The sequence below is a fragment of the Pleuronectes platessa genome, chromosome 2 (genome assembly GCF_947347685.1).
Source record: "Pleuronectes platessa chromosome 2, fPlePla1.1, whole genome shotgun sequence".
Lineage (NCBI taxonomy): Eukaryota > Metazoa > Chordata > Actinopteri > Pleuronectiformes > Pleuronectidae > Pleuronectes > Pleuronectes platessa.
Window position 1 is genome coordinate 13,431,386 of NC_070627.1, and position 68,953 is coordinate 13,500,338.

The 68,953-nt window shown below is 40.1% G+C and overlaps 4 protein-coding genes and 1 long non-coding RNA gene across 7 annotated transcripts in view; 3 read left to right on the plus strand and 2 right to left on the minus strand.

Annotated features, from left to right (window-relative positions):
• Nucleotides 1–838: 838 nt before the first annotated feature.
• LOC128454253 (myosin heavy chain, fast skeletal muscle) lies at nt 839–12,507 on the minus strand. The gene is made up of 40 exons (XM_053437597.1): nt 12,477–12,507; nt 11,982–12,194; nt 11,575–11,718; nt 10,675–10,831; nt 10,554–10,581; nt 10,350–10,458; nt 10,172–10,264; nt 10,008–10,071; nt 9,813–9,911; nt 9,614–9,717; nt 9,035–9,173; nt 8,784–8,902; nt 8,392–8,541; nt 8,063–8,233; nt 7,661–7,967; nt 7,473–7,543; nt 7,281–7,368; nt 7,078–7,195; nt 6,871–6,994; nt 6,646–6,782; nt 6,280–6,535; nt 5,955–6,197; nt 5,687–5,863; nt 5,442–5,587; nt 5,054–5,144; nt 4,539–4,928; nt 4,325–4,451; nt 4,102–4,220; nt 3,781–3,977; nt 3,515–3,698; nt 3,257–3,422; nt 2,839–2,963; nt 2,446–2,754; nt 2,158–2,361; nt 1,948–2,073; nt 1,684–1,854; nt 1,491–1,595; nt 1,282–1,377; nt 1,066–1,197; nt 839–959 (listed from the first exon to the last, which is right to left on the minus strand). Exons 2-40 carry the CDS (start codon nt 12,180–12,182, stop codon nt 939–941), a joined length of 5,808 nt encoding a protein of 1,935 aa, XP_053293572.1. The 5' UTR covers nt 12,183–12,194; nt 12,477–12,507; the 3' UTR covers nt 839–938.
• A 7,384-nt stretch (nt 12,508–19,891) lies between these two features.
• LOC128454259 (myosin heavy chain, fast skeletal muscle) lies at nt 19,892–32,724 on the plus strand. 2 transcript variants are annotated; one of them, XM_053437610.1, is made up of 39 exons: nt 19,892–20,095; nt 20,206–20,349; nt 20,623–20,779; nt 20,939–20,966; nt 21,097–21,208; nt 21,292–21,384; nt 21,581–21,644; nt 21,725–21,823; nt 21,933–22,036; nt 22,117–22,255; nt 22,571–22,689; nt 22,805–22,954; nt 23,042–23,212; nt 23,293–23,596; nt 23,712–23,785; nt 24,258–24,345; nt 24,556–24,673; nt 24,760–24,883; nt 24,984–25,120; nt 25,824–26,079; nt 26,175–26,417; nt 26,509–26,685; nt 26,765–26,910; nt 27,208–27,298; nt 27,424–27,813; nt 27,940–28,066; nt 28,193–28,311; nt 28,400–28,596; nt 28,679–28,862; nt 28,940–29,105; nt 29,580–29,704; nt 29,828–30,136; nt 30,221–30,424; nt 30,518–30,643; nt 31,076–31,246; nt 31,563–31,667; nt 32,182–32,277; nt 32,391–32,522; nt 32,614–32,724. In XM_053437610.1, the coding sequence occupies exons 1-39, from the start codon at nt 19,892–19,894 to the stop codon at nt 32,632–32,634; spliced, it is 5,814 nt and encodes a 1,937-aa protein (XP_053293585.1). In that variant the 3' UTR covers nt 32,635–32,724. The 2 variants fall into 2 exon arrangements, with proteins under 2 accessions (XP_053293585.1, XP_053293594.1); XM_053437619.1 differs by having other exon boundaries at nt 32,391–32,516; nt 32,614–32,634.
• Nucleotides 32,725–38,254: 5,530 nt separating this feature from the next.
• On the plus strand, nt 38,255–49,862 carry LOC128454248 (myosin heavy chain, fast skeletal muscle). The gene is made up of 41 exons (XM_053437583.1): nt 38,255–38,317; nt 38,529–38,571; nt 39,065–39,277; nt 39,620–39,766; nt 39,854–40,010; nt 40,282–40,309; nt 40,420–40,531; nt 40,659–40,751; nt 40,834–40,897; nt 40,991–41,089; nt 41,185–41,288; nt 41,601–41,739; nt 41,872–41,990; nt 42,232–42,381; nt 42,541–42,711; nt 42,807–43,113; nt 43,284–43,354; nt 43,450–43,537; nt 43,656–43,773; nt 43,860–43,983; nt 44,084–44,220; nt 44,324–44,579; nt 44,659–44,901; nt 44,993–45,169; nt 45,249–45,394; nt 45,493–45,583; nt 45,667–46,056; nt 46,138–46,264; nt 46,670–46,788; nt 46,871–47,067; nt 47,150–47,333; nt 47,411–47,576; nt 47,696–47,820; nt 47,923–48,231; nt 48,315–48,518; nt 48,610–48,735; nt 48,829–48,999; nt 49,082–49,186; nt 49,270–49,365; nt 49,457–49,588; nt 49,733–49,862. The coding sequence occupies exons 3-41, from the start codon at nt 39,077–39,079 to the stop codon at nt 49,751–49,753; spliced, it is 5,814 nt and encodes a 1,937-aa protein (XP_053293558.1). The 5' UTR covers nt 38,255–38,317; nt 38,529–38,571; nt 39,065–39,076; the 3' UTR covers nt 49,754–49,862.
• A 6,591-nt stretch (nt 49,863–56,453) lies between these two features.
• cacna2d2b (calcium channel, voltage-dependent, alpha 2/delta subunit 2b) overlaps nt 56,454–68,953 on the minus strand; it is a 22,896-nt gene continuing 10,396 nt past the window's right edge. The window contains exons 9-37 of the mRNA XM_053437649.1: nt 68,890–68,953; nt 68,590–68,751; nt 68,393–68,503; nt 68,210–68,288; nt 67,332–67,381; nt 67,062–67,151; nt 66,870–66,935; nt 65,762–65,839; nt 65,580–65,654; nt 65,310–65,381; nt 65,024–65,095; nt 64,630–64,691; nt 64,439–64,515; nt 63,471–63,531; nt 63,284–63,381; nt 63,099–63,189; nt 62,961–63,023; nt 62,773–62,876; nt 61,848–61,946; nt 61,597–61,688; nt 61,449–61,496; nt 61,107–61,178; nt 60,658–60,810; nt 60,517–60,569; nt 60,213–60,268; nt 59,690–59,813; nt 59,487–59,596; nt 59,291–59,373; nt 56,454–58,415 (exon numbers count right to left, since the gene is read on the minus strand). The exon at nt 68,890–68,953 is cut by the window's right edge and continues 36 nt beyond it. Of these exons, the coding sequence (XP_053293624.1) occupies nt 58,320–58,415; nt 59,291–59,373; nt 59,487–59,596; nt 59,690–59,813; nt 60,213–60,268; nt 60,517–60,569; nt 60,658–60,810; nt 61,107–61,178; nt 61,449–61,496; nt 61,597–61,688; nt 61,848–61,946; nt 62,773–62,876; nt 62,961–63,023; nt 63,099–63,189; nt 63,284–63,381; nt 63,471–63,531; nt 64,439–64,515; nt 64,630–64,691; nt 65,024–65,095; nt 65,310–65,381; nt 65,580–65,654; nt 65,762–65,839; nt 66,870–66,935; nt 67,062–67,151; nt 67,332–67,381; nt 68,210–68,288; nt 68,393–68,503; nt 68,590–68,751; nt 68,890–68,953 (2,461 nt within the window). The 3' untranslated portion in view covers nt 56,454–58,319. The remainder of the gene's footprint in view (nt 58,416–59,290; nt 59,374–59,486; nt 59,597–59,689; nt 59,814–60,212; nt 60,269–60,516; nt 60,570–60,657; nt 60,811–61,106; nt 61,179–61,448; nt 61,497–61,596; nt 61,689–61,847; nt 61,947–62,772; nt 62,877–62,960; nt 63,024–63,098; nt 63,190–63,283; nt 63,382–63,470; nt 63,532–64,438; nt 64,516–64,629; nt 64,692–65,023; nt 65,096–65,309; nt 65,382–65,579; nt 65,655–65,761; nt 65,840–66,869; nt 66,936–67,061; nt 67,152–67,331; nt 67,382–68,209; nt 68,289–68,392; nt 68,504–68,589; nt 68,752–68,889) is intronic.
• On the plus strand, nt 59,329–64,241 carry LOC128454493 (uncharacterized). Of its 2 annotated transcripts, none has more exons than XR_008341631.1 (2): nt 59,329–59,562; nt 63,075–64,241. It is a non-coding gene; the product is annotated as an uncharacterized LOC128454493 (long non-coding RNA). The 2 variants fall into 2 exon arrangements; XR_008341630.1 differs by having other exon boundaries at nt 63,078–64,241.

Below are 68,953 nucleotides of genomic sequence, written 5' to 3' on the forward strand. Positions count from 1 at the left end.
CATGATGAGCTGCCCGGTGCCAGATTTAAACGCAGGCCGTGTACCAGAGGTGAGTTCAGCACATGGTCCAGCAGCACAAGTTACTTCCTCATCAGAGAGCTTCCCTCCTAAATATTTTTAAAAACTGAATGAGGATTGTGCATCATATATTGTTTGAGAGGGGTGCACATTACATAAAGCATTATTTCATATAGATAGATACAGATACGTTCAGCCTCCCTGCCCACATTGTGTGTTCTAGAATCAAAGGCTGTATGAAGTTAAAGGTACAGTGTGTTAGATTTAGGTGAAAGAGATCTAATGGCAGAAATTGAATGTAAAATAATACTAGTGATGTTTTCACTAGTGTGTTTCATCTCAAATGTCAAAATTCTTGTTGATTTTTTACTCTAGAATGGGCTTTTATTTTCAAGAACTTTGTATTTACATCGGGAGCAGATCCTCTCTTTGGAGGCTGCCATGTTTTTATACAGTAGCCCAGACCGGACAGACATAAGACCTTTTGAGTTTTTATGATAATTGAGGGTTCTAATATTGAAATAAAACTATTGCGGCACCACATATACTTTCAATACTTGGTGTCAATGTAGACATTTATTAAAAATGTTATTTCACAATCCTCCTACGTTTATTTAAAATGAATAATCTAAATATCTATTGTTTGTAGCAGATATTGTCTGTTTAACATCGCGCCATGTCCTTGTAACTTATTTGTGTGTCCTTGGTTACACACTGATTCATAGTGTAATTACCTGAAAACTTAATATTTAAACAGTAAATCAGTCATTTACAAATGATTAGAAGGACAAAAAAGATGCACTCTATCTATCTTTTATTGCTTTTTTTTATATCACAGCCAACATGCTTAACATGCTAAAGTGAACGAGTAACAAGACTCTCATATTTTATGACTTCTTGTTACTGTGTGACGTTCCTCCTCACTCCTCCGCATCCTTGGACTGTAATGAGAGGGGGGGGGGGGGGGGAATATAAAACATTTGGCCGGATAATCAAAATTTGCTGAAATGAGCACTTGTGCAAAAGTTATTAAAGTCAGATTTTTACCTTGACGATTTCCCGACTCTTGGTCCTCAGCTTGTTGACCTGAGACTCGGCGATGTCGGCTCGCTCCTGAGCCTCCTCCATCTCGTGCTGAACCTTCCTGTACCTGGACAGATGGGTGTTGGCCTGCTCCTCCTGTTGTATGGGGCACAGTGAAGTCAAAATGTGCAGTCTGACGTTTGCATGACACGTGTCATTATGAGTATTAAGTGTACTCACAGACTCCTCAGCTTGTCGCTTGTAGGATTTCACTTTGAGCTGCAGCTTGTCCACCAGATCCTGAAGTCTGGAAACGTTCTTCTTGTCCTCCTCAGTCTGTTGCAAATCAGAAATGACAACCATGAGTAAACTGTCTTAATAACCGCAGACTATTATGATTTATGGTATTTGTAGTAATTTAATTATTAGTGTATAAAATTGTAGTTGACCTGATAACTGAGTTCCTTTACTCTTCTCTCAAATTTCCGCACTCCCTTGATAGCATCAGCACCGCGCCTCTGTTCAGTATCTACTTCAGCCTCCAGTTCACGAACCTTGAATGAAGAACAATTCAATGATTTAAAAGTTAAAATGTCATCCTCTTGTAGTAAATATGAATTGGTATGTCTCTGTGCCACTTACTCTAGCCTCCAGTTTCTGGAGCTGCTTCTTGCCGCCCTTCATGGCCAGATTCTCAGCTTCATCCAGGCGGTGCTGCAGGTCCTTCACTGTCACCTCCATGTTCTTCTTCATCCTCTCCAAATGAGAGCTGGTGTCTTGCTCCTTCTTCAGTTCCTCTGCCATCATGGCTGCCTGAAATTTTGAAGAATTTCAGATTGTTTAACCTCTCAAAGAACTTCAATGTGAGAAATGGCCACTATATAAACCCATGTTAGGATGACTCACATCAGTGATGGCCTTCTTGGCCTTGTCTTCAGCATTTCTTGCTTCCTGAACAGAATCCTCCACTTCACCCTGGATCTGAATGAGGTCAGCCTCCAACTTCTTCTTGGTGTTGATGAGGCTGGTGTTCTGATGGAATAACATTATTCATTATATGGTATATCGTAATTTTTAGGTTGCTAGGTGTCTCATGCTGCTTGAACCTTTATTTACCTGAGAGTGCAGCAGTCCCACGCGCTCGCTGGCATCAATCAGCTCCTGTTCAGCCACTTTGCGGCCTCTCTCCGTCTGCTCCAGTGCAGCTCTGAGCTCCTCGATCTCAGCCAGCATCAGGTTGTTCCTGCGCTCCACCATGGCCACCTGCTCCTTCATTTCCTCCTGACCTCTGATCGCTTCATCAAGGTGCAGTAGTGCATCCTAAATAAATCGTAAAAACACATTTACACTGCAGTTGTACTAAAGTGAGCTTCACTTACAGTTTTCTTTGACCCTCCACCATACCTTGAGCTGCCCCTGCACGTTTCTCAGCTGTTTCTGGGATTCAGCTGCCTGGCGGTTGGCATGGCTCAGCTGAACCTCCATCTCATTCAGGTCTCCCTCCATCTTCTTCTTGATTCTCAGGGCATCGTTCCTGCTCCTGATCTCAGCGTCCAGCGTGCTCTGCATGGTCTCCATCACTCTCTGGCTGTTCCTCTTGATCTGCTCGATCTCCTCGTCCTTCTCAGCAAGTTTCCTGTCAATTTCACTCTTGACTTGGGTGAGCTCCAGCTGAATGCGGAGAAGCTTGGACTCCTCATGCTCTAGGGTAGCCTTGGACACAAAACAAATTTATGTTGAACAGGTCCTCTAATATTAAAGTGGATTTTTTAGAAGAGGTTTTTTGTTCGACAGTACCTCTGCCTCTTCAAGTGAAGTTTGGAGTTCAGACTTCTCTATTTCTGCAGTCTTTTTGGCTTTATCCAATTCATGAATGGTTTTTCCAGTCTCACCAAGTTGCTCAGTTAAATCCGAGATCTCCTCTGTAAGAAACATAGTGTATATGTTGTTTAAGAAAGTGTTATATTAATGATATAATACATATATCTATTTAAATAAACAGTACTCTGCACTTGTTCACTTACAAAAACTGTAACATACGGCTGTACAGATGATGTTAATATAACGTCACAGTCCATACACAGTAAGCCTGTTGACCCACTGTGGGGCACACTCTTCGTAACCTTTCCTTTTATACAAAGCATTTGAAATGGCTTTCCTAAAGTTCGATACCCTTAGTGTAAAAAGGAAAGTGCTTTCTAAAAACGTTTCATACGTTGCAGGTTCTTGTTCTCCCTCTTCAGAGTCTCCAGGTGATCCAGAGTTTCTTCATATGAATTTTTCATCTTGAACATCTCTGTGCTCAAAGAACGAGCCTCCTTCAGAGATCCCTCCAGCTCCGCCTGGCTCTCCTCATACTTCTGCTTCCAGTCTGCAAGAACCTGAAAACATGAAGAAGACCAATGTTTTTTCGGCAATACATAATTCAGTGGCCTTCATTATAAAGCACTAAGAAGAAATAAAACAGTCTAACCTTGTCAAAGTTCCTCTGCTTCTTGTCGAGGTTAGCAGCCAGAGCGTTGGCTCTCTCCACATCGATCATCAGGTCCTCCACTTCAGCGTGCAGTCTCTGTTTTGTCTTTTCCAGAGAGGCACATTTAGCATTCACAGCCTCGATGCATTCCTCCGCATCCTGAAGACGCTGAGCAAGCTTTTTCCTGTTAGAAACGATAGTAAATGGGTTTATGAAAACTTGTGGATACATGTGGAAACAAGTGTGACTTCAGGACTGTCCATTACTTGGCCTCCTCCAGCTCCTCAGTGCGCTGAATGGCATCAGTCTCGTATTTGCTTCTCCACTGAGCCACCTCGCTGTTGGCCTTGGACATCCCTCGCTGCAGCTCACACTTGGCCTCCTGCTCCTCTTCATACTGCTCTCTGAGCAGGTCGCAGTCATGACGGGATGACTGCACAGCATGAGCCAGGGCGTTCTTGGCCTGACAACGAAACATTTTTTTTTTCATTAATGAGATTCTTTATCTATCTCACTTCAAACGTAAAACTTTTTTAGTCATGCCACACTGCATATCTCCGGAGACTGTGTTTTTCATGTGCACATACTTTAACTTCCTCTTCAATGTGTCTCTTGAGCTCGTCAATCTGCTGAGTGTAAGCTTGCTTGCTACGTGTTAGCTGAGAAACCAGGGCTTCTTTCTCCTCCAGTTGGCGACTGAATTCACCTAAGACGCAACAGCAAATTAAAAAGTAATCCTAATGCAATTTTGCCATTGAAAGACAAATAAGACTTATTGGCATTAGAAAACAATACAATTTTGTTCCCTACCATTCTCTGTTTGCATTCTTGCCCTTTGAAGACCAATATCATTCAATTGACGAACATTTTCGTCATTTCGGCTCTTCAGCTCACTCAATTGATCCTCAAGAGTACGACACATCTTCTCCAGATTGCCCTTAAATAAACAAAAAAACGTGTTGATGAAGTAAAGCAACATCATCTAATTCTGAGAGAGCTGAGGTTTTTAAGGTTTTAACTTTACCTTTGCTTTGGCAACAGCCTCCATGTTAGTGCTTAGGTCGTCGATCTCCATCTTGAATTCACTTTTCTCTTTCTCCAGCTTCTGTTTGACTCTCTGGAGGTTATCGATCTGCTCTCCCAGCTCCGCCGCGCTGTCAGCCTGCTTCTTGCGCAGAGCTGCAGCCGTGGCCTCGTGCTGTAGGGTGGACTCTTCAAGATCACGACGCAGCTTCAGGAACTCGGCCTCGCGCTTCTTGTTCATCTCGATTTGAACAGATGTCGCTCCTCCGGCCTCTTCCAGCCTCTCGCTGATCTCTTCAAGTTCCCTGGAGAGATCAGACCTCTGCTTCTCCACCTTGGCCCGAGCAGCTCTCTCAGCCTCGATCTCCTCCTCCAGCTCCTCAATACGAGCCTAATATTTTCAAAAACACAGATGAACACAACCACATTCTAATATCCTTTCCACAAGTCAAACACATCTGGGCCATCTGACGTCAGTGCAGTCAGTGTTAGAAGCTATTGAAAAACTGTGTCAACCTGAAGTTCTTTAATCTTCTTCTGAAGCTGAACAGAAAGTGATTGTTCATCCTCAATCTTGCTCAGAAGCTGGCTTGTTTCAAAGTCCTTCCTGTGAAGATAAACATTTCATAAACATTGGGAAAAAAAATATTAAACAAATTGTACAACATGGAAATTAGATTTCTACCGACTCTGATCATGATTTGCTGTTAATCGTAAAAACATTGATATAATCAGTTTTCATAATGAAGTAGTATCCTTTAAATTTGTAGAAGAGCATCTAAAAAGTACTCTGAGTTTGTGCTTTTTGATGAAAGGAGAATTTTACTATTGCTTCAGTACCTCCAGACAAACCTAGTTGGGTCAAACACGACTTCACTGTTTACATGACTGCTATTTCACTCACTTCTTTATTTTCTCGTCAGCCTGCTGCTTGTCGTTCTCCAGATCCATGACGGTTTCCTGGGCCAGCTTGAGATCTCCCTCAAGCTTCCTTTTGGCTCGTTCAAGGTCCATACGAAGCTTCTTTTCTTGCTCCAGAGAACCTTCAAGCTGTTTTAGTTAATAATAATTAATAGTTAATTTAGTTTTTAGTTAATTCTTATTTCTTTTTCACGAAGACTGAAATCCCAGTTTGTTATTATAACTCACATCGTCCACTTGCTGCTCCAGCTTCACTTTAGCCTTCGTCAGAGTGTTGACTTTGTCTTCCTCTGCCTGCAGATCATCCAGGGTCTGCTGATGAGCCTCTTGGAGGGCTTTCTTCTCTTTTGACAACTTTACAATGGTCTCATCTTGAGAAGTCATTTCCTCCACCAGGTTTTTAACCTAAAGGGTTTTAATAAATGTTTAATATTTGATCAAAGTACACAGCATCTAAAATGTTCATTGTTTAATAAACTGAAGTTATGACCATCACCTTGTTCTCAGTGGCATGTTTCTCCTTTTCCACCTTGGCCAGCGTGAGCTCCAAGTCGTCAATGTCTTTCTTCAGCTCGGAGCATTCGTCCTCCAGCTTCCTCTTCTTTGCAGTCAACTCACCATTCATTTCCTCCTCATCCTCCAGTCTCTCAGACGTCTCTTTGACTTTGGCCTCAAGCTGGATCTTTGATTTAATGAGCACCTCACACCTTTCCTCAGCATCTGCGAGGGTTTCACCTTCCTAAAAGTAAAATCAAGCAAGTAGGGGATTGTTGAGGATATTAATTAGAAACAGACACAAAGAGCAGGGTGATCATACTTACTGACTGCACTTGAAGCAAGAGATCATTCTTCTCCTGCAGCAGAGAAACCATCTTCTCTTCCAGTTCCTTCTTCTTGGCCAGAGCCTTCGCTAGCTCCTCTTTGGTCTTTTCAAAGTTCACTTTCATGTTGGCCATCTCTTTCTCAGTCTCTGCACTCTTAAGCAGAGGCTTGATCTTGAAGTACACTTTCATCCATGGCCAGGTTTTGACATTCATGAATGAGCGGATGTTGTACTGAATAGCATAAATTGCCTCCCTGGGAATGATCAAAGGAGTTTAAAAAAAAATTAAAAGATATATTTAATATTCAGCAAACAAATATGTGACTTAAAAATGACGTGTTAAAAGTAAAAATGTCAACAGCACCTGCGCTCACACATCTTGACAAACTCTGTCCTCATGAGGAAACCTCTGATGAGCGCTTGAGTCATTGTGACCAGAATAGCAAGTTTTTCATCTCTCATTTCCTCCAGAGTTCCCAGAAGACCAGCTTTGAAGAACACCTGTAATATAGTATTACTTTACATGATGTTCTTCTACAGAATCAGGTTTGCTGTAAATAAAAACACCCTTAACGGAAGAATGGATTACCTTTGTGTGTCCAAACTTGTACTGAGTTTGGTCGACATCAATAGAGCCCAAGAGTTTCTCTGAAGCCTTCTTGTTGTCAATGAACTGTCCCTCAGGGATGACTTTGGCATTCAATACTTTGTATCTGATTTGAGGGAAATTGATGATTAATTAATAATTTCTTATGAGACAATCAATTAAAAACAAGTTTTCATCATTAGTAGTCACCTCTGCTTGAAGTCACCATATTGGATTCTGCTGGGGAAACCTTTCCTGCAGATCCTGATTCCTTCCAGCACACCATTACACCTGAGCTGGTGGATGACCAGGAAGTTCTCCATAAGACCTTAAAGACATGTGAAATCCAGTTCGGTGTCACATGTGACAGGAGTCCTTCTAAATGCATAAATTAATCCTGATAGTGGTATTACCTGGAGTCTTTGATTCATTTGGAATCAAACAACGTACAAAATGAGGATGAGTGCTCCTCAGGTTAGTCATCAGCTTCCCCAAATTCTCCTGAAATACAGATGAAGAAGAACCTTTTTAGTAGCATTCAGGTTTATAATGGTTCACATATTGCTGTTCACTTGTGTCTTTAGGGTGTTAATTGTGGTTCTTACCCTGAACAAAGCAGATACTGTCTGAAAAGACCCACCCTTCTTCTTCCCGGCCTTTTTACCACTACTTTCAGCTGTTACATGAAAATAGAATTTCAGTAATATACATCAACAAGTATTTTGTCTTGGACTGTCTTAAGCTGTAGACAAATGGACACCTCCAGATTTGTTCTTATAGACATGATCCTTACCATCTAATGCGGCGTGTGATGCGTAGAGTAGAGCCAGCAGTTTGACTCCAGACTTCTGGTAGAGCTGAACCACTGAGTCGTTCAGGGGGTCTTTGTTCTTCTCCAACCAGCCAGTAACATTGTAATCAACATTGCCAGCATAGTGTCCCAGTGAGAAGTGGGCCTCAGCTTTGCCTTTGGCAGGTTTTGGTTTCTCAAAGGATTTGCTTTTACCAAGATGCTGGTCGTACAGTTTGTTCTTGAAGGTCATGTCTGACGCCTTGGGGAACATGCACTCCTCTTCAAGGATGGAGAAGATGCCCATTGGCTGTAATGAAGAAATTATTATTATTATTTAAAACAAAAAACCTTTGAGTCATCAGACAGTTTTCTATATTTGTGAACATAAAGCAAGTTCCTCACCTTCTCAATAAGCTCAATGCAGGCGGCCAGATCCATACCAAAGTCAATGAACTCCCATTCAATTCCCTCTTTCTTGTACTCTTCTTGCTCCAGGACAAACATGTGGTGGTTGAAAAACTGTTGCAGTTTTTCATTGGTGAAGTTGATGCAAAGCTGCTCCAAGCTGTTGTACTAAACAGGTGAATATGTCAAAAAAATTAAAACAAAATGAATATCAAAATATGAATTATCTTAGATTTGGTCCATTTTGACTTCAATATGAAAATGTTAATCAAAATGATTTAAATGAAGCCTCGTAAGATTTTGTCCCATCAGCCAAACAGACTTACATCAAAGATTTCAAAGCCAGCAATATCCAGGACACCGATAAAAGAGCTTCTTGACTGCTTGGTGTCCAGCATCTCATTGATTCTGACGACCATCCACAAGAACATTTTCTCATAGATAGACTTGCAGAGAGCACTGACGGAATTGTTGACCTGATTTTACAAAAATATTGTAAAACATTAAGAATTATACTGTTAAAATGAACAAAACATGCTTCTATATTAATTGGATAAAGCAAGGGATATCGCTTAAAGAACCTTAATAAGAGGCTTTTCTCAAAATTAATTAAGAAGACTATCATCAGCATAAAAGAGGACCCGAGATATTTGAAAAACACATTTGTGGTGTCTAAATTAATTTCATCTCCTCTTTCCTCCTTTTTATCTCCACCTACCTGATTGACAGTTTGACCTTTGGTCACAAACTCGTTCCCAACCTTCACTCTGGGATAGCAAAGAGCTTTGAGCACATCAGCAGAGTTCAGGCCCATGAGGTAGGCGATTTTATCTGCCACTAAAAAACAGATCACCAAGTAATGGTTAAAATCCATAATACTGAGGTTACGTCGTCAATGTACCTATTCATTAATTCACTAATCAAAACCTGTGCTACACTATAGAAGCTCATGGTGTGTGGGTTTCTTACCCTCACTGCCGTCTGGCTCAGCCTGCTCTTCACGCTGCTTCTGCTTAAATTTCATGTTTCCGTGATGCATCACAGCTCCAGTCAGCTTGAATATGCCGTTTTTCTCTTCTAAAGTGAAACCCAGGATATCGATGGCAGTCTGTGATAAAAAGAGAAGGTTTGGAAGAAAAGCTTCTGTTGTTCTGTAGAATAAACTCTCATTGCTGCCCCCTGCCTCCACAAATATTTAGCAATGCTTTGTCAAAACTAACATCACAGGGTACATGTAATCCCTTATAACACAAATCACATCTGGACTTCCTAGGTGAACACACTTACAGTTTTTCTAAATAAAGACATGTGTGGATTTATCATGTCTTTCTCTCTCTAGCATCGGTAACAGACAAAAAAAATAACCTTTTAATGGGATCAAACCCTCAATGACAAAAGAACAACCTACAAAGCTTATTAAAACTAGGATTCATTGCTGTAATGAATTGGTAACTTTGTGTAAGGAATAAAAACAGGAATCATTTAAGTGATCATAAATCTGATTTGTTATAGAAGTAAATTTGAAAATCATAGTAAAGTCATCCTTACATCAGTGGCAATGAATTCTTCAATGTCATCGATACTCTTGACAGCGATTTCACCCTGACTGATCATATGATAGTCATATGGATTTGTGGTGATCAGCAGAGCCTCTGCAGAAAAATAAATAAAAATGGTTGATACAAAATAAATCAGAACACATACAATATCACTCTAGGAAGACAAAGAATAAAAGTTGATTTCACACCTATGATCTCAGGTTTGTGACCCGTCATGAGCTGGTAGAAGATGTGGTAGCTCCTCTCAGCAGACAGCTGGAACGTCACTCGAGACTTCTCCAGCAGATCTATGTGGGTTTAAGTTATTAACAATTGAGGAACATCACCCCTGAAGAAGTTGACCACACAATGAAAATATGTTGCGCTATGTATTTTCACCTTACATGTTTCAATATCAGCTGAAGCCAGCTTTCCAGTTGAGCCAAAATGAATTCTGATGAACTTTCCCTGTGCAGAAACAGGTTAACATTAAAATCTAAATTCTGTCTCGTTGAATGATCATTGTCACTAAACAGCAAACAATAAGTTGAATTAGAAAAACACTTACGAAACGAGAGGAATTGTCATTCCTCACAGTCTTGGCATTGCCATAAGCTTCCAACAGAGGGTTTGCGGCAATGATTTGATCTTCCAGTGACCCCTAAACATAAAAATAATTAGGTAGGCTTTTTACTCAGTTTTTCATGATTTTAGATTTCATATAAATATTGTTTGACTTCTCCAACCTTCATTTTTCCAGCACTATGTTCTTTTTTTCCTCCAGCCACTGCGATTGTCGCAAAGTACTGGATGACACGTTTAGTGTTGACGGTCTTTCCTGCACCGGATTCTCCGCTGGGTTTAAAGATGTGTAAAAAGTATTATAAATATCAATTTATTATCATTAGAAAACACTTCTTATAATTTATTTTACTACTGTTCACACTTACGTAATCAGAATTGACTGGTTTTCTCTGTCTGTAAAATAGCCAAACAATATACAAGTTTACTCCTCCACTGTAAGTACAGCAGCTTTTATGGAGACATAGTAATTAAAAAATGTATAAATACCTTGAAGCATGAACTGATAGGCGTTATCAGAGATGGAGAAGATGTGAGGTGGAGCCTCAATCCTCTTCTTTCCTCTGTATCCTTCTACAACCACTGAGTCATACACTGGGAGCCACTTGTAGGGATTCACAGTGACGCAGAACAGCCCGGAGTAGGTCTGTGGAGACAGGCGGTATTCTCATTGAATATATTTCTTTAAAAGTGCATGCGTCAGGGGAAAAACCACCCTAAAGCTTACCTATGACCTCATCACAAAAAGATATTTAAAGCATCTCTATGTAACCCTTATTGAGAAACAGCGCCCTCTGCAGCCACATTTGTGATTATACCTGTGGGGCTCTGTGTTCCGAGCGATTACAAGGTTTTCATGTGGAGAGAAAGCTCTGACTGCATTGGATTGAAAAAAAAACTCAACAGTGGCTCTTCCTCATTATCTCAGATTTCCTGAACGTTTCTTTGCTGAACATTGTTTTTAAATGAGCTGTACATATTTTTAACTGATCTGCAGTTCATCATCACTCTTGAACCTACTGGGTCCGACAACTGAAGCTGCTACAGTCAGTTACTCATGCCTACCCACTCACCAAAGTTGCATTCAGGGTGAGGAGTGGGAATGAAAGCAGCATCATTCTGCCTGTTCTAAGTCAGTGAACCATCCAACTAAATTCAAAGCTGATATTTGTAGGTGAAAAAGTTGCATAGTGTTGCTTTAAAATAGGCAGGCCATCATCTGGATACATCAGAGACATTTTGAGAGACGTCCAGTGGACAGATGAGCTCTTCTGTCAAAATCACAAAAGCTGTGACAGTATCCCAATTTCTAAGTTAACAAAAGGCTGGTGAAACTTCTGCATGCATGGATACGATATGAAAGTAATCTCTCCTCTCCATAGAACTCACGTAGATCATCCACGCTGCGTAACGCTCTTTGAGGTTATACAGCACAGACGGCTCACTTAGGTGGGTCATCATGGCCATGTCCTCGATCTTATCATACTTGGGAGGGTTCATGGGGTGGATTTCAGTGTCTTTTACAGTGAGAGTCTGCCAAAGAGACAGAAGAGGAACAGCAATAAATGAGTTACCAACAAGGGTTCTTGCTGTCGTGTCAAATTAATCATCAGATTTTAAACTCTTCGCTTCTAATCACAAATTCTAGATTAAATTTTTTTTGAAAATTCATTTGGACATTTTATCTTTAATTCATTTTTATCTTTTACTTTTCAAAACATCTTTTCACCCTCTCAATATAGTGCAGGGCCTACAACATGTAAAGCAAAGCAAAACTAAAGTGTTTTCATTCTCACCTTCCCGCAATGAGTCTCCACTGTGACCTTGCCGCCCTCCTTCTTGATGAGTTTACCCTTGAGGTACATCTCAGCCGGCTCGGCCACAAAGTACGCTGATTTAGCATCAAACGGCATGTTCTGAGCTTCAATCCGCTCTCTCTCTGGCTTCCGCAGGTAAATGACCGCGGGGCCAAAACACTGCATTTCCGAGTCGCCCATGCTGACGGTTTACTGCAGGTGATGGAACAAGACAACAGTCATCTATTTTGAATTCTAGGAAAGTAGATAGAAAGATCCGCTACTGATGCCGCCTGCAGTGTCTAATAATACTGTTGTTACCAATGGTTTAAAACTGGTATAAAGAGGTACTGTAGCTACAAGGCTTGGCAAAGTACAAAAAAAAACATTGATGTTGATAGGGTACTATGAGTTTAGTACATGTACACTGTTACTAAAGTAAACTATTAAGTTATTAGTGTCCTGGACAGTAGCTCAGGTACACTGTGTGTTTACCTTGAAGCACTCCAGGTAAGCAGGGGGTTTCTGGCAGAGAAAAAAAGAATGATGATCACAAAGGTTATCACTTACAAGGGTTACATGTTTATGTAATAGTTCTACGATTTAAACCAAATATTTGATAAGAAGCCTGTATTGTATTGTATGTGCTGACACACTATGTGAGACTTACCCTTGGGTGCCTGTCCCCTGTGGTGGTTTGTGGCTCTGTTTATATAGAGTGATAGGAGCCTATCACATGTGATGACCAATCACATGCTGTATTCGGTCATGTTTCTTGGCATTGTGCTTGTGCAGTAGTTTCTGACCTCTAGGTGCAACATAGCACAGTTTATCGGATGTTTCCAAGCCAGGTCGTTGAGGAACGTCCGAATTTTTGGGAATTAGGGGTTTTGGAAATATTGTATAATATTCCACTATTCCTGGACAATCAGGATGCTGTGATGTCTATAGCATCGGTTGTCTGATGTGAGGATGAGAACATATTTTTGTCATAATACATATTTTTATTGTTATGAATTAAAGACAAATTGATGAGAGGGTGGTTCTGCTTGTGGATACCATATTTTTAAACAAGGGACATTTGTGCGTCGGTTCAGTTCTTGCAGAAGTTTAAGTCAGTAATTGCCTACAGCCCAAAGGTGTGACTAATGCAGCTTTTTAACGGTGCTCTTGCACAGCAGTGACCCTGTGCTCTGCCTTGGAAAGCTTCACAAAGTCACTGATATAGTGTTTCACACTCCTTACAAGTCAGATATTATAAAAAAAATAAAAGAAATGAGTGCCAGTGACCTTTAAAAAAAGAAAGGAGGGATTGCCAAGGGATTATTTCTCACAACAGTGCCAACAGCTGTTCTTATTATTGCTCTGAAGGCATACACAAGGGAGAGGGGGACCGTCCCTAAATGTAGAGCGACTGAGTGATGGATCCCGGCTCCGCTTCCTCAAGGTTTCAGAAATCTCCTCACCCTTAACGCGAAGATTTGTTTTAATGCACATAAAATATGAGGATGTTTAACGTCACATTCATTATGAAGCTTTATTGTTCATTAGATAGGGTGAGGAGATGTCACAGATGACAAGTTTACCATTCTTGCCAAGAACGTCACCTCACCCAGAACAGTGGGGTTAGAGCGCCATTAGCTTCTGTTTCTATTGGCTCTTCTTACGGCATTGAATAGGAAGAAGAAATTCTAAAGTGGTTACCAACATGATAAAATGAGCCTCTGTCTTCAGCAACCGTGTGGGTTACATGATTCCTGCTTGGAAATCTTCTGTCTTATTAGGGCAAAACTCAAAAATAGCACAAGGCTTGTGCCGGTCCTCGGGCCAAATGCCACATGCTCAGGAGGCTTATTGTGTTTTTATGGCCTTTGATCTCCGTCTGTCACTTTCTTCATTTGTCAAGCAGCAACAACTGTGCTTTGGATAACAAACCAAGGTGAGTGACATTCCAGTCCACTGGCTCGCCACAAACACCATGGATATACATTCACATTAACAGTAGCATCCATGTTTAACCTTGTAAGTACACAAACACTTTTATTGTATTTATGAAATGTAATTATGCCTTTCTTCATTCTGTCTTATATTTGTTGTGTTTTTTCAGAGGTAAAGTTTCGAGCTTGAAGGTTTGTGTGTTGCCCACTGGTTCTAAACCCACACTAGTAGTTAGGTGTTAATACTGATCGTCTATGGAGTGACTCTTTATACCTTTTCCTCGAGACTGATCATATGTCGTGTCATTCACACTATCTAGACATGTTGTTATGGTTATTATATAACTGCGAATTGAAATATTTATAACATTTCAGCGCCAATGTGTTTGGAATGATGCAAATGTCACACTGACTAGGTCCTTGACCTCCAGGATAAGCTCCTCCTTTACGTCTTTATTGAAAATGCTCTGTTCATGCATCAGGTCGTAAATTGTCACGCTGCCCTTCAACATTTTAATGTGTGCTCCTGTTAAACTGTATCACTTGTCACTTCGGAGAGAGAAAACGTTTAGCTTTTGATGAGGTCTAGTGCTTGTTGGTCGTGAGGACCGTTACTGAAGTTGGTGGTGGGGGGTCACCGGCATCTTATAAACACCAGAGGGAGCCTCAAGTTGCAAAGGTGCAAACAAGCTTCTTATATTACCAGCTTCTTGATCATCATCCTCCTCTGCTCTCCTAATAATACACCATCTGCTCACAATGACGGGCATTAAATAGAATGTGGTTGGTTAACAGCAAGGTACGCTTGTTCCCCTTCAGGGTCACGGAGGAATTGTTGGATTTAATCCGACCATGTATTGGACGGAAGACGCAGTTCATCTTAAAATATGGTATGACACATTTACACAATTTTTTTTTATTTTTAAATGTTTTAGTACATATGTGACTTTGTCTGCTCTTTTTACTGGAGGTGTTGACATGTTTGTGTCTGTTTTCATTTTAGTACTACTACTGTGTCATTTGTATCCTTTGTCAATAATAATTCAATGTGTCTTATTGACAGTAATGCTGTTCGTTAACATTTTTATCATTATCTGATTTAGAAACAGTAGACAATGAAACCGATTGCCTTCACTCAGATATGCTGTTGCTGCATGAAAAACGTCTTGTGCTCCAGCTGCTTCTGTGAACTTGTAAATCCTCCGCGCTCAGATTTCCACTCTCGCTCTTAGGTCTTAGTGCAATGACCCCGTCAAAATTCCCCAACCAATAGTATGCAAGGTATGACTTTGACAAACACTGCCTCAAGTGGCCACATTCACTTGACTTATGCAGTTACTCATGGGTGGTAACTGTTTATACAGGTTCAGCAGATTTCTCAAATTTGAAAATGCATTTTGTTCACAATGGTAACTGATATGGTTAGATGCTAATTGAGAAGGTGTACATGTCAAGATGCCCCTACTTACTCCCCAGCGGGGTTCTATTGTACTTTTCCCATCATGCAACTCAAAATCATCTCCAAATGGATTATCTTCTTGCTTCCTAAATTCCAACTTCTGTCAAACCTTGTGTAAAATAGTTTGAGTGTTCTTGTAAACAAACCATTTCCTAATTACTAAGTAGAAGATAAAAGAATTGGTTTAAAATCAAAACACACCTTCCCATTAATAAAAGCAATTGACAATAAAAAAAATGGACTAAAACAATCAACTAATGCTGTCGCTGATCTACACAGGAAGTGGAAGAAGAAGAAGAAAGATGACCTCAGTGAAAAGGACTATCTGCTGATCCACATCAACCGAGGGAAACATCACAGAAATGTTAAACTCAGCTGCAGGTATGATACTGATTATACTTGTTACTGGAAATGATATTCAAAATCAACACAAACAATCAAGAAAGCTTTATTTGCATAAGGTTTATTTAATTTAAAAATCATTAAGAAGTTTGTGTATGATTAAGAAATGGAAAAGCACCGAACTGGAGTGAAGAACTAGATACCTGTTTGTCTGCCTGTGTTGGAACCACCGACCTGTGGGAGACAAAAATAATCAGAATTAGAAACATTTCAATACATGAATGAAAATATCACTAAATACAAAACTGAGACACGTGCAAAATGCAGGGAAATCAATACTTTTTACAAAAATCGAATCAATAAATATAAAACATACAAATAAAACAGATGTTGTGGATTAAATAACCATGCTTTTTCATGGACATACTGAATATCTAATGCCCATTTAATTTAATTAGAATTAGAATTAAATGTTAAATTCAATGAAAACTAATCGATAGTTCCTTATGAAAGGGATATTTCCACAAACAGTGCATCCAGTATAGCTTGGCTTGTGACTCAAATAACGCAATGCAGCATGTGGTATCCAGTTCCATTAAAAGACTATTGATTACTAGTGATTTATTAAAATTAAATATTAGCACTTATTCTGAAATGCCTCAATCTTTACCAGAAGATTGATTCAGCGTAATCAAACTTACCAAATTATTTCACAAGGAGTCGGTGACTGACAGTTTCACACATTCACATCTTTGTTGGGGAAAGTAAAAAAGGAGCTACCAGAGATAAACTGGTATTCCTCATTCTCAGTTCAGCCAAATGCATAAAAATAAACTAGTTTTGTCTTAATGAAGATATGTTCACATTTGCACATGCGTATTCAAGTGTATTTACAGAAGCAGCGAGCAGCAAATATCACACTTCTTGGGTTCAAGTGGGTCGAGTGGGTCGTGGTTAGATAGTTGGCTCCTCCTGTCTGCACATCAAACTCTCAATGACAAAATGAATTCAGTCCATTTACCCTCAACAGGCCTCCTGCCGTCATCTCATTTCCACACAATATCCAATGATGAGATATTATAAAAAATTTTTTTAAATTAAATTGATTAAATTATTATAAAACGTTTTACCTTTCTGAAAAGATAAGATATACAGTTGGACAGGAGACATCTTGACATGCATTATGACATGCATTATGTAATTCAAAGAGTTATCATCTGCCAGCAGCCAACCTTTGACTGCCAAGAGCTACTTGATATTTGACACTGATTGTATCAGTATCATAAACATGCTGTTAAGTGACTGTCAGTAAACCATCCTAATTACTCCTCTGCATACAGCTATGGAGGTATTGAGCTGTGAATAGTTCTGTAGCACATACGTGATGAATATCATATTAACAAACTGAAGAGCAGAGGACGAACGTCAGTCCAAGCAAATGGTTGCACTGTCACTACATCATCAATAAGACATTATATTTTACACTAAAATGACAGGGTATCATTTTACAATATCTCAAATGCAGTAGATGTTTGGATAAGAGATGGCATTACCATTACGGCCAGCCATATAACAAATCATTAAAATCAACTGTATTTTATAAAGCAATGTCAGAAAAACGAAAACAGAACAGACAAATAAATAAAAAAATCATAATGAGATGCAGACTGGTGGTATATTTTTTCAGGATTCTTAAAAAGGTAGATCACATAAAAATTGCATGACATTAACATCTTTGCATCTTCCATTAGTTCATAAATTAAATCATACCAGTTGTCAAGTCCAAACTTTACAGGTTACTACTACAATACTCTAAGTTGTGCACTCTGAATATATACATATATATATATTACTTTAGATATTAAGCTTACCTGAACTTGAAGCTTTCATTTTCATAACTGCAGTTATAAATGCTTCTCTTTCGGTGCGACTTAATAAAACACAAAAGAAATCACTTTAAATCTCTCTATTTTCCACGGCTCCATCGTGGTCTTCACTTATTTCAAATCCTGTCTCACACAAGACTAAGTGGCAACACACACACACACACACACACACACACACACACACACACACACACACACACAGAGAGAGAGACAATCCTCAGTATGCTGCGTAACACATGTACAGAGATGTCGTATTTATCACACACTTGGGAATATTTGAGGTCAGAAATGTCCTGACCTCCCTGAAGGCTTGACGTGTTTACTCAAACCCAACAGGTGTTCATCTGTTTTCATTGACAAAATGAATATGTATCAAATATCTAAGAAATAAAAAATAGTAGATGAAAACAAAGACTTAACAACCAATCAATTCAGAAAATGCAGCATACATTTATATCATACTTTTATAAACCCATAAACTGTTCTGAATTATACAGGCTTTGTTTCTATGTGTGGCTCATGTCAAATTAGAGCAGCTGCACTCTTTAGACGACTCCGGCATGTGAACTCCCCACATTGTTTCACTTCTAATCTGCTTTTGATTAGATATATTTCCTCTATTACAATATAATCTTAATTACCTCAGAGCAAAGTCACAATACATCAACAGCACACTGTTACGTCGACATTACTGGCTGATATAACACAACATGTCCCATCCCACAAAACTACACTGATGACCCAACTGGTCATACAAGAGGAATGAAATGACCATGTATTCAATTAGTTTTGGTTTCATATTTCATATCTTTACATGTTATCAACAAATAAATACTGATTATAAAACATGATCATTTGTATTTTTACATGAAAAAGCTTTTGATTTGATTGAAATATACAAACATTTAATCTGCTCATATAGCATCTCGTCACCTTGGAGCACAGAGGCGCTGCAACTGACAATACTGATATAAACTTTGCAGAGAAAGAAGCACACAGGTCAACGTACCTCATTTGTGTGGCATAGTTTTCCAGGCGCAAGCTTTTGTAGCGTCAGAGGCCCCTGAAGGAACCAAACAATACACGGTGCTCGCACATTAAACTCCTCAAACTGAGGAGGAACAAAACCAACTACAAACCACTGTGGATCTCCACTTTGCACAAAACAAAACCAAATTGAACTTGATAGGATTCAGATTTAGTCACAATGCTGATATTCTGTAACAGGAATTCACAGACTCACAGTGTGGACATTTTTCTGAGGTTCTAAGTAACAGGGTGCTGACGTACGGCTTACATGTAATTAACACAGGCGTTCGATGCATTTGTAAACAATTGCAAAAGTCAGAGCGTGGGTGTTTGGGAGCTGGAGGCTATATTTGTTTTAAGTCCTAATAAGACTGTAAAGAAGGGCCAGACATATTAAATGTCAACTTTTATTATAACTGAATCACACCACAAGAGAAAACCTCCCAGGCGTCATCTTTCTTTGGTGAAAGCAAAACAGCATAATGGACGATAATGGATCCCAAATTAGCTTCAACTAAACACTCGGGCCGCTTTGCTCAAGAGATGTTTGAGAAAAATGTCACTGTGGTTGATGGAATAACTGACTTAACTGAGTCTTAGCGGATGGAGATTGTGGTCCCGTAAAAATACTTCCTGCTGTGCATTCATTCCTATTTTTAATATATACGTCTCCTATAGAATCTCCATATGCAGTATTTATATTATTCCTCCGAGTTGAACCGCTGTGCACAAAGCAGCACGTGTGAAAATGCAGGGTGAAAAACCCACTGGCTGGTTTTCGGTCAGGAATTTAAATTTTAATCTGGGCTTTAATTTAATCTTGGTTCTTGTGTGATGTAGGATAAGATGGCACCTGTTGTGACGATGAGTTGGGGAAGCCATCTGATACCACTCTTCTTCGTCAAGCTCAGTGACCTTAACAGGAGGGGCTGCTCCTCTGTGGTGGGCAGAGATTTCAGTATAAAAGAGGCTCTCCCAGGCTCCACAGAAGCTCTGGACTGATAGGCTGTTAGACAAGGTGAGTCGCCTATCCCACTTCATCACTGCTCTCTGCTTTAAATCAAGTAGTTATTTTTCTGTTGCTAATTTGAATTTGATTTTTCTTTTAGTATCCACCCAGCAACAGCAGCTCTTGACCATTTAAGGGTAAAATAAAGTAATTTTTTATGATATAATTTTAAATGATTTATCTCTAGTTGCAAACAAAGAAAATCATTTTGAATATCACTTTTTTTAACTGTATGTTGCAGAGCCACCATGAGTGGGGACCAGGAATTGTCCTGTTTTGGGCCGGCGTGCATTTACCTCCGCAAACCCGAAAGGGAGAGGATAGAGGCTCAGAACACGCCCTTCGATGCTAAAACTGCATTTTTCGTGACTGAGCCTGCTGAGATGTACTTGAAGGGGAAACTGGTGAAGAAGGAGGGAGGCAAAGCCACAGTGGAGATTAAGGGTGGGAAGGTAGGTGGATTTCAGGATACAAGTTAAACTAATGACTCCATAGTGTCGCCCCTTTATTTCATAATGATGCTGAACACTGTCAGTACCAAAGTCCCTCTGTGTCTGTGCAGACTCTCACTGTAAAGGAGGATGACATCTTCCCCATGAACCCTCCGAAGTATGATAAGATCGAGGACATGGCCATGATGACCCACCTCAGTGAGCCTTCGGTGCTGTATAACCTCAAAGAGCGTTACGCAGCGTGGATGATCTACGTAAGAGCAGTTTGAACATCAAAGAATAACTTGTTGTCCTGTGATTGCGGTGATTTTAACCAGAGACCTCATCCGTCCACTGTATATGGAGATGTTGGTTTGTTCAAGACTTTGGATGATGAGGTTGAATGGTTTGCTTTCTGATGACTCTTCCATTTGCACAATGGGACATCTTCTACCCCTGCATCCCAAAAAAAACAACCCCGAACATTTGCATATAAATAAAGATTAATTTGCAGATGAATCATTCTTTAACTTTTCACACTGTAACAGACCTACTCCGGGCTGTTCTGCGTCACTGTGAATCCCTACAAGTGGCTCCCAGTGTATGACTCAGTGGTTGTATCAGGATACAGAGGAAAGAAGAGGATTGAGGCTCCACCCCACATCTTCTCCATCTCTGATAACGCCTATCAGTTCATGCTCCAAGGTATTTATCCCTTTCTAAGCACCTCTGTGTCCTTGACAGTTATACACACTCTGATAATGTTTGGGTGTCACTGGTAAAAGTTAAGTTTGTCGTATAGTAGAACTGGGGACTGCTGTGATCTAAAAATATAACAGTCTTACTGTTTTATTCTCTCAACAGATCGTGAGAATCAGTCTATCCTGATTACGTAAGTCAACACTGAAGAGAGCAAACTTCCAACTAATTGTATCTGTTTTGCTAATATCTGACGTATACTTTGTTAGTATACGTCAGATATAATACATGCTGTATACATTTTTTTATTCATTGTATTATAGTGGAGAATCCGGTGCAGGAAAGACCGTCAACACCAAACGTGTCATCCAGTACTTTGCGACAATCGCAGTGGCTGGAGGAAAGAAGGATGGCAATATTTCTGGAAAAATGCAGGTAGGTAAAGAAGCGATATACTGAACACGTGAATGATGTAGAAAGTTAATACAAGAAAATACAAAAAAATGCCCAATTTTTAGGGGTCACTGGAGGATCAAATCATCGCAGCGAACCCCCTGCTGGAGGCTTATGGAAATGCCAAAACTGTGAGGAATGACAACTCATCCCGCTTCGTAAGTTTTACTTTACAGAATCCTGCTACCTTAGAAAAGAGTCTGCTCTTAAAATCTTTCCCTTTCTGATGTTGTATTTTAAGGTAGGACAGTTTGAGATTGAAAAGAATGTGAAGATAGAACATAAACATCATGAATATAGCCTGTTTAGCAGTGTCACTTCTATGCCCTCACTACTGACTTCCTTCTTCTGTAGGGTAAATTCATCAGAATCCATTTTAGCACAACTGGAAAGTTGGCTTCAGCTGATATCGAAACATGTAAGTTTCCAGCCGATGGTTACACCCAAGGTTTTGTTAAAGGACAAACTTTAAACCTTCTTGTTGCTTCGTCTCTTCAGATCTGCTGGAGAAGTCTCGAGTGACGTTCCAGCTGTCTGCTGAGAGGAGCTACCACATCTTCTACCAGCTCATGACGGGTCACAAACCTGAGCTCATAGGTGAGTAACTTAACCATATATTATATCATTTCAGAGAATTAATATATGCTATAAATGGTTCACAGTTATATATACACAGGTATATTTAAATACTATGAATGTGTTTCAGAGGCTCTCCTCATCACCACCAACCCGTTTGACTACCCCATGGTCAGTCAGGGTGAAATCACTGTGAAGAGCATCGATGACATTGAAGAATTCATCGCCACTGATGTGAGTCGACGCATTGAATCAGAATCAGAGAATCCAAAAGCTTAGAAGTTACACTCAAACCTTTTTGTCTTTTTCTGCAGACTGCCATCGACATTCTGGGCTTCACCGCAGAGGAGAAGTTGGGCATTTTCAAGCTGACTGGAGCTGTGATGCATCACGGGAACATGAAATTCAAGCAGAAGCAGCGTGAAGAGCAGGCTGAGCCAGACGGCAATGAAGGTAAATAATGGTTTAAATCTCTTAAATCATTTTTTATTTCCACAAGAAACTGTTCCCTGTGTTCCATTCAATCAGAGATCCAGTTTAACATATACAGTCAGGTTTGTATATCCTCTATTTTTTATATATATTTATTGTATATTGATGCTGGATTCTCCTGGAGCAGCTGGAGGATTTGAACATCTGAGCTATAACCTGCTGAGCTCTCTGCCCAGCAGTACAGTACAGGATGAAGATGTGTTGGGGTTTTTTTTATTGTAGAATGTCACATAACTTAGTAATGTGGTTATTCTTTGTGGTTTCTGCTTTTAACAGAGGGGGATAAAATCGGTTACCTTATGGGCCTGAATTCTGCTGAAATGCTCAAGGCCTTGTGTTACCCAAGAGTCAAGGTTGGCAATGAAATGGTGGTTAAAGGACAAACTGTGCCACAGGTAATTAAGATAAAGATATCAATTGTTGACTTTTGTATCAGACATAAATGCATTAATTAAAATCAAAATACCACATGTCTTGCACAACAAGAACTCCAACTCTTTCATTCTTTAGGTGCATAATTCCGTCATGGCTCTCTCCAAGTCTGTCTATGAGAAAATGTTCTTGTGGATGGTCGTCAGAATCAATGAGATGCTGGACACCAAGCAGCCAAGAAACTCTTTCATCGGCGTCCTGGACATTGCAGGGTTTGAGATCTTTGATGTAAGTAAAACTCCACGTTGAACTTTATAATGTATAGTGAACCAGCTCAGTGAAAGTTTGGTCCTGTTTCTTCTCCCTTGTTTCCAGTACAACAGCTTGGAGCAGCTGTGCATCAACTTCACCAATGAAAAACTGCAACAGTTTTTCAACCACCACATGTTTGTCCTGGAGCAAGAAGAGTACAAGAAAGAGGGAATTGAATGGGAGTTCATTGACTTTGGTATGGATCTGGCCGCCTGCATTGAACTTATTGAGAAGGTGAGGAACCTGCTTTATGTTCACAAATATAGAAAACTGTCAGAAGGTTTTTGTTTCAAATATTAATTTCTTCATTACAGCCAATGGGCATCTTCTCCATCCTTGAAGAGGAGTGCATGTTCCCCAAGGCGTCAGACATAACCTTCAAGAACAAACTGTACGACCAGCATCTTGGTAAAAGCGCCCCCTTCCAGAAACCAAAACCTGCCAAAGGCAAAGCTGAGGCCCACTTCTCTCTGATGCACTATGCTGGCAATGTCGATTACAACATCACTGGCTGGTTGGACAAGAACAAAGACCCCCTGAACGACTCAGTGGTTCAGCTCTACCAGAAGTCTTCAGTCAAACTGCTGGCTCTACTCTACGTATCACACGGCGCAGATGGTAGTACATTTTTTTTATATTAAAGATACTACACGTCAAGTGTGCATTTTACTTGTCATAGATAAAGAATGATGGAAGTGCAAATTGAAAATAAAACTGGAAATGCTTTTTGCAGATGCTAAAGGTGGAAAGAAGGGTGGTGGCAAGAAGAAGGGTGGCTCCTTCCAGACAGTGTCAGCTCTCTTCAGGGTAAGTTCTCATATTTATACATTTATGTTTTATACTAAATGTTTCAATACTTGCATAAATATTGTGGGATCACCTCACAGGGTTGTTAATAATCAGATATTCTAACTCTAAGATCTACACAAGAAAAATAACTTTTGTACATTGGGGACTTTGTCCACCAAAGAGATATATAATTGTAACAGGACATTTATGGTGTTGTATTGATTAGATTGACATAAGATTGGTGCTTTAGGTTCCATCGCTGGATGGAACAAACTGTGAGAGGAGCAGGCAAAATGAAAAATTTCAAAAATATATATAAATGATGAATAACCTCTAATGGTACTGATAAGCCCCACAAAAAAACATATATTTCTGTTTTGATATACGTTAGTTCAGATATATGCTGTAATCGAAGCCTTTGTACATCGAAATGTCAACGTATAACTCATTTGTTCAGCACCCTTACTATGAATGTTCTGTCTGTCACCAGGAGAACTTGGGGAAGCTGATGACCAACTTAAGAAGCACTCACCCACATTTTGTGCGCTGTTTGATCCCCAATGAATCAAAAACACCAGGTAGGTCCTACGACTAACAAAAGGTTTCACGAACACCATTCAGGTCTCAGAACTGCTCAGATGAGACAGGACATATCCACAACTCCATCATTAATTCACCTACTGTGCGATTAGCTCCTCTGTCTGCAGGGTGATGACAGATGGCACATTAAACCAGGATTACTCTCTCACCAGTGTAACTTCATGTCCGTGTCCCTGTTACTGTCTAAGGTCTTATGGAGAACTTCCTGGTCATCCATCAGCTCAGGTGCAACGGTGTGCTGGAAGGAATCAGGATCTGCAGGAAAGGTTTCCCCAGCAGAATCCAATATGGTGACTTCAAACAGAGGTAACAGATACATCATCTTTGCAGACATTGAAAAGTCTTCGTCCTCAAACCAGTGCCTTTTAAATGAATAAAATGTATCTTTGTAGATACAAAGTTCTGAACGCCAGTGTCATCCCTGAGGGTCAGTTTATTGATAACAAGAAGGCCTCAGAGAAACTGTTGGGCTCCATTGATGTTGACCAGTCTCAGTACAAGTTTGGACACACAAAGGTAGAGTATGAAACTGACATTTTTGAAAAGACTATTCAGCAATCATCAATTCCTGACAAATAAATGTACGAAATTGAATTCCGCAATTGTGGACCTTCAGGTGTTCTTCAAAGCTGGTCTTCTGGGAACTCTAGAGGAAATGAGAGATGAGAAACTGGTGGAGCTGGTCACAATGACTCAGGCTCTCTGCAGAGCTTACCTCATGAGGAAAGAGTTTGTCAAGATGATGGCGAGAAGGTGCGTTCATGACTTTACCTTGGACTCACATTTATTCTTAACTGTGTCCACATTGACTTCTTGCAGACTTTCTTTCACCGTGGTGGATTTGAAGTCCAAATATCTGCATTTGTGTGGCAGGGCCTGAATGAGTGAAAGCCTTGAGACTATGAAGGGGGATGGAGATACTGGATGTGGTTGTATTGTGCAGGTGATGTTAGGTGCTCCTGTGAAGGGAAATTGTGAATGCTGTTACTCCTGGACAGGCTTGCTGTTATAGAGTCTGGTATTTGGGGATATGTAGGGTTGCTTGAAAGTTGGTCGCTCCTGGCAAATATTTTATACTTTGCTTAACAAGAGTCTGTGCTGTAGCAGTGGAGGAAAAGTCTGACATCCTAATGAGATCCAGGGAGACGGAGGAGTCTGATCCAGTAGAACTGCAGAAAAACGAAGAAAATTTATAATTTAGACACATTCTCTAACCAAAATCTTTTAGTTTGAAATTTTCTTTACTTGAAATTGAAATACTGAAGTTGAGAAATAAAATGGGTATGATAAGTACTTTTTATATTTTGATATGTAACATTCAAGACCATTAAGCAATTTAAATTATATACAAAATTTACGTATTACAACTTTCATTTTATGGTTAGTATTTTAAATAAAAGTAATTTACTGAATTTTTATGGAATGTACACGTGTTTTCTATCGTTTTTATTCCCAGGGAGGCCATTTACTCTGTTCAGTACAACATCCGCTCATTCATGAACGTCAAAACCTGGCCATGGATGAAGCTGTACTTCAGAATCAAGCCTCTGCTGAAGAGTGCAGAGAGTGAGAAAGAGATGGCCCAAATGAAAGAGGACTTTGAAAAGACCAAAGAGGAGCTAGCGAAGGCTCTGGCCAAGAAGAAGGAGCTGGAAGAGAAGATGGTTTCACTGCTGCAGGAGAAGAATGATCTGCAGCTACAAATTCAGTCTGTACGTTAAATGGATAGAAGAAACGTCCTACTTCTAATATTTTGGTTTTTATAATTAACTTTATATTATTTTGCTGTATATCCATGTAAATATAGGAAGGTGACACCCTCACAGATGCTGAGGAAAGGTGTGAGGTGCTCATTAAATCAAAGATCCAGCTTGAGGCCAAAGTCAAAGAGACGTCTGAGAGACTGGAGGATGAGGAGGAAATGAATGGTGAGTTGACTGCAAAGAAGAGGAAGCTGGAGGACGAATGCTCCGAGCTGAAGAAAGACATTGACGACTTGGAGCTCACGCTGGCCAAGGTGGAAAAGGAGAAACATGCCACTGAGAACAAGGTGATGGTCATAACTTTTGTTTATTAAACAATGAACATTTTAGATGCTGTGTACTTTGATCAAATATTAAAAATGTATTAAAACCCTTTAGGTTAAAAACCTGGTGGAGGAAATGACTTCTCAAGATGAGACCATTGTAAAGTTGTCAAAAGAGAAGAAAGCCCTCCAGGAGGCTCATCAGCAGACCCTGGATGATCTGCAGGCAGAGGAAGACAAAGTCAACACTCTGACAAAGGCTAAAGTGAAGCTGGAGCAGCAAGTGGACGATGTGAGATATAATAACAAACTGGGATTTCAGTCTTCATGAAAAATAAATAAGAATTAACACCCCTTCTCGGTTAAAACAGCTTGAAGGTTCTCTGGAGCAAGAAAAGAAGCTTCGTATGGACCTTGAACGAGCCAAAAGGAAGCTTGAGGGAGATCTCAAGCTGGCCCAGGAAACCGTCATGGATCTGGAGAACGACAAGCAGCAGGCTGACGAGAAAATAAAGAAGTGAGTGAAATAGCAGTCATGTAAACAGTGAAGTCGTGTTTGACCCAACTAGGTTTGTCTGGAGGTACTGAAGCAATAGTAAAATTCTCCTTTCATCAAAAAGCACAAACTCAGAGTACTTTTTAGATGCTCTTCTACAAATTTAAAGGATACTACTTCATTATGAAAACTGATTATATCAATGTTTTTACGATTAACAGCAAATCATGATCAGAGTCGGTAGAAATCTAATTTCCATGTTGTACAATTTGTTTAATATTTTTTTTCCCAATGTTTATGAAATGTTTATCTTCACAGGAAGGACTTTGAAACAAGCCAGCTTCTGAGCAAGATTGAGGATGAACAATCACTTTCTGTTCAGCTTCAGAAGAAGATTAAAGAACTTCAGGTTGACACAGTTTTTCAATAGCTTCTAACACTGACTGCACTGACGTCAGATGGCCCAGATGTGTTTGACTTGTGGAAAGGATATTAGAATGTGGTTGTGTTCATCTGTGTTTTTGAAAATATTAGGCTCGTATTGAGGAGCTGGAGGAGGAGATCGAGGCTGAGAGAGCTGCTCGGGCCAAGGTGGAGAAGCAGAGGTCTGATCTCTCCAGGGAACTTGAAGAGATCAGCGAGAGGCTGGAAGAGGCCGGAGGAGCAACGTCTGTTCAGATCGATATGAACAAGAAGCGCGAGGCCGAGTTCCTGAAGCTGCGTCGTGATCTCGAAGAGTCCACCCTACAGCACGAGGCCACGGCTGCAGCTCTGCGCAAGAAGCAGGCTGACAGCACGGCGGAGCTGGGAGAGCAGATCGATAACCTCCAGAGAGTCAAACAGAAGCTGGAGAAAGAGAAAAGTGAATTCAAGATGGAGATCGACGACCTCAGCAGCAACATGGAATCGATTGCCAAATCTAAAGTAAAATTGACAAATTTTTTATGTTTTGTTTTGATAAAAACAATCAGCGCAAATTCTGTTTTATAACCAGTAGAATCAGTGTGACCCTGGTTGGCTTCACCATGTATTGTTGATTTGTGTCTGCAGGGCAACTTGGAGAAAATGTGCCGTTCTCTTGAGGATCAACTAAGTGAATTAAAGACCAGGGATGAAGAACACATGCGTCAGTTAAATGATGTGAATGTTCAGAAATCACGGCTTTTGACTGAAAACGGTGAGTGCGACGTCTGGGATTAAAGTTAAATAACAGACATGCAACGATTCAGAAAACACTGATGCATAGTGTAACACATATCTCTTTACGATGCTGAACAAATTAATTCTGCTTGACTCCAATCAGGTGAAGTTGGACGTCAGTTGGAGGAAAAGGAATCTCTCGTTTCTCAGTTTACGAGAGGCAAACAGGCTTATATTCATCAGATTGAGGAGCTCAAAAGGCACCTTGAGGAAGAAGTTAAGGTAGCTACTGCACACTACCACACAGATTTATTTTTTATTAAGGCAAGATGTAAAGATCAATGCTGTAAATTTGTTTTGTCATTATTAGGCCAAGAACGCCCTGGCTCATGCTGTGCAGTCATCCCGTCATGACTGCGACCTCCTCAGAGAGCAGTATGAAGAGGAGCAGGAGGCCAAGTGTGAGCTGCAGCGAGGGATGTCCAAGGCCAACAGCGAGGTGGCTCAGTGGAGAAGCAAATACGAGACTGATGCCATTCAGCGCACTGAGGAGCTGGAGGAGTCCAAGTAATGGACAGTCCTGAAGTCACACTTGTTCCCACATGTATCCACAAGTTTTCATAAACCCATTAACCATCTATTCTTACAGGAAAAAGCTTGCTCAGCGTCTTCAGGATGCGGAGGAATGCATCGAGGCTGTGAATGCTAAATGTGCCTCTCTGGAAAAGACAAAACAGAGACTGCACGCTGAGGTGGAGGACCTGATGATCGATGTGGAGAGAGCCAACGCTCTGGCTTCTACACTCGACAAGAAGCAGAGGAACTTTGACAAGGTTAGACTGTTTTCAGTGTGTAAACATCCTTAATTTATGCAGTGACAAAAACACTCACCTGTTTCTTCTGCTGTCAGGTTCTTGCAGAGTGGAAGCAGAAGTATGAGGAGAGCCAGGCGGAGCTGGAGGGATCTCTGAAGGAGGCTCGTGCTTTGAGCACCGAGATATTCAAGATGAAAAACTCCTACGAAGAAGCTCTGGATCACCTGGAGACTCTGAAGAGGGAGAACAAGAACCTGCAACGTAAGATGATGAATTTTGTCTGCTTGTAAATGGCCGGCTTTGGCTTAGAAGGTAGAGCGTCTCATCCACAAACCAGAAGGTCTGTGATTAGATTCCTCGGCTCCTCCATTCTATGTCCATAATACTTTAGGTGTGCCCAGAGTGTGAGTAATGTGTGAATAGTAAAACTGTACTGTGAAACGCTTTGAGTAGGCATCAAAACTAGATTAATGCTATATTAATAAAGATCATTAACCATTGATGATATAGTTTGAAAATGTGAAAAATTATAATTAATAATTATAACTTGAAACATCTTAAGTAGTAAGGGAACAAACTGTAGTAAGTGGAAATTGAAGGGAAAGTCAATCATTTTGTTAAAATGAGGTTTACCAATTGAAAAAAAATACTCAAATTACAACATTAAACTTTATGGACAAATTAAAAGTCATAATATCGATATTTCTGATTTTTTATTTGTATTCCTTTCAACAGAGGAAATCACTGATTTGTCTGAATGTCTCGGTGAATCCGGAAAAACTATTCATGAACTGGAAAAGGGTAAAAAGTTAGCAGAGTCTGAAAAAGCAGAAATCCAAACTGCTCTGGAGGAGGCAGAGGTAAATAACATGATATAAAAAACACAGAGAAGAAAACCAAGTAATTTACAAACTTCATGATCAACAAGTTGCAGCCAAAATGCAGTACCTACATTCTGTAAACTCTCATATTTAACTCTACAGGCTACCCTGGAGCACGAAGAATCCAAGATCATGCGTGTCCAGCTGGAGCTCACCCAGGTGAAAAATGAAATTGACAGGAAACTTGCTGAGAAGGACGAGGAGATCGAGCAGATCAAGAGGAACAGCCAGCGAGTGATGGAGACCATGCAGAGCACGCTGGATGCTGAGATCAGGAGCAGGAACGATGCCATGAGGGTCAAGAAGAAGATGGAGGGAGACCTGAATGAGATGGAGGTTCAGCTGAGCCATGCCAACCGCCAGGCAGCTGAAGCCCAGAAACAGCTGAGAAACGTGCAGGGGCAGCTCAAGGTATGGTGGAGGGTCAAAGAAGACTGTAAGTGAAGCTCACTTTATTTCACCTGCATTGTAAATGTGTTTTTATGATTTATTTAGGATGCACTACTGCACCTTGATGAAGCGATCAGAGGCCATGACGAAATGAAGGAGCAGGTGGCCATGGTGGAGCGCAGGAACAACCTGATGCTGGCTGAGATCGAGGAGCTCAGAGTTGCACTGGAGCAGACAGACAGGAGCCGTAAAGTGGCTGAACAGGAGCTGATTGATGCCAGCGAGCGCGTGGGACTGCTGCACTCTCAGGTAATAATTGTGTTTCACAGGTACAGCTAAAATGTTTTTGTTTGCCAATATTAAGAAAACTGAACTCTACCCACTGTGGATGTTTCCTTTTAGAACACGAATCTCATTAACACTAAAAGGAAGCTGGAGGCCGACCTGGTCCAGGTCCAGGGTGAAGTGGAGGATTCTGTTCAAGAAGCAAGAAATGCTGAAGAAAAGGCCAAGAAGGCCATCACTGATGTGAGCTCTGTTCTAATATTCAGTTACTAATTCATTCAAAACCCAGGTGCTTATACATTTACACATGCTATGTGCTTCAGACATTCCAGTGGTTAATATGGAGCAGCGGGTTCTGAATTAAAAACAGTTAAATGAAACAATGATTTCTGAATTAAGTAGAATGTATCAGGTTTGTTAGGGAAAACCGTCCCATCGATAATATTTTAGGAGATGTTTCAACAGTACAGAAAATTATACATGCATTCTACCTGTTGTCAGCAAGGATTAGTTCCAAAACCATAGAAGCAGTGAGCTTGAAGGTATTGTTGTTAGGCTGCTACAAGCTTTTTTTAGGAAGTTGGTATCTACAGTTTACAAGCTGATATCACTGATTTCGTTGTATTAGGCCTCATTGTTCCTGATCATTGTTCTCATTGGCCGTTTCTCAATCAGGCGGCCATGATGGCTGAAGAGTTGAAGAAGGAGCAGGACACCAGCTCTCATTTGGAGAGGATGAAGAAGAACCTGGAGGTGACAGTGAAGGACCTGCAGCACCGTCTTGACGAGGCCGAGAATCTGGCCCTGAAGGGCGGCAAGAAGCAGCTCCAGAAATTAGAGGCCAGGGTAAGTGCCACGTAAAAAGGGCTTGTTTGTTTTTCTGCTCTGAATCACTGAGTTTTGAAAAGAAGTTACACCGCTGACATTCAGTCTTTACAGTCACCTCTGAGGAAGGATCCGGAACATGTTGCCCTTTTTATACATGGGAATAAGGTTTATTCTACAAGGTTGTGAACATTTCCAAAAAACTGAAAGTCAGCACCATCTGTTCATTTATACTGGAAGATTCCTCATCTTGTTTTTTACTCAAGGAGCTCACTACAGTTGCATAGTGACATTTCTGTTTGTATATTGATGAAATCTGGAAATCTTGTTTTTCAAGGTGCGAGAGCTGGAGTCTGAAGTGGAGGCGGAGCAAAGGCGTGGAGCTGAAGCAGTGAAAGGCGTCCGCAAATATGAGCGCAGGGTGAAGGAGCTGTCTTACCAGGTAAAGTCAAAACATACAGTGTTTTATAGTGTACATGAACATTTAATTAAACTGAGAGGTTATCCATTATTTTCCTGGAGGTTCTTTAATTTGTTGCTCTGAAGAGGAGAAAGTGGATGTAAATTGTTTTTTTAAACCCCTAGAGGGCATGAATCCCCATCATGTTGTTGACGCTCCTGTTGTGATATAGAATACACCACAGCTAAAAATAAACACCATTTTCATGCAGTAGAGTGCTGCCATTTGTAAGCTACACATAGCACATTCATAGACACATTTTCACTATGACAGAATTGTAAGGAGGAGGAACTATTGACTGTGCACTCACAGAGCAGCACTGAAGGAAGAAAGTTCACAAGCAGTGAAAGTAAACATATTCTGTTATATCATGGTTTGGAGCATGTGTGGTTGGGCTTCTGTCACTGTTTCTGAAATGACTTCAATGTGGAAGAAGCATGGGAATACACTGTTTGCTCTGTGAGAGGTTGACATGTACAATGTGTACTGCCTACAGACTGAGGAGGACAAGAAGAACATTGCCCGCCTTCAGGATCTGGTGGACAAGCTGCAGCTCAAAGTGAAATCCTACAAGAGGCAGTCGGAGGAATCTGTGAGTGTGAAATGTTTCTCACAAACAAGCACCACCGTCAACAGGATGCAGCAGTTTCTTTGTCTTGTTATTGTCTTCAAGATGTGACTAAACCTGATCTTTGTCGTCTTTAGGAGGAGCAGGCCAACACCCACCTGTCCAGGTACAGGAAGGTTCAGCATGAGATGGAGGAGGCTCAGGAGCGAGCTGACATCGCAGAGTCTCAGGTCAACAAGCTGAGGACCAAGAGTCGGGAACTTGTCAGGGTAAAGTGTTTTTTAATTCCATTCATTCAGCTGTGATTACACGTATACTTAAATGCTAACTTCTCCTTGTCTCTTTGTATTGATTTTATAGGGAAAGGAGTCTGAAGAATGAGCACCAGTCCTGATGAGACTCAGCACGAGGAATCATACAATATGATTTTTGTTGAGTGTGACAAGAAATAAACCAGCAAGCAATTAACAATTTTTTACGTCTACTCAATTTTATTCAAAAGTACTCACAACTGTTTTTGCTGTCGTAAGCAACATGGGAGTGCGGGAAGACATAAAAAAGTTTATGACTCATAACTTTTAGTAAGGTCTCAATCCAGCGCTGGTAAAACAGTTTAACTTTATTCTTGCAAGCTAGGTGGGGTCTTAACAATGGTGAATAGAAATTAAATAAAATCGGAATAATTTAAAACATTATAATCCAATAAAAAAACAAGAATGGCACTAAATGCAGCTCATATCTCCTTCAAGGCCCAAGGCTCAAGATTGACACAACAAACAAACAAACAAACAAACAGATAAACAAACAAACGGAAATGGGGGAAAACATGATGTGGTGAAGATAACATTTTCTATATATTAATTGTACAACAGTGGCGTTCCATTAATCAAAGCCAAAATTCTCAATCAACAATTTGAATACACCATATAACTAATCAGAAATGTTTTGTCATCAGAACATACATCTTAAATCTATTAGCAGCAGTGGAGGTCAGATGGGATCTCGAGTGTATTGTTTGTCCTTGTGTGGGCTGTGCACCTCAAGTCATGTCGTAGTCAACAGTTGCTTGTTATCATGTAAAAGTCCTCCAGGTTACAACAAGTGTAAATCTTTGCGTGTGGTGATAATGTTACAGACAGTCGTGTGACTTGACACTTTTTCTTTCTGCTTCTCTCACACACACACACACACACCCACACAAACACACACACACACACACACACTCCTCACACCATGTCAAGTTGGGATGAAAATAGATCTACCACGGAACACACTTATAATGCTGCGCGTGCTTCAGCACATGCATTGTTATCACTAAGGTCACTTCACTGTTAGTTAACATTCTTTAGGAATTAGTTTGTTCAATCTTTTCAGAATACGTAATATATGCTTTTTCAATGTACAGCTAGTATTCATGTTTCACTGAAACCCATAGTACAGTGTAGTACTTGTATAGTATACTATATTTTGTTCCTTTAATACAATGTTTTTTAGTATAGTAGGCAGAGTTTTAGTTGTCGAGTTCCAGGGGCATAGCTTTGGGTTGAACTTTGGGGGAATAATGTCAAGTGGCATACTTTAGATAATAGTTGATTAATTATCATGATCATCAGTATTAATATGTCATGTCTGACCAATTATACCAACTAGTAAGTAGACAAAGTCGCTGTGATCAAATTCGTGTGAAAAGGTATTTGAATTTAGAAAACCAACAACAATTATTGTCTTTTTTGCCGGTTGAGAGTTTTCATTTAGTGTGAAGTTAGATTGGTTACCACCGCCTGATCCCCCTCATAATTTATATCATAGGACAGCTCTTTTACTTCTCCAAATCTTTCATGTACTTAAAAAACTCCGTCTTTATTATTTTAAATGGTATCAGTGCATTTTAGTCAGTTCTGCAAGTCAATCCACATGCAGTCTACTCTATAGCATCAGAGCGTCAGAAGACAATTGCAGGACTATGATGCAGTATCTAGATTCGTCAAGTATTAAAATAGCTTCATTAGCCAACCCCAATATTTCCAGTCTGGTTATTGAAGTTAAACAATTGTCTTTAAGCTGTATATCTATCAAACCATCAATTAACTATACTTCTGACCTCCTGGATCCAGTCCCAGCTGACAAAATGTACCCTATCACAATATAGAGTTTATTGATGTTGTAATATACAAGATAACTCTGACACAACTTAATACCTGTTTCCACTCCCCACTCAAAGGTTCAGTTAACATCTTAATGACTTTTTACTGCTTTAAATACTGTATCATACATCCTGATACCCATTCTGTATTTCTATTCTACCTTATATTATGACTTTAATTTGACGGGGCATATAATCACAACAGTATCAAACAAATCTAAAAAACAATGGTATGAAATTGATAAATGTATCAGTAGATCTATTTATGAAGTAGTTTTAATTATATATGAATACTGAACTCACATCTAAGACCTGCGAGGAACTTTGCCCTTTTGTCAAACAGGAGGCTTGAGACCACAAAGGGAGCCAGTGTTTTATATCAAAGGTTGTTCCACAATAAGACTTGAAGCAGTGTCAAATAGCTGAGCCCTAAGTTCATTGCTGAGGAGATGGCTATATTTGTATTTCTTCCAAATAAGCACAGCTGGGAGTATCAGAGATCAAGTAACAAATATTTTATTGAATATATAGGCCTGTTTTGCTGCGTGCAAAGTCCCGGGTACTTATCTCCCGATGCCCTCACCTCGTCTTTGACAGTTCAGTGTCATCTTTCAACAAGGAAAGAATGCAAACTACCACCCACCATATAACATGATCCCCTCTTGTGGTGGATGGGGAGCAGACACTTGACTTAAAGGGAAGGTCAAGCTTCAGTTCATCTGTCAGGACGTACAGTTCAACAAGACCATTTAAAGAAAGGGTTTAAAAATACACGCGCACCCCAGAGACAACACAAGTGTCCCTTCTTTGAAAAACCTGGAGACACAAATCGAATCACCTGTTGACTGCGGATTCCACATCGGACAATAGAGCTGTAAACGACAGTTTTAGAATTTACTGCCCCCCCACCAGCCCTCCACAAAATAAATCAAGACACTTTTGTTCGGGCCTTCGTATACAGGCAGAGTCTGTAGAGCCACTAAAATAAAGGAACAACTGGGGTCAAAGACGTCTGACAGTCGACTTGTCAACGGCGGCCGTCAACTCGACCTCGTCTGTGAAGCTGTCTGGGATTCAGCCATTGACTTTGAGCAGCACAGAGGGGAGATGACATGACGGCACCCCGACTGCCTGACTGTTAGAGAAGTGGAGAGGCAACCTGACGCCAGGAAATATCGAGAGTGAAAGTGATTATTTGAATTATTCTAGGGATCTTTTCTAAACTGTTAAAATGTATGGGGATTACAATATAGAAGGATAAAGTAAGAAAAAGACAAAACAGTCAAAGTAATCCAACTAAAATCAAAACATTATAACACCTACATCAGTTTTCAGATGCTGTTATGATGAGTTTTTTGGGTAAAACCCATTAGGAATTCCATTCCTCTTTTAAATATACTGTTCATGTCAAGTAAATACAAGGAAATATATAAGATATAACATTCAGTATCAGATGTCAGATGTAGTCCCTGGAAAGCTGAAGCCCTTTGACCTCGACCAGACCAGACGACCCTGTTAAAGTGAACATGTCTGTCATCGGTCTGGCTTCTTGGATTATCACACCATCATAAACCACAACAAAACTCTGAACCTAGATATATTTGGAATTCTTTAGGTCTACTGGAGTGGAGTGAACTTTTACTCAGCTGTGGGAATCTGATCCTGCTTTTCCCTTAAAAACTTTACTCGGACTCATGTAGGATAATATTGGAGAATATTAATATTTTCAACTTTTATCTAAATAAATTGATAATCAGTTTATTATTGTTGTTACACTTACATTTGTTTACATCTGGAACAGTTTGTTTTAAGTTTGTTTAATGTTACTATGTTGACACATTGACAAGTTCAACCATCTCCTTCCATCACATCACACACACACACGAACCACAGGGAGCCTTCACTTTATGGAAGTTGTGTTGAACAAGTTGAAGTTTATTCACATGGTGCAGTGAAGGTTCAACATTCTTTACAATAAGTAATATGTACAAGAATAGAGGGAGAAGCCCTCCAAACATTACCCATCTGATCCTTTGTACATTGTGATCAGGCCAGTGGGACTGCAGAGCCCAAAGTATTCCACAGTAATTGCACAAATTCTTGGGGATGACATTTCATTGAAACTATAACAGGAGAGCTTTTCTTAGAGCAATTTAAATACCTGGTAAAATCATGGAGTCTAGTCTGTGGGTATACTGTGTTCTATAATGGAAGGTTAAAAAAACACTGAATATATTTCAGAGAAGAGACAAATGGCAATTATGAGCTTGCATTGACATTAATATTGACATTATATATGCATACAGCATTATGAACAGTTTATTAATGTTTATATGCAGATTCTAAATTCTAAATGTGGGGTCTTTATGTTACCTATTGCTGACAGAAATGTAATGATACAAAGCACACAAAGCTTTTCCCTGTGTCAATTAAATGTGTATAAGTGAGATAATGAAATTTAATCACTTTTATTCAAACATTGAATCTAATCAAAGATTTCCACCATATATGTCCATATATATTTAGTGTGTTTATATATCTGTATAAGTAATTATTAGTATAAATATTTGTTTATGTATGTATATACATACAGTATGTGTCTGTGTGTATGTAAAAATGAGTTCATGCAAGGGTATACATACAGCACATGTATGTGTGTATATATAGTGTGTATGGGTATGTATAAATATAAGTTCATGTAAGTGTATCCATACAATATGTGTGTATATATAGTGTGTGTGTTTATTTGTAAACATACAGTAAATGTATATGTTGATATATATATATATATATATAGACATATATGGTGACCTAGTGCTTTGTGATAGACTTTATCGAACTTCAAAGTGAATGCCATCACCATTTGTCTGAGAAGTTATTTTCCACAGGACGTACACTGCATGTCATATTTTAGCAGATGCATAATAACCTCCCAGAGAAAGGAAATTAAAGTGCTATAAATATGGGTATTGTTCTACTCTCTCTCTATTGTCCTTTTTCCCTGCAGAACAAATCTAATTAACTTTGGAATTTCATAAAACACCGACCTCAGCAAGTGTCTCTGCTGTCATGAGGTATCATGATTCTCACAGGCAACTGTTCGGGCCAATTTTGCTCCTTTGTCACAGGAAAGACTTGCAAGGCTTCTGCAACAGAATACCAGTGACACATGAGAGCTTCTCCACGGCTAAACTCGGATCGTCTCCAGTGCCAAAGTGCATTAAGGAGATTACTGGAAAGACAGAGACAATTTCTGATCTTCATTAACCAATACGTTGCCAGAACAATATTTACACAAGGTTAAAGAAATTACGTATTGTTTCTTGTATCTATTCATACACTTTAACATTCTGATCCATTCCAACAGCATTTGGTGAAAGAGTTAATGATGAGACAAATGTGTTGTGGGCTTTGTCTCGCTATGCACTGCAGCCACTGAGGAGTTTACTAGTTACAGTGTTTCTATTTGAATAAATACATTATACTGAACAATCTGTGTATGAATGATTGGGGAATAAATCACATCAACACTCTGATTTCATAGATTTTTATTTATAGGAAAATATCTGGTGATGATACTGCAATCTCAGGAGCTTGGACCACTAAAACACACTAATAGACCATTATCATTTCTCTCATTTAAAGAACAGCCTTTGTTATTTACGATTTAAATTCTTGCCATTGTCTAAAACATACTCCTGTAAACAATGTGAATCAGAGGCTGGTTTATTCTGATACAAACAGCCTTTTGATCAGCGATGGAATATGACATGGATCAGATTAAGGGCAAAAAATACTTGAGCAAATAGCTTAAACCTACATGACCAAATATAGCAAGTCATTCCCTCTGAGTGTACAGGGATCTCTCTATATAAGAAGGAGGGCTGGACCCAACCAAGGACTGACAAGCGACCAGTCAAGGTGAGAGTCAGTCTTTTATTAGCAGAAGGAAAGCCAGCAGCTTAACGAACAATGTAGGGCATGATCACTTATTGCCAGAAACCACAAAGTGAATACAGGACTGTGATTCCTCTATGCCAGGACTTACAATGGGTTTATTTTTAAAATGAAATACCGCGACTGCATTTTAAACAATTTAAATGATTTGTTTCTTCTCTGGAACCCTCATTAGACCAACATCATCTGCATCTGTTCTTCTAAGGGGAGGAAACAAGGTATGTTTTTGGGTTTAATCATTATTTAATTTAGTCTAAAGACATTTAAAATCATAGTTACATTGACATATTATAATGTGCCTAACAATTAACGGTCAGTTAAGTGCATCTTCAACTCATTAACTGTTAACACTCTTAAATAAGTTAAAATAAACTATTTCTGTTAATGTTTTCTCTTTTTTATTAGACAATATGTTATATTTCATAACAAGACAGTTGTGACATGTCAGAACTCATCACATTAGCAAACATCAAAAAGTTAATTGAAAATGTAACAATCTTGCAGTGTAAATATAGTTCATTAGTTTAGTTGGCCTTTAACACACTTAACTAAAGAAAAACAGTGGTACATTTTCTGCACGCTTCAATTAGTAACATTCACAACCGCATTAACAGCATCTCCTTTTACTTTAGTAGTAGTGCTTGTGAGGCAGCGATGAAATGAGTGACTGAATTGACTTGAGTTCTTTCTGGCTGTTGTACTTACTTTCAGTAAACCGTCACCATGGGCGACTCAGAAATGGAGTGTTTTGGCCCGGCGGCTATTTTCCTCCGGAAGAAAGAACGAGAGCGGATTGAAGCTCAGAACACGCCGTTTGATGCTAAAACAGCGTACTTTGTGACCGAGCCGGCCGAGATGTACCTCAAGGGGAAACTCATCAAGAGGGAAGGCGGGAAAGCCACAGTGGAGACTCTCGACGGGAAGGTGAGAGTGGAAATATAGTTATATATAGTTTGCACAAATGTTTCTCAAAGCGTGTTTGCCCCGATCCCAATGTGGTTTTATGAACGGTTGAATATAGGACTGATGTCTCTGTAGAGTATAATATTTCTATAACAGTGCATGAATTCAATGTATGCTTTATTTTGTTCTGACCTAAAGTCTATGTCCAATCAGCCCAAAAACGAAAACATAATCCTATTTTAGGTAAATTTCTGAGATTAAGACCCATATCTTTGTTTTTTTCGTAAAATTGAACCTGTGGACTGTAGTAAACATGTGTGTCCCCTGTTAAAACGTAGGTCCGTGTCTTCTCTGTCTCTCCAGCAAACTCTCACTGTTAAAGACACTGAAATCCACCCCATGAACCCTCCCAAGTATGATAAGATCGAGGACATGGCCATGATGACCCACCTCAGTGAGCCGTCTGTGCTATATAACCTCAAAGAGCGTTACGCAGCGTGGATGATCTACGTGAGTTTCCGTCAATAAACACACGAGTTGAAACAAAAATTGACATACAATGACGAGTGTCAGTAAGAATACCCTCTGTCTCCACAGACCTACTCCGGGCTGTTCTGCGTCACCGTGAATCCCTACAAGTGGCTCCCAGTGTATGACTCAGTGGTTGTATCAGGATACAGAGGAAAGAAGAGAATTGAGGCTCCACCTCACATCTTCTCCATCTCTGATAACGCCTATCAGTTCATGCTCCAAGGTATATATCCCTTTTTAAGCATCTCTGTGTCCTGAATAAACCAGCCTTTGAAGATAACACGCTGTTTTCAGATCTTCGATAATGTTTGGGTGTTTGTCTCCACCCCACATCTTCTCCATCTCTGATAATGCCTGTCTGTACATGCTAACTGGTGTGTAACTAGTATGCTGAAGTGTTGTTTATTTTTAATGCAAAACCAGAATCACCATTGTTAAGTTTATAAATACTTTGACCTGAAATGGAAATTAAAATTAGTTTTTCTTTTCCGCAGATCGTGAAAATCAGTCTATCCTTATTACGTGAGTTTTACAAATGCTTCCCCTAAAATTGGGTTTTCTTTCTCAGTTTGCTTACTTAAATATGTAACAAGATGGCTGCGATGCTAACTGAGCTGTTTTTATGCTCCAAGTGGAGAATCCGGTGCAGGAAAGACCGTCAACACAAAACGTGTCATCCAGTACTTTGCGACAATCGCAGTGGCTGGAGGAAAGAAAACTGAACAAACTTCTGGAAAAATGCAGGTAAATGCTCAGTTAAAGAAAAATGTGTGAACAAAGATAACACAGATATATTGAATCTGACCCTCAATGGAGGGATAGAACATTGTAAATCTATTTATTCGTTTTCTGACTTGTTTCCTGAATGAAGGGGTCACTGGAGGATCAAATCATTGCAGCCAACCCCCTGTTGGAGGCTTATGGTAATGCCAAAACTCTCAGGAATGACAACTCATCCCGTTTTGTAAGTTTTAGTTACCTTGCGTTTTCAATCACGTCAATTTTCAAAATTTCTTAAGTCTCATTCAAAGTTTTCTTTTAAATAGGGTAAATTCATCCGAATCCATTTTGGAACAACAGGGAAATTGGCCTCTGCAGATATTGAAACATGTAAGTCTGGAAATAGCTCCGCAGATAAACCGCAGTTTTGAACCCTCTGTTCATTGAACGTAACTGACTGGTGTGTAACTGTGTGATGAACAGATCTGCTGGAGAAGTCTCGAGTGACGTTCCAGCTGTCTGCTGAGAGGAGCTACCACATCTTCTACCAGCTCATGACGGGTCACAAACCTGAGATCATAGGTGTGAAATCAATTTTGATTCTTTGTCTTCCTAGAGTGATATTGTATGTGTTCTGATTTATTTTGTATCGATCTTTTTTATTTATTTTTCTGCAGAGGCTCTGCTGATCACCACAAATCCATATGACTATCATATGGTCAGTCAGGGTGAAATCACTGTCAAGAGTATCGATGACGTTGAAGAATTCATTGCCACTGATGTAAGGACGACTTTACTATGATTTTCAAATTTACTCCTTTAACAAATCAGATTTATGATCAATTAAACGATATCTGTTTTATTCCTGACACAAAGTTACCAATTCATTACAGCAATGAATCCTAGTTTTAATAAGGGTTAGGGTTAGGGTTGGAACTCTAGATGTGATTTGTGTTATAAGGGATTACATGTACCCTGGATGTTAGTTTTGACAAAGCATTGCTAAATATTTGTGGAGGCAGGGGGCAGCAATGAGAGTTTATTCTAAAGAACAACAGAAGCTTTTGTTTCAAACCTTCTCTTTTTATCACAGACTGCCATCGACATCCTGGGTTTCACTTTGGATGAGAAAAACGGCATATTCAAGCTGACTGGAGCTGTGATGCATCACGGAAACATGAAATTTAAGCAGAAGCAGCGTGAAGAGCAGGCTGAGCCAGACGGCACTGAGGGTAAGAAACCCACACACCATGAGCTTCTATAGTGTAGCACAGGTTTTGATTAGTGAATTAATGAATAGGTACATTGATGACGTAACCTCAGTATTATGGATTTTAACCATGACTTGGTGATCTGTTTTTTAGTGGCAGATAAAATCGCCTACCTCATGGGCCTGAACTCTGCTGATGTGCTCAAAGCTCTTTGCTATCCCAGAGTGAAGGTTGGGAACGAGTTTGTGACCAAAGGTCAAACTGTCAATCAGGTAGGTGGAGATAAAAAGGAGGAAAGAGGAGATGAAATTAACTTAGACACCACAAATATGTTTTTCAAATATCTTGGGTCCTCTTTTATGCTGATGATAGTCTCCTTAATTAATGTTGACAAAGCCTCTTATTAAACTTCTTTAAGCGATATCCCTTGCTTTATCCAATAAATATAGAAGTATGTTTTGTTCATTTTAACATTATAATTCTTAATGTTTTACAATTCTTTTGTAAAATCAGGTCAACAATTCCGTCAGTGCTCTCTGCAAGTCTGTCTATGAGAAAATGTTCTTGTGGATGGTCGTCAGAATCAATGAGATGCTGGACACCAAGCAGTCAAGAAGCTCTTTTATCGGTGTCCTGGATATTGCTGGCTTTGAAATCTTTGATGTAAGTCTGTTTGGCTGATGGGACAAAATCTCACGAGGCTTCATTTAAATCATTTTGATCAACATTTTCATATTAAAGACAAAATGGACCAAATCTAAGATAATTCATATTTTGATATTCATTTTGTTTTACTTTTATTTGACATATTCACCTGTTTAGTACAACAGCTTGGAGCAGCTGTGCATCAACTTCACCAATGAAAAACTGCAACAGTTTTTCAACCACCACATGTTTGTCCTGGAGCAAGAAGAGTACAAGAAAGAGGGAATTGAATGGGAGTTCATTGATTTTGGTATGGATCTGGCCTCCTGCATTGAGCTTATTGAGAAGGTGAGAAACTTGCTTTATGTTCACAAATATAGAAAACTGTCTGATGACTCAAAGGTTTTTTGTTTTAAATAATAATAATAATTTCTTCATTACAGCCAATGGGCATCTTCTCCATCCTTGAAGAGGAGTGCATGTTCCCCAAGGCGTCAGACATGACCTTCAAGAACAAACTGTACGACCAGCATCTTGGTAAAAACAAATCCTTTGAGAAACCAAAACCTGCCAAAGGCAAAGCTGAGGCCCACTTCTCTCTTGTGCACTATGCTGGCACTGTTGATTACAACATCACTGGCTGGTTGGAAAAGAACAAAGACCCCCTGAACGACTCAGTGGTTCAGCTCTACCAGAAGTCTTCAGTCAAACTGCTGGCTCTACTCTACGCATCACACGCCGGAACAGATGGTACAAGCTGTTCTGCTTTTGTTAAAATTGAAAACCTATCACCTCTGTTGAATGTCACCATTTCAATACAAATATTGTTCCAATGACGGCTGGGGTGGTGCTGGCTTAAGACAGTCCAAGTCAATATTTACGTGTTTGCATATAATTTAAATTTTATTTTCATGTCACAGCCGAAAGTAGTGGTAAAAAAGCTGGCAAGAAGAAGGGTGGCTCCTTCCAGACTGTGTCTGCCCTGTTCAGGGTAAGATGTGAAATAATAACTAATGTGCTTTAATGCAACCATGTCTAATTCAGTGCCTTTTTAAATAATGTCATTGATATTTTTTAATTCCTCAGGAGAATTTGGGCAAGCTGATGACCAATTTGAGGAGCACACATCCTCATTTTGTGCGCTGTCTTATTCCCAACGAGTCAAAGACTCCAGGTACCTGACACAAAGACAATGTCCGAGTCAAAATAAATGCATAATGTGTTTTGACAGTTATCTGTGTCATTGTGTCACTATGTTTTAATAAATTATTAAATTTAACAAAACACCACAGGTCTTATGCAGAACTTCCTGGTCATCCATCAGCTCAGGTGCAATGGTGTGCTGGAAGGAATCAGGATCTGCAGGAAAGGTTTCCCCAGCAGAATCCAATATGGTGACTTCAAACAGAGGTAACAGATACATCATCTTTGCACACATTGAAAAGTCTTCGTCCTCAAACCAGTGCCTTTTAAATGAATAAAATGTATCTTTGTAGATACAAAGTTCTGAACGCCAGTGTCATCCCTGAGGGTCAGTTTATTGATAACAAGAAGGCTTCAGAGAAACTGTTGGGCTCCATTGATGTCGACAAGACTCAGTACAAATTTGGGCACACAAAGGTAGAGTATGAAACAGACATTTTTTAAATGGCTATTCAGCAATCATCAATTCCTGACAAATACATGTAAAAAATGTCATACCACATTTGTGGACAATCAGGTGTTCTTCAAAGCTGGTCTTCTGGGAACTCTGGAGGAAATGAGAGATGAAAAACTGGCAGAGCTGGTCACAATGACTCAGGCTCTCTGCAGAGCTTACCTCATGAGGACAGAGTTTGTCAAGATGATAGAGCGCAGGTACGTTTGACATTTCACTTAAAAACATACTTTTAAGACATTGGTTTGCTAAATATTAAATCAATCTGGTAATTTTCCTTGGATACTCCTTTGATCTTCCCAGGGAGGCAATTTATGCTATTCAGTACAACATCCGCTCATTCATGAATGTCAAAACCTGGCCATGGATGAAGGTGTACTTCAAGATCAAGCCTCTGCTTAAGAGTGCAGAGACTGAGAAAGAGATGGCCAACATGAAAGAGAACTTTGAAAAGACCAAAGAGGAGCTAGCGAAGGCTCTGGCCAAGAAGAAGGAACTGGAAGAGAAGATGGTTTCTCTGCTGCAGGAGAAGAATGATCTCTTGCTTCAAGTGCAGTCAGTAAGTATGATCACCATGCCCTTTGTTTCTCTTTCTAATTAATATCCTCAACAATAAACTTGCTGGTTTTTACTTTTAGGAAAGTGAAACCCTCACAGATGCTGAGGAAAGGTGTGAGGGGCTCATTAAATCAAAGATCCAGCTTGAGGCCAAACTCAAAGAGACGTCTGAGAGACTGGAGGATGAGGAGGAAATGAATGGTGAGTTGACTGCAAAGAAGAGGAAGCTGGAGGACGAATGCTCCGAGCTGAAGAAAGACATTGACGACTTGGAGCTCACGCTGGCCAAGGTGGAAAAGGAGAAACATGCCACTGAGAACAAGGTGATGGTCATAACTTCAGTTTATTAAACAATGAACATTTTAGATGCTGTGTACTTTGATCAAATATTAAAAATGTATTAAAACCCTTTAGGTTAAAAACCTGGTGGAGGAAATGACTTCTCAAGATGAGACCATTGTAAAGTTGTCAAAAGAGAAGAAAGCCCTCCAAGAGGCTCATCAGCAGACCCTGGATGATCTGCAGGCAGAGGAAGACAAAGTCAACACTCTGACAAAGGCTAAAGTGAAGCTGGAGCAGCAAGTGGACGATGTGAGTTATAATAACAAACTGGGATTTCAGTCTTCGTTTAAAAGAAATAAGAATTAACACCCCTTCTCGGTTAAAACAGCTTGAAGGTTCTCTGGAGCAAGAAAAGAAGCTTCGTATGGACCTTGAACGAGCCAAAAGGAAGCTTGAGGGAGATCTCAAGCTGGCCCAGGAAACCGTCATGGATCTGGAGAACGACAAGCAGCAGGCTGACGAGAAAATAAAGAAGTAAGACTAAGAATTCGTCTATTTTCGCAAAATATATTCATTGAGAGTTTCTAATCAAACATAACTATAATACACCAAATCTCGTCCTCCTCCTCCAGGAAGGACTTTGAGATAAGCCAGCTCCTGGGTAAGATTGAGGATGAACAGTCTCTTGGGATCCAGCTGCAGAAAAAGATAAAGGAACATCAGGTATTTTATCGAGAAAATGACACACAAATCAAGAGAGCCTTGAAATGTTGTTGAATGATTTTCACACAAACGTTGTGCTTCAGGCTCGTATTGAGGAGCTGGAGGAGGAGATCGAGGCTGAGAGAGCTGCTCGGGCCAAGGTGGAGAAGCAGAGGTCTGATCTCTCCAGGGAACTTGAAGAGATCAGCGAGAGGCTGGAAGAAGCCGGAGGAGCAACTTCAGCTCAGATCGAGATGAACAAGAAGCGCGAGGCTGAGTTCCTGAAGCTGCGTCGTGATCTCGAAGAGGCCACGCTGCACCACGAGGCCACGGCTGCAGCTCTGCGCAAGAAGCAGGCTGACAGCACGGCGGAGCTGGGAGAGCAGATCGATAACCTCCAGAGAGTCAAACAGAAGCTGGAGAAAGAGAAAAGCGAATTCAAGATGGAGATTGACGACCTCAGCAGCAACATGGAGACTGTCGCCAAATCAAAGGTAAGAGTGCTCCATTTCCATTCAGGAATAAAAAAAAGTACGTTGAATAATTTAATACTAATCTATGTTTTCTTTCATCAGGGAAATCTTGAAAAGCTCTGCAGGACATTAGAAGATCAACTGAGCGAGCTCAAGTCCAAGAATGATGAGAATGTCCGTCAGCTCAATGACCTGAGTGTACAGAAGGCAAGACTTCAAACTGAAAACGGTACGAATCATACGCAGGATCAAAATATTTAAACACTCAAATGTTCTCAGTTCCAATTGTTATTCTCTTAGTTGCTAATCTTAGATATAACATGATAGGGTAATCTTTTCTGAGAGAAAAATCTATTTGTTTCGAATGTTGTTCTTGGTCGATATTTAGCAACTTTGACAATTATCAAATTTGAGATTGTTCATCAGTTGTTGCAGCAATGAAAAAAGTATGAAAAATTAATGTTTCCTGAAGATACCCAAATCAGACTACTTAATTTAAAAGGTAGGGTTGATACACCTCTATTCAACATGATCGACAAAGAGAATAATCTTTATCTGTCTTGCAAAATCCTTTGAACCCAAAGTTTACAGTATAAGTTCATCTTACTTAGTGACACTATCTATCTTTGATCAGGTGAAACTGGGCGTCAGCTGGAGGAGAAAGAATCTCTTGTTTCTCAGCTGACAAGAGGCAAGCAGGCTTTTACTCAGCAGATCGAGGAGCTGAAGAGACACATAGAGGAGGAAGTTAAGGTAATGGTCTTTGAAAACACAGAGGAAAAGGTCACCGGAGGATCGTAAAAAATATTCATCAGTTTTTCCTGTGGATTATTAGGCCAAGAACGCCCTGGCTCATGCTGTGCAGTCATCCCGTCATGACTGCGACCTTCTCAGAGAGCAGTATGAAGAGGAGCAGGAGGCCAAGTGTGAGCTGCAGCGAGGGATGTCCAAGGCCAACAGCGAGGTGGCTCAGTGGAGAAGCAAATACGAAACTGATGCCATTCAGCGCACTGAGGAGCTGGAGGAGGCCAAGTAATGGACAGTCCTGAAGTCACACTTGTTTCCACATGTATCCACAAGTTTTCATAAACCAATTTACCATCTTTTCTTACAGGAAAAAGCTTGCTCAGCGTCTTCAGGATGCGGAGGAATGCATCGAGGCTGTGAATGCTAAATGTGCCTCTCTGGAAAAGACAAAACAGAGACTGCACGCTGAAGTGGAGGACCTGATGATCGATGTGGAGAGAGCCAACGCTCTGGCTGCTAACCTCGACAAGAAGCAGAGGAACTTTGACAAGGTTAGACTGTTTTCAGTGTGTAAACATCATTAATTTATGCAGTGACAAAAACACTCACCTGTTTGTTCTGCTGTCAGGTTCTTGCGGAGTGGAAGCAGAAGTATGAGGAGAGCCAGGCCGAGCTGGAGGGATCTCTGAAGGAGGCTCGGTCAATGAGCACTGAGCTGTTTAAAATGAAAAACTCCTACGAAGAAACTCTGGATCACCTGGAGACTCTGAAGAGGGAGAACAAGAACCTCCAACGTATGATAATTAATTCTGTTTTCCCCAACAGACGATAAACTCCAGTTAAATTCATCTGAAGTATCTACATTACTGAATATGTTTTACATTGCTAATTTTACATAAATCTGGTCCAACAGAGGAGATCACAGACCTGAGTGAACAGCTTGGTGAGACCGGTAAGACGATCCATGAGCTTGACAAGGGAAAGAAAGCGGTGGAATGTGAGAAATCAGAGATCCAAACTGCTCTGGAGGAGGCAGAGGTAAAGCTGAATCATCTTACCAATTATTAGAAATGCTGCAGCTGAATCATCATACCAATTATTAAAAACGCTGCAGCTGATGAAGGTCACACTTGTTCACAGGCTACCCTGGAGCATGAGGAATCCAAGATCCTGCGTGTCCAGCTGGAGCTCACCCAAGTCAAGAGTGAAATTGACAGGAAACTTGCTGAGAAGGACGAGGAGATCGAGCAGATCAAGAGGAACAGCCAGAGAGTGATGGAGTCCATGCAAAGCACGCTGGATGCTGAGATCAGGAGCAGGAACGATGCCCTGAGAATCAAGAAGAAGATGGAGGGAGACCTGAATGAGATGGAGGTTCAGCTGAGCCATGCCAACCGCCAGGCAGCTGAATCCCAGAAACAGCTGAGAAACGTGCAGGGGCAGCTTAAGGTATGGTGGAGGGTCAAAGAAGACTGTAAGTGAAGCTCACTTTATTTCAACTGCATTGTAAATCTGTTTTTACGATTATTTAGGATGCACAACTGCACCTTGATGAAGCGATCAGAGGTCAGGAGGAAATGAAGGAGCAGGTGGCCATGGTGGAGCGCAGGAACAACCTGATGCTGGCTGAGATCGAGGAGCTCAGAGCTGCACTGGAGCAGACGGAGAGAGGCCGAAAAGTGGCTGAACAGGAGCTGATTGATGCCAGCGAGCGCGTGGGACTGCTGCACTCTCAGGTAGTCTCAAAGGCTAAACAAGCATGGATCCAAACTTTGTTCAGCTCTAGTTGAACACATGGAATTTCATTGTTTTATTCTTGTGTAATAGAACACCAGTCTTATCAACACCAAGAAGAAGTTGGAGGCTGACCTCATTCAGATCCAGGGTGAAGTGGAGGATTCTGTTCAGGAAGCAAGAAATGCTGAAGAAAAGGCCAAGAAGGCCATCACTGATGTGAGTCATCCTAACATGGGTTTATACAGTGGCCATTTCTCACATTGAAGTTCTCTGACAGTTGAAACAATTTGAAATTCCTCAAAATTTCAGGCAGCCATGATGGCAGAGGAACTGAAGAAGGAGCAAGACACCAGCTCTCATTTGGAGAGGATGAAGAAGAACATGGAGGTGACAGTGAAGGACCTGCAGCACCGCCTTGATGAAGCTGAGAATCTGGCGCTGAAGGGCGGCAAGAAGCAGCTCCAGAAACTGGAGGCTAGGGTAAACAGGACATTTCTCAGCACACATGCCTCAGCTTTTGTTTTTCGTATTATATTTTAATAAGGGAAACTTTATGTTTCAGGTGCGTGAGCTTGAGGCTGAAGTTGAAGGCGAGCAGAGACGAGGAGCAGAGGCCATCAAGGGTGTTCGTAAATATGAGAGAAGAGTGAAGGAGCTCACCTATCAGGTATTTCCCATTTTCTATTAACTGAATGGTGCAAATCTTTTGGATACAAGGCAGATGAATACATTTCATTCTTGCTAATGCAGACCGAAGAGGACAAGAAGAACGTTTCCAGACTTCAGGATCTGGTGGACAAGCTGCAGCTCAAAGTGAAGGCCTACAAGAGGCAGTCTGAGGAGTCTGTGAGTCAGAAACGTGAAATAAACCACGAATAAAACCTGCAGGAAGTGAACACAGAACTCAAAACTAAACAATACACTGATTTATGTTCAGGAGGAGCAGGCCAACACCCACCTGTCCAGGTACAGAAAGGTTCAGCACGAGATGGAGGAGGCTCAGGAGCGAGCCGACATCGCCGAGTCTCAGGTCAACAAGCTGAGGGCCAAGAGTCGGGAACTTGGAAAAGTAAGAAAGACAATAATCATGAGCAACAAAGCAGCAAACGTGTTATTTTAATCTAAATGGTGAAAACTATAGTACATATAGTACAAAGACAAAATAATGTTTAGTCTTTGTATGACTCATGATTTGTATTTCTTTCCATTTTAGGGAAAAGAAGCTGAAGAATAATCTGCAGCATCTCTGAGAGAAACAAATGAAAATCATAAAATATGTTTTTTCATTTAAATGCTCTCCCTAAATATTGTAGGTGTACTTTGAATAAATATGTTACAAAAAATCATGTTGCCAGTTTTGGTTTTGTCTCTGCACTACGAAAACGAAAAGCACTGACATTGCCTCGTCATCAGACTTGTCAGGGCTGAAAAGACACTTTTGCAACACACACAAATTACAAATGACAATTTTTCTCCACAATATCTACTGCATGGTTGTATTTCAAAGCTAATTTTATGTGTGAGGGAGAGACGGTATTTATGCCAATTTGTAAAACATTCACATGGGAACAATTTCAGTATTTGTGACTCTCTTTTGACAAAAAATATTGTCAATATTTGAGCCTAAACTGATTTTTACATCATAAAACTTTCAATCACAAGACATAAACATCTATAGTCCCAGCACCTGAGCCATGGGAGTCAGCTGCTGGGAGAGACGGTCTATTATTTAATACATTAATCGATATGTGGGAGTGAAGATGAAGCATGTTTGGCTTGTTATATCACGTCCTTCCTGACAGCGGGGGGACAGATAAACTGACAAATAAAGCCCCACAATCCTCTCGGGTGAAGCTGACCTCCACTGCTGCGCGTTTCCCTCTTCGGGGAGCTATTTCTTTAACTGTGACAAATGACAGCTGCCGTCCGCCCACCACTAAAGTTATTGCACCTGTTTGCTCGTGAATCTTTGGCACCGTGTGAGTGAGACATTCAGTTACTGATGGCGGACTCTGCTCTGAACACACAGACAGAGACAGTTGGACAGTTAAAGTAAATGACCAGGACCCTCCAGGACCCTCCAGGACCCTCCAGGACCCTCCCCACTAAGTTTTAAGGAAGTTTTACCCCCCCTGTGCAAATGCCCCCTGCGTGGAAGTACCTTCTTATCTGATTTACATTTTAGTCCTGTCAGCCATTAATCTGACACCATCCCAGTGTCACAGATTAGTCTCAAAACATACATATCCTTACTCCTCTAACTGTTGTTTGTTTCATTGCTATATTTTTATTGTTTTTATCATTATGTTGCTTATAACCAGGCGTTCCCTGGTTTTACTCATTGTCTTGAATTAACTTGTTTAACTTGTACTTGCAGTCTGCAAAGCACTTTGTAAACTAGTTTGTTGAAAAGTGCTGTATATTTAAAGTCCTTATTATTTAACTATGATATATTATTTAACTATGATATATACACACAACTGGGTCATGTCAATGCATTTGGCCCACCGCCTCTAACAAGACACACTCTAATTTACAAACACATACATCCTCTTCTGGTATTCTACAAAGCATGGGAAAAAAAGAGAAAGAAATTCACTCAATCCATCATTGTTCATTCAAATTTACTAAAGGTTAATCTTTTTTTTAATCTTATAAAACAGAACATTTCACAATAAAAGATACAGTAGAAACTAAAAACTAACTGATTATCCACATCATTTGGACAAAACGTTGGACAGATCCACGTATCTTACTCTGAATTAATGTGTCGTCAAGTTTGTTAAAGGTAAAATACCTGATCTCTGAGCTAAACTCAAAGAGATCTTTGCTTTTGAGACAGATTATATAGGACTGTACCATGTTCAGTTTTTATCACTGTGAATTACAAAGCCCTGGTTTAATCCAAATATTAAAGCCTGAAATGTGCACACTTCTTTAGAAAAGGAGGCAGTCGCTTGTTTGTCCCAGGTTTTGATTGATGGATGGATAGATAGACCGTATATTATATATAATATCAAATGTGTGTGTGTAACAGAGTCCATAATACATTAGGCTAAGAACTAAATTAGAGCATAATTATGTAGTATTAATTTCAATCAGAAAATGCTGATGACTATTTAACAAAGGCTTTAGAAAAATAACAACAAAGAAGTACATGTCCTCATATTTGTAAAACACTCTTTCCCCAGACACACACACATACATAAAGGTTTTATACACATCACCTGATGCCGACACTACTTCAACTATCTGAAGATAAATTGAAACTCGAAGCAGTTTTACCCGATGGGATGAGGTGATATTCTGCAGGATCGAAACCTTGTCTCTCCTCACAGCTTGCCCTCTCTTCTTCACCTCTTCGCTGACTGTCAGGTTCAACGAGTGAGAGACAAACCTCTGAGCTCTGCTGGTTATACCTCACATGATGCAGGAAAATACAATTTTAAGACTTTGCCAAACTCTGATGCTCTGATATCATGGCTAAATCAGACGCTGTGTTTACCTTTAAGCCACATATCGAGGCAACGTGCCTGCTGGATAGAAGCTACCAGACAGGGCCTCTGACATTAGCTGGCCTGCAGTGCTGCTGCTTCATACAATGAGAGAAGCCAAAATATCCCAACCACCCCTGTCCAGCACTGTTATTGAATGTGGAAGTAGCTGGCGACCGTTTGATATCCTCACTGACTGACATTGGGAGCAAATGCGCATGATTCTCCACTCTTGAATTTCTTTTCTCGTCCACAGCAAGCTGCCAAAATTCATGTTTTAATCCTCAACAGCTGACAAACAAGTCTCTGCATGGTGGGACCGCCAACTGGAATACAGGGGAGTAATGAGACCCGCAGGAGCTTCACTTAACCCCAGAAAACTGCACCACAAACCTATAAAGCAGGACGTAACTTGGGGAATCTGACCTATCTACCTTAAGATATCAAGAGAAACCTGTTCCACAAAGATCACTGCTGTTCGGTGGGTGAGATTTAGGTGAGGAGTGGCAGAAGTTTAATATTTTCAGCAGTTTCTTTCATCTAAATTTTAAGAATAGTTTGATTTACCCTTTATATTGAAATAACTTATATTTACATAGGGAGTAGGTCCTCTGTAGTTGACAACTGAACCACACAGGTTCTCCTTCATGTTTGGAAGGGGAGGGTAAGGTGAGGGGTGTTCAGCTGCAACACAAAACGTCGGCACTAGATGTCACTAAATTCTACATACAGAACCTTTAAGATCATAAAAGTTATTCTTTCTTAAGATACATATTTTGTGCGGTTATTCAATAGAGACAGTGGAGACAGACAGGAAACATATGGGAATGACATGTAGCTGTCGGACCAGCTAGGAAAAACCAAGGCCTGCTTCCCAGAGCTCATAAATGACCATAGTATGTGCATCCTAACCATTCAGCTATCAGGTCACCACCTAACCAAATTCATTTAAGATCATATAAAGCTTCAAAGTAACAGGACGGGGGCATAGAACATCACCACAACTTCATTTCGTAAAAGTTTATGTTATTCAATTGATAATACAAGTTACCGAATCAAAACAAAGTTCAGTAGCAAAACAAAAGAGTCCTTAAGTTAAGGCTAAGGTTCCTACAAAACAAAACCAACTTTATTTTTCTATTTCATTATAATATCTCTATTTCATTTGGAGTAAAGTGAATCTAAAGAGAGCAACAAGACTTCAATCTGACATAATATATAATAATCACTGGCAAATATTAATGTTGATTTTGATTAGAGTGGATTTTAATCTAGAATAACTTTAATTTAGTTGATTGGGCTGAAAGGTGTCTACAATGTGTATGAGCTGTTGTTGTGGTTGGAAGAAATTGCATAGATTTTGTGTATCTTTAAGTCATAACATGATTGCTGTAGAACGGCATAAATCAGTGAAGAGCAATAATGATTCCAAACTGAAGTGAAAAATATCAATAGCATTTAATCACCAAAGATATAAACATTTAAATATCCATTTTGTAATGTGACTGACAAAATCATTACAAAGTTAACCTCCATCTTCTGCTGACTGCTTCACATCGTCTGTACAAAAATGAGGTGGCGCTGGAGACTGGCACAAAGAGAGGAAACTGTAAATGACGACGTCGGCAAAACCAAAAGCAAATTTACAGAGAGAAACATTAACATTCTTATCTTTTGTTATTGCGTAAAGAAAAGGACACAGACGTAGAGTAAATATAGATCTTTTTCTGTTTTACAGATTTCCTTGTAAATTGCTTATTGTGCCCACGCAAGCTTCAATCACATTCAGCTCCTTCCTGTTAGATACAAATATTATTCACCAAGAAACAAAGCCAACAAATAAAAGAAAACATGAATAAATAAAATAAGCAACACTTAAAATCGATTTCATAAAGTTCATTAATAAATGGGCATTCCCACACATGCCTCCGCCGTTTACACAGCCTTTAAATGCACAAACCCTTATCAGCGTTTGTGTGTCACCTTTAGACATTTCTCATAAATAAACAACAAAAGTTTAATCAGGCAGTTTGTTGCTCTAAACTCCGAACGTCTCTGTGCTTTTAATTCTGGCAAAACACCTAAATTGCAAACACTGACAGTTAATGTAGGCTTCACTGAAGTCAAACTTTCAGCTTCTTTCGTTTACAAGTGGCAAAGACCTTCCGAGGCCTCAGCAGCGCCGCGGAAACACCACAGAGGGCGCCGTCGCTTCTCCATCCACAGTGCTGGAGAGCTGGATGAGGACAGGATATCCACCAGGCTATGTACACAAATCTGCTCAAAAATATCATGCAAATAAATACCGGGAATTTAGAACAAAACTACAACACTGACCTCAACAGTAGCAATACAGTGTAGGCTGCAAAGAGTTCAGCAAAATGTCTTTCCTTCACAATGTGATATGACCTGATGTAAAGACTGCAGGTCTCGGAGTAATAGCATCGTTTGTACTGAGGTCTCCCAACAGTGTTGAGCTTTAATTCTGCTTCTCCAGGTCCCCGCCATGCTCGGGTCCAGCTGAGATGCACAACAGTAGGCGAACTGTACATAAACATTCACTCGCTTCAGTCAGTCCAAGTGGAAAAGTACACTTTTACCCACGGGGCTTCAGATAGAGAACATACAGTGTGCAGATGGGAAAAAGTAGAAATCTATGAAAATGGTCAGGTTCTGTGCTTTGATTCGGGGCTGAACCACAGTGTAGAGACACAAAACGTAGCAGTGGGGCTGCAGGGTCTGTTCTGTCCATGAGAAGAGGGGGGGGGGGGGGGGGGGGGGGGGCAGCTGCTCAACACACTTCAGTTCTGCTCTTTCAAACTGTTTCACAAACTCACCAAGAGCATCTCTGTATATTCGCTGGCCGACAACTGCAATCCGAGTTGATTCCCCGCAAATTCTTTCACGTGTCCTGCGGGATGAACGTCCACAGCCAATTGATCCAAATGCTCCTGCCATCCAAAACGAGTGCAACAAGGCACTGCAGGGTGGAACACCAGGCAGACAGGGGGAAAAACAGCATTGTACAAATATTTTGTCAAAAAAGCGTGTTTTCTTTTATACCATAACGCAGTAAAACTCAATGAAGAGAGTCAGGGGCTGTGAAGTCGATGTGGGAAAATATGTTCAGGTTTTTATCGTGCGTATCACCAAATTGTGAATCGAACACTGACACACTGTGAGGTTAAAAAGTCTCAGTCTTCTTTGACACTTTTAAGGTTACTTAAAGTTTTCCTACGCTCAAAAATATGTTTAGCTTTTTGTTACGCTGCCCAGTTGTTGGATTTTCTCCGTGAAGAATAATGTACGTGCAGCATTTGACACTTTGACACTTATGTTATACATTTCAAACATCGTTTGAAGCGAGAAAATGTATTTCTTCTTCAATCAAACTTAAAATCGTCTATGATTTGTGACATTATAAGAAGTTTGGAGCAATTTATATTCATATTTATATATGTGTATATCAATTTTTGGTATGGTATAATAGAAATAATAAGAACTCTGGTTATACAGAGTCAATATTGACATACATAACAACGAGTTTTAACCCTAAACAATTGTACATTAGTACATGATGCACCATCTATAACTCAAGGAGTAATATATGAAGGGCATATCACGGCATCCAAACAAATACTGGAGCTTCTTTATCATTTGATAAAAAGTTGAATGTGATATTGCTGTCATGTCATGATGAGATACGCACGATAAAACGAGAAATATTCTGCCACAGAGAATCTTCACTTTCAGTGAGACATCAGGGGAAGCGCAACAGAGCGTCAAAAAACATTGCACAGTAATAATATACCTATAACACTGAAAGCTACATTCCCCATACAGAAGCATATATAAGTGCATAAATTCAGATTTGACGAATAGTGTTGACACAAGATACAAAAACGGAGACAAAGAGCTTCCCATCAATCAAAAAATGAAGGAAATACGTTTGAAAACGTGTTGGCCACACACAGACTGTCTGCACATCCTGTGCTGTAGGACTTCACAGATAACACTGCATGTAAAGTACTCTTCATTTTATCATGAACCAAATACTACTGATAGAATAAAATGTCCAATTCATTTGTCGAACAGACTTATTGCACTAAACACTGTGCAGTGTTCCTAGATATAATAAAAGATGTGCAACTTAACAAAATTAATACACATCTGATGATTTTTTTTCTTTTTCTTTTGGTCGTCTGTTGTTTGATTTTACATCTTGTTTGACTGGAAGCACTTCAAGTTCATACCGAGTATCTGTGGAAGCATTTCAGCAAAACAAAGCGCGACTCGAACAATCCTCGTATCACAATGAAACTACACGTCTGTTTCATCACTGATATGTTATGAAAAGTCACAAAACCTCGCTGCAGGTCTAACACTGGCATTTCTGGTCACACTAGCTTTCCTCATCTGTTGTCTCATGAGTCAAAGTGCTCTAGGAAAATAATTTATTAATAACGGATTTAAAGATTCAACATACTTGAGATGGCAGCAGGAAAGCATTCTGGGTCATGTCACGTATGAAACAATTTAAAATGTTGAGACTGTCTTGGCAAAGATCAGAGGAGGACTGAAAGACACTGAAGTGAATGTGAGGTTAAGGCCCAGATCTATTAACGTGTAACCGCTACAAGTGCACGAGAAAAGACATTTACCAGGACCGCACATGCAGAAGAAAGAAAACCACAAAAGCAAAAGTTACAATAAGCAGAGTCTGAGCTAATTTCATTTGAAGCTCAACCAGCAGCTGATTCTGTATATTTATTTACATGACCATGCTAAAGCTGTTAATAAATGTGTAGTGTGCACAACCGTAAGTTGTGTAAATGACGAGGCTAACTTCACCCAGGAAACGTGTGTAAATCCACACCTACAAAAAAAATCTGTGCGGTCAGCCTCGTTCAACATAATAAACAAGGAGAGATCTAAAAACTCAGATTAATGCTCGATCAAAGTTTTGGCTTCACGATAACAGAACTCTGAGTGAAAGCAGACGCCTGTGCAGTGTTGTTTCTAAAAATAGACTCTGTCCATCCATCCTTCCATCCGTTCATTATAGATACACCATGTTTTCTTTTTGGAGAGGGGGGTGCTGCTGGAGCCAATCCCAGGTGACATTGGGCGAGAGGCCAGGTCCAATCTACAGGTCAGAGGGCTGACATATAGAGAGAAAGAACCACTCACTCTCACATTCACACCTATATGGTCAATTTAGAGTCTTCAATTTCTACAGCCCCAATCTACTTTGTCTTTGGACTGTGGGAAGAAGCAGCAGTACCTGGAGAAAACCCAGACAGACACTGGGAGAACATACAAACTACACACAGGAAGACCCTGACCATTTATCGAGGTACTGTGTCTGGGTATAGTGTTGCAGGTGCTTTTAATTACCTTTGAATATTTCAATTTTATGCCACTTAAAGGTTCCTTGTGGAGTATTTGACCACTTGTGGAGCTATTGAGCAATGTTTTTACGAGAGGCTCCTTGATCCAAACTGAAGCTTTGTTACAAGGGAAGTGCTGAAAATAACGAAGTACTGCACCTTTTACTTCCCTTAATGAATCTGTTATAGTTATTACTCAGTTCATTCTAGTTACAACTTCTCATTTGAAAGTTTTAACCATGATACTGTGGATTGTTAGTTAAACTGATCAGTGAGTTACAACATTAACATGCTGTGCACATGTTAATACAGCAGTAGTAACAAGATAATATCACACTGATGGGGGCCTTCTGCTGTCATATGATATGTTTGATCTTTGAAGTTCATTTTGTTGCCAATTCTTGAAACTTCTTCTTGAGTAAATATGAGCCTGCACTTGACTAGAGTTGTTCCTGCGATACAGAATTGTAACCACACTTAAGTAAAAACACGTCACTAAGTTTTTAGATCCTCTGTAGAGCCATCACTGCATTTAACATCTGTTCCTGCTGGTTGGTTTATTTTTTATTGACTGAACTGTTAAAAGTGTATTTCTGCTGCCTCCCCGGACTTTTTGTGAGACAGTTTATGTGGCGGAGTTGGCGTCTAAAAAATGTCATGCGTGTCCTAGTCCTATGTAGCATGCACATTCCACACATTCTTTACCTATATGTTGCACTTAAGCCCTGAAACACCAACAAATGCATTTAAGCAATAAGGCAAAAAACACAAAGAGCTGATCCAGATGTTTTTTTCCGTTTTACCCCTGTGCTGTTCGTAGATCAAATGAGAGTTCTGCACTCGCTGTTTGATGTGACCTTCACTAGATCTGAGCCTTTACCCAAAGAGATGAAAGATGTCTGAGTGTTTGCACGTGTCAGAGATGAAAGAGAGGCAGGAGAAGCTGAATAAAGAGAAGGACTCCTATTGAGGACTGCAGAGAATGACCCCGTCCACACTCTGACGCGTTTTCCTGCAAAGAGAGTTCAACAATAAATCCTCTTTTTACACAACTAATGCAAATGCATATCACTTATATGTTAAGAAAATTCTGGTGGTTGTTTGCCTCAGTCCTCAGCATGCTATGGAGTTTTTATTTCATGGACAGACATTATTATATAATACATTTTATAGATGTAAGGTTTAGGATACAGCACAACCAATCTAATTATGTAATATCATTAGCTTACTAAGCTAAGCTCATTAATATGAAGCTCATTACTGCATGTTAACCAACGCATGGAAATAAGATGTGAGGCGTATTTATGTATCGGCACATAAAAAAGTGCAGTTGTTTTTTTAAATAATTATATTAATGAATTTACTATCTTGGCTGTTGAGCTAGAGTGACGTCAACCAACCATCTAAGTTTACCATTTCTTTGGCTGAACCAACAGAGCAACTCTAACACAATACATTTATTAAAAGCTTGGGAGTTAAATTAGGTTATTCTGTGCGTGATAATAATTCTTCTTATAATTATTATAAGGGTGCTTGGAAAACATATTCCATGGACAGGTGTTCCTAATGTGTCAAAATTAATTGTATTTTATTTGGGGAAAATTACATATTTTAGACTGACAATTTTTTTTTACATTAAATTGTGCCAGTTTAATCATATTTGCAGGTCAGGACCATGAAAAGATCGAGAACCACTGGGCTTAATAATAGAAACAGCTCTTGTTCTGGATGCAATAAAAATCAACAAAACAATTTTCTCTATCGCCTTCACCTCAACCATAATCCAAAACAGCGACCACACAAACTGAATATTATAACCTTCATAAATTTGGATTTATTTCAGGACTGTTGTAGTAGGCCTGAGTGAATAGGAACTCATGTACTTACTAAGGCACTGTAGTCAAAGCAGGAAGCCGGGCCTTTACGATACCGTGCATTACTCAGTACCTCACACGGATTCTCCTCCTGAACTGTTGGCTTTCAGTTAAGGGGGGGGGTAACACAGTGACACTGAAAAGGTTGAGCTTCCTTCATTTAGAACAAATGCAAAACATCACGGCGTGTGCGAGCACAGGGAGGATACACTCTGTCCTGACCTGGGTCAGTCTCTCTATCTCGCAGGAGCTGCAGGGCAGAGTCTCAGCGACGACAAACAGCAGGTTGGTGTTTTCTATCCGCTTTGCATGGAACAGACTGTAAAAGACGTTGATGGATATTCAGATGAATCCGTGTGTACAGGACAGACACGGCGTGAACATATTCTGCTGACACTGCAGGAAAACCCACCGTGAGCAGTTTCCACAGTCCTGCAGCACGTTGTAGGAGTTAGTGGTGTTTGTAAAGTAAAACTGGCTTTGGATGGTGACGCAGCTGCTTTCTCTTGTCTCGAAGCCTTCAGTGAGGATGTTGTCTAAAAGGCAAACACACACAAATTCAGTTTTTTCGTGGCATCTTAAAAATATCCCTAAGTCTCAGTATCATCAGTTCTACATTGGTTATAACTGATTTTTACTTAGAATTTGTTCACAGATTCATACAGAAATTGCTGTTTACTGGTACAAGACTCTCTCTCTCTCTCTCTCTCTCTCTCTCTCTCTCTCTCTCTCTCTCTCTCTCTCTCACACACAAACACATACGCACACACACACACACACACACACACACACACACACACACACACACACACACACACACACACACACACACACACACACACACACACACACACACACACACACACACAACACACACACACACACACACACACACACACACACACACACACACACACACTAAGATTATGCCTGACCTTGATAGAGCCAGCTGTTATACGCCAGTCCATACAGTAGTTGCTGGAACAGAGACCTGAAAAGAGGTCGTGACATTTTACCTTGTTAAGAAAGGAAGTACTTAAATAACAATCCACAAATGTCACAGCTACAGTAACACTGAGATGAAAAAAAGCCGAGCATCAGGGGGCAGCTGCTAAGCATGAGAGAAAAAATATGGCCTTCCTTGTTTCATGTGCAGAAGTCTTGACACAGTTAAGATTGTTTTAAAGGGAACCTCACATGCTTCTGGTGTCATTTGATTTGCAGTGAACAAAGTCTCACCATGCCACAGTGGACGTCCACCAGGCCAGGCTGAGCATGTCAGCAATGGACGGCTAAAGAAACAGGGTTAGGGTTAGTGTATTAAGAGATTAAAGCAAGCGTTAATTGTCCCATAATCAAAAACTTGGAGCCTGCTCTTACCACAAAGATGCCTCTGGGTGCTGCACCGGTGTGGCTGCTGCTAACAGGCTCACACGCAGACTGGTAGTGAAAAGACTGACGACGGGAGAAAATTGAGTTGTTGTAGAGCGCGTGCATCAGATAAGGGTCCACGTCGCCGAAGAAAAGTCCAATCTGTGATGGAAAGAAAGATCTTGGGAATTTGATGACTTATGTGCACAAATTAGACTCAATACGATTTGGAGGTTGGAGTTACGTTTAAATTACAAAAACAAATGTCAACCCTGTTCTCACAACTGGATCTGATTGGACTATGAGGATTCAATGGCATAGACGAGTCCAGTCTGATGACTGAGGCTCTGTTGCTTGACACACTGAAAACATAATTTTGAGAACTGATACCTTTGTTTGGCATCGACACATAAATAATTCACACATCTTACTTTATGTCAGAGTAAACACACTCGTACCTTTTTCCAGTGATCTCTCTGATTGGACATGACCAGGAACCCTCCATCATCAACGAGATAACAGAGGAGGTCCTACAGACAACAGAACAGTTTACACACATGACATAAGTCATATCATTGAGCAGCAGCAAAACATCACAGACTAAAGGTTGACAAAAACTGAGAATTCGGTATCTTAAGACACGCTACAAAATATTTAGTAATAGGAAAGCATATATATATATTATAGCCTGCAAAAAATAAGTTTCTTATTTTTAACTTCTTTGTCAAACAAGACTTTTTGTAAAATGTGACTTTCTTTACTGTGTAGCTGTGAAGTTGTGTTAATATGAGAGCTCTTACATCAGTGTTGACTTCACAGTCCATCTCGCAACTTCTGGATGGTCCACACTGTTGAACAAAATATGGAATGAGAAAACAATGTCATTTTGTTTCGGTAAATTCTGCTTTATATTGGTGAATATAAGTGAACAGTGACATTGCGCTGGACCTTGTGTGAACCCTGTCGACTGTCCGACACGTTGCTGGCCAGGATCTTAAACTTGTCGACCCACGCTTCCAAGTCCAGCTTCACTCCAACCACTGAGTGATTCCAAGCACAGAAGCAGAACAAAGAGAGAGAAAAAGAAGCAGTGTTTTAATCTGAGGCAGGAAGAAGGAGCAGGGAACGCTTCAATATATTTCTCACAAGGCAGGGTGTGGCACAATATTCCAGAATAAGTGAGGTTGTATTGTTGTTACCTGCAGGCTTGAGCAGTTTGCCGCCTAGATTCACCTCAACTGCTGAACTAACCAGGATTCCAACAGTACCATTTTCTGCACCTAGAGGGTCGTCCACGGCTGTTCACAAACAAAGCATGATGTTAACATACAGCCCGACGTCACATGTGTGTCAGTGCTGAATTTATCAGTCCATGTTTAACTTAAACGAACCAGTTGTGTGACAAACTAATCTCACTCAGCGTCCACTACTTAAATCAGAGCTTTCAACCACATCTCATTGTCTTCATCAGTAAATGGAACCTTCCCACATGACCAAATGGATCTTGTGTGGGCAGATTAAAATGACCGACCTCAGTTCAAAGATGAAGAACGACTTTCCACGCCCAGCTCAGTAACTGTGTGTGGTTCTATTTGTGAATGAAGACTGCGAGATGTGGTTGAAAGCTGTGAAAAACCTTATAAGCGGAGCTTGAGTAAAAACGACATCATACAAATTGTAATATTTAATCATCTCAATGTCAACAATACTCTTCATTGTAAAATTATTCTGCAAAATTGTTTAAAAATATATTTTAGCCATGACATATATAAAAAAGGTTTTTGACTTCTTTCGCATTTTTACTTTCGTTCTTGCCTCTGTAAAATTTTAATTAGCCAACCACTAGCACCATTAAAGCTCTACTAACTAACACCTCATTTCCAAGAATAAAAATGTCAAATTTAATTAGAACTTAACTATAACTTCCTGCACCCAGGCGGTGGCCACCTGGTAACCTCACAATCTAACTCGCTGCTAACCTCACAGTGTCTACAATCTAACTGGCTGCTCTAATAAGTATTTTCCAAAAAGTGTAAAAATACTTTGAATTAGCATTTGCAGAATAGTCCCGATCTCAAATGATGTTCTGCAGGTACAACAGAGTACATTTGCTCAGTTACTCACAGGATCTCAGTGGAGCTCTGAACATGTATCCTCTGTTGTCCAGGCTTCGTCTGTAGTAATTTGAATTAAAAGGTTCAGGATCCTCCTCCCACATCTCAGCAGCTCTACACAAACATAACATAAATCATTAAATGTTTCATGAAGAAAAATGAAATAAGCATATCTATGCATACATCAATATCACTCACATGTTGGGGAAAACCCGTGTTATTCCTCCATCTGTCGACGCAAACACCGCCAGGAACCCGTACCTGTAAGAATTAGATTTTGCATTAATTGTCTCTTTTGTATTTTTGCCATAGCAGATGATGTAGAAGCTGGCTCACGAATTCAGGTCCTTGTTCTTCCACACACGAGAAGCCAGCTGCCCGATAATCCTAGAATCCAGAATCAGGTTGTGGATGAGGCCTTGGTCACCTGAGATGAAAAGACAAACAGATCATCTCACGGGTGTTTCAAGAGCGTGGCAAACTAACTACTACCAAAAACTGTCAAAACAAATGGGACTGACACTCATCAGATTCTGGAGACATGTCCAACATGAGCGAAAGGAAGTTCTGCAAAAACTGGGTGTTGTTGTCAGAGATGTGCAGACGCTTGCAGTATTCCCTGCAAGGAGAGAACACAGAAACATTATAACATTTCCTTTATAGGTAGACAGAGGAAGAGAGAAAAGAAGATAGAGACATTTAAATCACCTCGGAGCCAGAAACACATGACCTGACAATTCAAAGGAGCTGGGCAGCAGCGACTGCATGTCTGTAACACAAAGACAAGAGGGGAAGTTTTTTAGAATCTCATCAAACGTATGTGTTACTTCTTTATAGAAGAATTACTGTATCATGGTTTCATCAGCCAGTCAAGTTGCAGTTTACATCCATATTTTTCAAGATTCATGCAAAACCTGTAGCGAAGGCTTACAATAATAACATAATAAGCTTTAATGTACAGCACTTTACACAAGAGGATAAAACTACATTAAATTAAATGAAAATAAAACTTAATCAAAGTCAATAAAATAAATAAAAAATCACCCTGGTATAAGTTTAATTTAAGTTAATGCTTTGTCTAGAGGGAATAATTTCCACTGCAGCCTTTTTATTTGTGATTTAAGCATATGACTAAATATGATTTGACCGAATTTTGGTTTTGTGAAATTACAATGAGAGAAAAAGAGTCATATTCCTTGTATGTGCTTGGACAATAAAGCTGATTCCAATAAAACACCACGTTGTATCCATGACAGTCGACAATGCTTCAAATATAGATGCTGGTTCACAGAAGATCTATACAATTGCCACAGTTTCAAGATGGACATTGAAAATTAGAGTCACCAATTCTGTATCTGTCCAAATCTGAAATAGATTTTAAAACTACAGTCGTAGTTGTAAATGTTTTTAAAAGATTATGCCATAGTGAAGTTGACCCTTATAATTTTTGACGTAAAATGTTATAAATTAATCGTTTTATTAGATGTATGTGTGATTGTTTGCATGATTTGAGTATGAATTGTTGAGCTATGGCCAAACCTGTGTTTAGTGAGGTCCAGGTGACCTAATAAGGTCATCCTTGAATCCAGGTTAATGTTAATGCCAAATTTGAAAAAAGGTATTCACGACACGTACAGAAACCCGAAGATAAAAAGCTCTGTGTCCCTGGTACTCACACTGGAGCTGCAGCATCACATCACTCAGGTCCGCCTGGATGTAATACTCGTTGTAGGTGGGTAGTACCAAACCCAGACTGCAGGTGGCGGCATCCCAAAAGAATGAGGAGACAAGGAGAGGAAGGGTCTCATGAGTGATCCACCTCCGTGTGTAGCAATACATTATAACACATAAGATTGAGACTCCTCACCTGTAATCCGTGCCGTTGATAGGAGTCCAGGTGTAACTCCTGTACACATCATCAATGTATCGCTACAAAAAAAATCAAAACGATTCAGTCAAACAAGTAAAGCACAAAGCTACACGATGATAAAACAATTTTTTATAATTTAGCTCGGCAGCGACTTAAATTTGATTAAAACATTTGAATAATGATTATTGACGGGTAGTTTCAATAATGAAGTTATTGAGGATTGTGACTGAGCAGCTTGTTTGATCGACCCTTTAAACACCATTGTAAGTCAGTGTTTGAGTAGGAGGAGTTTCCGGGTCTATCATCTATACAATTAAGAGTATGGAACCTAATGTAAACTACATGATGGCTCCTGTCAGATTCAAAAGATTAAATGTTGAGATTCACTTGCCTCGTCAATGGACTTGATAAGCGTTTTGACCTGCATTTCCCCTGGTCTTCCATCAATCATTTGTCTGCGGATCTGGAGCATGAAACAAAACGTAATCACTCAACAGGTTGTGAAAAAAAAAAATGCTGCGTGGGCCTTCAGTTACCTGCACTAGTGGGCAGATTATCCTGAGGCAGATAATGTGGTTCTCTGACAATAACTTTGAACACGAGCTTAACAAGCAGCAAGGAACAGTAAAAGCCTGAAACAGGGACCATTTCAGTTCCACTTGGTGCTAAGTGCTCACCTCCTCTTTATTGCTGTCCTCCACCTCTGCATCCAAGAAGTCCAGCGTCACAGGTTCAGGGAGGTTCACGAGCTGAGACGAGAAGAGAGAAAAAGATGGGAAAAGAAAATTTTAAAGACAGCACCATCAAAAGTCAAAACAGGTATAACAGCATGCGGATTATCAATGTCTGTACTCGAAACCCACACATTTGAATTGACCTGTAATTACTACTCCTCCCTGCTTCTTCAAACAAAACCCCACAGTGTAAATGTGTTAAGCTCGAATCACCTTTGGCTTGAGATTAGGATGCAGGAGAAGATATCCGTTTGGATCAATGGCAAATATGTATCCATTGGCTCCAAGCTGTTCAGGACACAAAAAAGTGGCAAGATGGATCTGTCTGTATTGTCCAATGCAAGTGCCAGGGAAGAGAATTGTGACGAATAGTGGTGCTGATGAAATGTACATACAGTGTACCGTGGTGTCAGTCGCTTTATCTCGTCGAGATGCACGTCAACTCCCATGACACCTAATATCAGCTGATTCTGCTGAGACAAACGAAGACATACATTTAAAGACTTAAAGGGATAGTTCAACATTTAGAAAACATACAGATACCAATGTCATATCTTTAAATATAGAGCAAGCCAGTGTACAACAGAAGCTTTCTTTCAACAACCATTCATGTTAATTCAGGAGACCAACAGGTGCATTTTCAAATCCTAACTAATAATCCTAAAGAGTGATGGATTTTTCAGAGAATTAACCCAGAAACCAAACTTGCACAAACTCCATGAACGCGATAGTAAACCCGACAGAGCGCGCATGAGAGCACGCAGTTCACTCCCATGCACCACAGAGCCAGAGCGACAGATAAGGCTGAAGCCTCCCTGCCTGCTGAGAACTACATGCTCGTCATGGGAACACACACACACCCACAGCTGAAGCTATGACAAGGTCTGGCTACCTGTGAGGATGGTAAAAACTTTATGGAGGTTTTGACAGTACATTGATGTTGCAGGATTTCTGCTTCTGATGGAGAGAGAAGGAGGTGGGGAATGAGTCGGAGATAGAGAAGAGGGAGCGGGAGAGCGATGCAGTGCTGCACACAGTTCTACTATTAATCAACAAGTAATTAAATTATTACTGGGAAACACTGGTAAGATTATATAAATAATATTTCAACGTACATCTTTGGCTATGGGCAGGAGACTTTCAGTGAGCTCCCTTAACAAACGTAAATGTGTCTTTGAGCATTGATAACAGTCCAGCAAATTATCCCCATGATGTTCAAACTGTATTTATGATTTATTTTTAATTTTTTAAGATATAAATTAGAAACTGAGGTTTAGAGAAGCTGGTGTTTAGATTTTATTACCTTTGGACTCGGTGTTGAAACCAAATTAAAATAAATCACTATTCTATATATGTTCTGTACAAATATGATCAATCTATTCATTAAATTTTTGAAAATATTAAAATATTCCTTTAATGGTTGTCATTGGATTATGTGACATAATTCAACAGTGACTGTAATCTGTAATATGTTATTTTAAAACATTTGACCAGTTTTGTTACCTGTGAGTTTCCATCCATGGTGAGATTAAATACAGGCAAAGTCCCGGTCACTACCATGCCAAGACCCTGCAGATTCCAAAGACAAAACCCAATTCATAAAAACCATAAGCTTCCCACTGAGTGTCTATACAGTATTTTTAATGCTTTTACAAAACTCGATGGAACCCAAGTAACGGTTTCATAAGCTCTCACCAATGCATCCTGATACACATTGGTCCACTGGACCTGCTTGGCTTCGCTGCCTGCCAGAACCATAGGGCGTCCCAGCACGTCCAGGTACTCCTGTCAAGAAAACAAAACAGATAGGTGAGCTGCCTCAGCTTCAAAACAACCAACAACATCAGAACACTGGGGAGCATGGATGTGCAAATAAATGGAAATAGATGTTTCTGCAAAGCGCCACAAGAAGAACCATAACCAGGGAATGGCATCAGCTGTGTCAGAGGCACTAGACAAACCCACCTGGGTGTTAATCCTTATAGCACAGATGGAACGGATCTCAAAATAGTAACCTGGCAAGCAGCAGAGAAAAAAGACAAGCACAGAGAGGGAAAGAGAGAGAGAGAGAGCAAGAGCATGTGTGAGTGATGCTACTAGAAAAAAACACAGGAGTGGTGTTCATAAATATTCCAGATTTTACTAGATGTTACAAAGCTGGTGACTCAGCCTCTTAAATCCCAAAGATAGGAAGCTAAGAGAGGAAAACCACTGAGCTTTAAGACGGAGGTCCCTGCATTTGATCAGCTGATCACTAACCAGGGTCTGCTTCATAGAAACAATGTCTATGAGAGTTGAAAAATCTGATCTACATCAGTAAAACTGCAACTTCTGTAGTTACCAGGAGGGATGTGGAAGGCTCAACTAATTCTACATGCATCTATTATTAATATCGCTTATCCAAACTGACATTGGGCGAGAGGCGACCATGGACAGGTCGTCAGCATGTCGCAGGGCCAACATACAGACATTCACACTCAGACCTAGAGTCAATTTAGAGTCTAGAGTTAACTTAACTCCATTCTGCATGTCTCTGGGTATGTGGGGGGAGCTGGAGAAAACCCACCCAGACATGGAGAGAACATTCAAACTCTAGACAGAAAGACCTTGGCTGAACTGGGATCCGAACCAGGAACCTTATCACGGTGAGGCGACAATGCTACTCAATTTAAGTTATTGGAATTTGAATTAGAAAATATTAGCCATCCACATAATTATTAGGAAAATAAAGTATGAGGGATCTTTAGTAAATGCCACAACCAGTGAGATACATATCAACGTGGGTGCATAACAACTGGTTGGCAAACGAAGAGAGAAGAAAACCCTGAGTAGAAGTGCCTCACCTTTATTTGTACACGCAATCCATTGTAAGGGTGTGACATCATAGTTGTGCTGACCCACAGAAAAGGTGAATACTCGAACCTGAGGGAGAACAAATGAAGAAACACATTAAGATTAAGAAAAAAAACAATGGTTCCTGTTCAAATTCTTTATATTGGATAAAACAATTATCAGAGGAAACCAACTGTTTTGTTGGGCCAGTTGTATTGCATGAAGACGTCCTGAGCTCTGTCTTCTCCTCCATCAGTAAACAGCATGATTATTTTATTGCAGTTAGCCCTTGGGACATTTGTCTTCTGTAAAAAAAGAAATTTGTAGAATACAGTAAAGAAGTGTGTGCAGATGTCGGCATGGACAAAATCTAAAAGAATACCTCCCTTACGTTTAACAGCTGGTTGAAGGCAAAATGAAATCCGGACTTGTAGTCAGTGGTGCCTTTCGCCTGCATCTGCTGCACCGCGTCCTTGAAGATCTTTTTGTTGCGCACGTTAGCCTGGACTAGATGTTTGAAACAAGGAACCACAGCCTCGGCCTTCTCGTTGAACTGAGACACAGACAGGAGAAGACAAAGAAGAGGTTCAAATATAGAAAGACTCAAAAGTAAAGGAAATAATCTAAGATGGAGATGTTACATCTAGAGACAGATTTAGAAGGACAAAGATTTGGTATAGCAGACACAAACCCTGGCTACGTTGACATAGTCATCATCAGACAAAGTGTCCAGCATTTCCATCACTGACGCTTTG

Excerpts from the sequence above, each read along its gene's own strand:
- LOC128454253 (XM_053437597.1), bottom strand. The coding sequence starts at position 12,182 with ATGGGCGACTCGGAAATGCAGTGTTTTGGCCCCGCGGTCATTTACCTG. Across the intron at positions 8,234-8,391 it reads CTGGCTTTGAAATCTTTGAT|TACAACAGCTTGGAGCAGCT; the intron begins GTAAGTCTGTTT and ends TCACCTGTTTAG. Across the intron at positions 5,588-5,686 it reads TGGAGCAGCAAGTGGACGAT|CTTGAAGGTTCTCTGGAGCA; the intron begins GTGAGTTATAAT and ends TAACTAAAACAG.
- LOC128454259 (XM_053437610.1), top strand. The coding sequence starts at position 19,892 with ATGAGTGGGGACCAGGAATTGTCCTGTTTTGGGCCGGCGTGCATTTAC. Across the intron at positions 21,209-21,291 it reads ATATTTCTGGAAAAATGCAG|GGGTCACTGGAGGATCAAAT; the intron begins GTAGGTAAAGAA and ends CCCAATTTTTAG. Across the intron at positions 32,278-32,390 it reads AGAGGCAGTCGGAGGAATCT|GAGGAGCAGGCCAACACCCA; the intron begins GTGAGTGTGAAA and ends TGTCGTCTTTAG.
- LOC128454248 (XM_053437583.1), top strand. The coding sequence starts at position 39,077 with ATGGGCGACTCAGAAATGGAGTGTTTTGGCCCGGCGGCTATTTTCCTC. Across the intron at positions 45,395-45,492 it reads GCTGACGAGAAAATAAAGAA|GAAGGACTTTGAGATAAGCC; the intron begins GTAAGACTAAGA and ends CTCCTCCTCCAG. Across the intron at positions 46,265-46,669 it reads AAGACTTCAAACTGAAAACG|GTGAAACTGGGCGTCAGCTG; the intron begins GTACGAATCATA and ends ATCTTTGATCAG.